This window comes from Thunnus thynnus, chromosome 2 (assembly GCF_963924715.1).
Source record: "Thunnus thynnus chromosome 2, fThuThy2.1, whole genome shotgun sequence".
NCBI classification, from domain to species: Eukaryota; Metazoa; Chordata; class Actinopteri; order Scombriformes; family Scombridae; genus Thunnus; species Thunnus thynnus.
Window position 1 is genome coordinate 27,955,818 of NC_089518.1, and position 54,397 is coordinate 28,010,214.

Consider the following 54,397-nt stretch of genomic DNA (forward strand, 5'->3'; position numbering starts at 1 on the left):
ACACACAGCCGTGACAGATGCTTCATGACTTTTCACACTTAAATGAGAATTGCTCACAAACACGACGTTTAAACTGATGACATGTTTCACAAGTCTGCCACAGAAAACGACACTTCTTTACCTCTATTTATGTTCTCAGAGACCCCAGCTGTAAGACATGCTTAGATATAATGGACGATTATATGCTCTAAATCTATGATTGGTGCTGAAAGTAAGTTTTGCCTAAATCCTAAATATCTCTACTTGAATTTCTGTTATTGGAAGTTTATTTGCAGTTTGTTCATAAGAGGTCTAACCGACTGAACCCAAACATAATGTCACTGTACATATTGTACTTTTTTTTAAAAAATGATTTGCTGTTGTAATGTTTGAAGCTCATCGCTGCAATCTGTCACCTTTATTGGATGCTCAGGTGTCAGGATGTGTTACCACCGCAGGAGTTACAGCCTCATTTGGAGTTTTAATAAGTTCAGAATAAGGAAGAGAGAAAATATTTGAATGTAAAAAAGGTTGATTTGGCAATGAATATTTTTACACATGCAGCAGTGAGGTGTGTGGGACCCAAACAAGTAAAGCCAATGTATATAAAACAGAAGAGTTAATTAAAACTGGTAATACTACAGTGTAGAAATATTCTGTTACGAGTAAAAGTTCAAAATTTTACTTTTTAAAATACATGAGTATTGATATCATAATATCTGTGTATGTGACAGGTGTGTATAGTGAATATATGTGTATATATAGTTTTTAGTTTTTTATTTATCTTTTATCTTATTATCTTATGTATCTTATTTTTTCTTCTAATTTTGAGCTGCAAGCGAATTTCCCTGCAAGGATCAATAAAGTTTCATTCATTGATTCATTGATTCATACTCCCAAGTACCACAAGTAAAAGTACTCATTATGTAGAATGCATTCATGTGTGGCGCTGATAAAGCGTAGCACTAATTGTAACCACTTATACTTCTGAGTAGCTTGATTTATAAAATTACTTCATCCTTTACTAGTTGATTATATTTTGCATTAATAATTTGAATCTGCAAAGTAACTAAAGCTGTCAGAGAAATGTAGTGAAGTGAAAAGTGCAGCATTTGCCTGCAAAATGTAGTGAAGTAAAATGGAAACTAATCAAGTACCTCAAAATTGTACTTAAGTACAGTACTTGGTTAAAGTACTTGAGTTACTTTCCACCACTGTTACTGTATGTTAGATTTAGTGTGTTGTTGTGTATTGTGTTGTAATATTCTGCTTTTTTGGCTCGTTAAATTAAAACAAAACTTAAATTTTTTATGCAAACTGTAAATATCTAACAAGGGAAGCACACTGGATGAGTAGAAATGAGAATTTGGTGTTTTGAGGATAAAAAGCATAAATGACTGCATATTCAGGATAATGGCATTGATTTTTCTACATACTGTATGCCAGCAGCCTCGGGTGATAAATTTCCCACTTTCCTGTCCACCACAAGTACATCTAACACAATTTCCTTCAACAGTAGGTGTACTTCTTTTTCCAATAGTAGATATACTGTAGGCTACCCTCGAATTTATGTGAATGTGTATTCGCTCCAGATGACCTCTGCGTGCTGTCAGGAAACGTGTCTCCAGCTTTGGTGGCTAATAGGAGGCGGTTTTATTAGACAGATGGCCTTTCCTCATTCATCCTGCAGGCTATTTACATTTCTTGGCTGTTCATTATGCAATCAACGTGATGCGTGAGGATGCTTGACCTGACTTGATTGCTATTTAGCATCTTGCTACAGTCTTTCTCTCTCTCTCTCTCTTTCTCTCTCTCTCTCTCTCTCTCTCTCTCTCTCTCTCTTTCTTTCTTGCTCACACACTCTTCCTCTCTCTGCTCCAGGCAGCTTCACAGAGAGCCAAGGTCGCCTAAATTGATCCAGTTCCTCACCGAGCACACACAGAATCTCCAGCAGGGCTTTAATTGCATTTCTGTACCAATCACTCTCATGACAATCACGTACTGTAATCTAATGCACACACACACACACACACACACACACACAGAGAGAGAGAGAGAGAGAGAGAGAGAGAGAGATGGGGAGGGGTGCAGCCAGAGAGGAAACAAGTGGACTTTCATGGCATTGGGTTTAATTCTACTAATGAATCAGACTAAAACATGACCTGCAGGGGAGGAACACCTGGATGGATGTTGATCTGCAATATCAGGAAACTGTGCTGCACACATTTAGTGACACCCGTCAAGGGTTACTTACTGTATTTTCTCTATCTGTTGGTCTGCCTTTATCCTGTTCTTCTGTGGTCTGTTTCTTGTGCTGCTGCAAAGCTAAATTTCCCTTCAGTCAACTTGGTAATGAGGCAGTCTTTGTCAAGGATTTGTAAGTGTAACTAATAGTTTAATTAATGGTTGATAAATAATGTATTAGTGCTTTATAGATCAACAATAAGCCATTAATAAGAAGAACCTTTAGGTTGTGTAAAATCCCCATGACTGATGTTTATCCTCCTCCTCCTCCTCCAGCCTATAAATCCTTTTTATAAGGTGTCTTTATATAATGTGGTTTATCTTCACTTCACTTCAGAGGAGTCTTGCAACAAATATTGTGAAGCTTTTAACGTTAAATGCTGTCAGAGAGGTTGACTCAACAATCATCTTGAAAAGCATAATTTGTGAGGTTGTTATTGCGTTACATTGTTATATGATGATGGGATTGGATGGATGATGATGAGATTTACAGCAGTAGCCTGAAGGCAGCACCTCAAAAAGAAGACAAATTCTTTACTGTTTGACTTCCTTTTTCATTCATGTTTTTCTCTCCTCCGTGATCACTGCGGCCAATTTAAGCCTGTCAAGTAAAGAGAGGGAGGTCCTCTGTGTATGTGTGTGTGCGTGCGTGCGTGTGTGTGTATGTGCGTGTGCGCGCGCGCGCGTGTTTGCATGTGTGTGTGTGTATGTGTGTGTGTATGTGTGCGCGCGCGCATTCCTTCGCATCCAGAGGAGCGTCAGTCAGTCGGAGGTTGAGGGTCCGCGCTGAGAGGACACACTCGGCAGAAATCAGCCATCAGTGTCGCCGTTACAACACAAGAAAACATGCAGGTAAGAAATCATATTAATACATTTTCATTTTCCGGATGTGCGACAATCTGACCGCCTGAAATGATGATTTTCTGCAGGTGGCAAAAAGCAAGAGCGCGCAATGGCACAATATTAGAAGCCTGTGTCGGCTCGTTAAGCTACTTGTTGGCTCAAACTACTAATTTCTATTTGCTTTTTTAAAATCCCTTTCGTTCATATTTACTCACTCTTTTTTGCTGAAAGCTGAGTTTCGGACTGAAGTTATGTAATTGCAGCCCTGCTGGAAGCAGCCTGTGGAGGAGACGCTTCGCTATCAGCGCGCAGCAGAAATCCTGCAGGCGGCTTCCACCAAGTGTCACTTGGCATCACGTCTTTTCCACCGCGACTTTTTGCCTCCCTCTCACTCCGTCAGGTTTCAGCATGTGTGCTTTTTTAATGCGTGTGGTTGACATGGAGAAAGACCTCCTCGTGTGGCTCCAAGTGATTCACGCGTGACTTCAAATCTGTTAATAGTCTGTCTTTAAAAATCCCCAAATCCTCAATTCCAGGCAGCGGATTCTGTTTGTAATTCTGCCACTGCTTGTTTTCCTCCCGGCTGATGAATCAATTTAGCAGATCAGTCCTTAGCAACAAGCAGCCTCTGGGTCTAAATCCGAGGTAAATAGAGAATAGTAAAGTGAAAGGCCAGCCTCCGCAAAGTGACTTCCAACACCTTGCAAAGGCTCATTAATGCTCCCAGAATGATCTGTTTCTGGCTGAGTTGACCCTCTATAAAGGTTTCTCACAGTGGGCTGGAAAACAAGGTAAACCTGCTACTGCAGATGCATGTGAAGTCCTTTCCCTCTTGGCATGGTTGCACACCATCACCAGCAGGAATTAAGCTGCAGTCTGTGTGTACTTAGTTTAATCTGAGCGTTTACTTGTTTGCTTGTGCACAGATGCAACCGTACAGTCGCTGACAGGAGAAAAAAAATGGAAATTTATGATCACACCAGACAAGAACAAATGATCTCCACCTTTGGATGCGCACAAACATCTCATATCTGAATGAACCAGCTCTCACTGTAGAAAATCTGGTTGGATATCGGAGCTGATGGTTTCCCTCTGTGATTGATGAGATTCACTATCAATAACTCAATGAGTGAGTCAGTAAATCAGTCAGGCGAACACACAAATATAATCAGATGGAGAGCTGAGGTCCCCAGGCTCACATGCATGTGGATGCATTTTCTTAACACATGTGCATTTGTTTTTTATTCATGAGTTTTCATGAAGGATGCAACATCTGCATCTGTTTATTGTCTCTATTGATTGATTGATTGATTGGTCTTTAAAATGTCAGAAAATGGTTAAAAATGCTTATCATGATTTTCTTGTAGTTTTGTATTTATTCAAAGCGCTTTACAATTTGTTGCTCATTCACACACAATCACACACCGATGGTATGAAGCTATGATGTAAGGCGCTGGCCTGACCATTGGGAGCAATTTGGGGTTCAGTATTTGGCCTAAGGACACTTCAAGACCTGGACTGGAGGAGCTGGGATTAGTGGACGACCCGCTCTACCTCTTGAGCCACAGCCGCCCCTCTTAAATTGCTTGTTTAGTCCAACCAACAGTGAAAAATACAAAAATATTCAACTTCGTTCACAAAAAAGAGAAAGAAAAGCATCAAATCCTCACATTAGAGAAGCTAGAAGTAAGAAATGTTGGACATTTTTGCTTGAAAAATGACTTTCACAATTCATCAATTATCAAAATAGTCTCTGATTCATTTTCTGTTAGTGTTTGTTTGAGCTCTGCTTTTTATTTGTTTCAGGCTCTCCTGCTCCACTTGTGTAAATGTCAAAAATTAAGTTACAGAAGAATTTACATTGGGATCAGTTTAATTTGGGAAAATGTTGGAAATTAGTAGCAGCAGCCATTATTAACACCTCCCAAAGGTCGACTGCTGCAGCACCTCACCTTCAACATTTCAATTATTTTTTCTTTCCCCTTCTCCTCTCTCTCGGTACTGACATGCAGGTGTTTGAATTAAGTCACGCTGCAAGGCGCCTGGGTGTCTGATATTTTAGTGTGTGACTCACTTCAGTTTGTTCTTTGTTGAAGAATGACTGTATGATCAATAGGATTTGTAGTTGTTCACTCAATCTGAGTCATTTTCAGAGGGATCAGAATGGCAGCCAGAATAACTGAAGTTGAATCCACTCAGTATATAACATATTCTTATATATAACATCGTTATATATCAAGTTTTTCATCAGGTTGAAATGCTCAGTGTGATTCAAGTATTACTTTGTGTTGAAGTCTTGAACGTACTTGATTTATTGTCACCATTTCCTCAATCCACTTTAATCTTATTTATTGTTGATTTACTTCATTTAAAGGAGAAGTCTGGTAGCGTTTTATATTTCTTATTGTCAACAAAACATCTGATGAAAAGGTCAAAAATGAATTGATCCTCCTACTAACAACTATCGTCTGTGTAGCCAAAGCCTGATATATCTTATTCCTTTGTGCTGTAGAGCTCCATTGTTGTCCAAAAACCATGAAAAATACATCAATGAGCCACACTGTTGCACCGCGTGAAATGTTCCCTCATTACGATGAACATGTGCACTGTAGTTTATTTTGAGGTGATCCCACGTTCACCATCCTGCTGCCGGAAATACTCACTAGAGCACCATCGGCAGCTGAAAATAGTTCCTAAAAACAGCACTATTACTTCCTGTTTGAATTATGTTGTTAAAAATATTAGTATCCAGCTGTTTCAAGAAATTATTTAGCCTTTTTTAAAAATGAAACTTAATATTTCTCAATGATTTTGTAAATGTACTACTTCATTAAGCACAAATGGGCTCATACCTACAGAGAGACTGGTGAAGTCAAAAAGTACTGAGAACACATTGTGGGGTTTTTGGTCTTTTCATGGGAATTGTTGACCGTAACAAAAAAAAGTAATATCTTTATCCTTACACTTCTATAAGATTATCCTTCCCAGAATGACCTTCAGCAACCTTCAGTAAACCAGAGTGAGCTTTATGGATTCCTTATTGGTTTATATGCATCTGCGATCGATTCTTCTCTGCATGATCAGTTTAGTGGACTCTGTTATCATTCTATCACGTGTTCAATTATTGGTTCTACTATAGATAGTCACAGATGATGTATTCTGTTCTTTAGTCATCATTTATGTTGGGTTTTGTGATGCTGACCAACCCACATTTGCACATCTCTCATTCTGAAGGATTTGATTGAAATCCCTCCACACATGTTCAGTTTCACTTGGAAATACATTACAAAAGCTTAAAGGGGACATATTATGCATTTTGTTATTATCTCTTACTTATATACTGTTAGGATGTTGGATATCTATATTAAACATGGTCAAAGTTCAAAAACTTGGGGTTTATGTATGTAGAAACGTTCCCTGTGAGTCAAAAGTCAGGGCTTCAACGTGCTTTAACACTTCGTTTGCAACAATTTTTTCTACCTTGCCAATGAGCTGACGCCGGCTCACTGCACATGTCCATAAACGGCCGTCCGTTCTGTAGCCTTGGTTGCTAAGGTTGCTACTAAGATTTTTCCATGTGTTGTTTGCTTTGTCCACTCTCATATTTTGGATCAGTTTTCGGCTCAAACATGTACGGGTGTATTTGAGAAGTTGACATTTCGAGTAAAGAACGAGAAAGTAGTGAAAGTGAGTAGTGAAGTAGTGAAATCCTACTACTGTTTCATGGTTTGTTAATGAAGCCTCTAGAGCTGGCATAAGTCTCTCGAGGGGCAGCTTCCATGAGCTGGCCAACCAGAACAGAGTGGGCTCATCGGGAGGGGGGGCCTTAAAGAGACAGGAGCTAAAACAGCCTGTTTCAGACAGAGGCTGAACTGACGGGCTGTGTAAAGAGTATAAAATAAACAAGTCTTTTGAACTTTAAAACATGCAAAGATATTCCAGTAGAGCCCCAGAATAAAAATATAGACTTGGAAATGATACGTCCTCTTTAAGACACTTAAACTGCTGTTTTCAAGGTGAACTTGTCCTTTAAGAGACTCAGTCTGATGTTGCAGTTTTCCACAGAGCAGCACGTCAATCAGAGCAGTCACACACAGTCGACCTGCACCGATCAGTGACGCCACACCAGACAGGCTGACGGCAACACGGACACACAGTGCATTGTGCTGCACCTGATATAGTGTCTGCGGGACCCACCTGTTCAATAGGTGGAGTGATTGGTAGTATCAGATGCTTTAAATAATTTAACAGGTCCGGTAACTGTATACCTCAAAGTGGGAACAGTGACGGGCACCACCAACTACCACACCAGAGGAAGGCTTTTCTTCTCAGCACTGCAGAAAAACTGAGCAATAGAAGAGAGGAAAATCTGTTTTTTTTCAAGGATTTTTCAAGGAAATCATTATTTTATCGTAGTTAAATTTTCACAGACACTGGGCTTCTTTGTAGTTTTGTGTACTTTTACTAAGGATATATGCCATGTGTGGATTATGTCTCGGATTAGCTGCTGCTGATTGTTTCTCTTTCTCTCTTAGTGTGTGTGTTTTTATTGTGTTTGTTAATTTTTGTGCACACAATGCAAACCGATCTCCGTCTGGGATAATAATAAAGTTCATCTTTAAAAAAGGTAATATTGTTAATCAGAAATTAGTTTTGATACAAAGAGAGAAATGTAGAATTTCTTCTTCTTCAGCATGCTGTGAATGTTGCAGTGAAGCTACACACACACAGCTGACATGCTGCACTGAGCGAGGCACAGTATTATCGACCCACGAGGGGAAAAAAAATGCAGTGAGGTGAAAAGATGCTGCTATAAAATGTCAATCTCTGATCAATTAACTCAACAATGTCGTGATGCTCATACACAGTATCCTTATCATGTGTCAATAGACCTCATAAGCCATCAGACAGGAATGATAGGACAGAATGAGACAAAGTGATGTGTTTGACAAGGAACTCACTTTGTGTGTGTGTGTGTGTGTGTGTGTGTGTGTGTGTGTGTGTGTGTGTGAGAGAGAGAGAGAGAGAGAGGAGGAGCTGATAATTTAAACATGGCTCCTCTATTGCTCGGAGCCTCCCCAGAGTATTAATTCTTTCTCCACATGAAGGCTCACACATCAATATAATACTCTTTCTCTTGCTCGCTCATTCTCACACACAAGAACACACACACACAAACACACACACACAGCATGCAGTCCATATGGATGTGCCATCCTCCCACAGACACACTGATTCGCACTGACAGCCATACTGAGAGGCTCAAGCAGTCAGGACACAAATAGTATCAGCTCTCGACCATCAACCCGCTCGCATATTTTCTTCAGGATGTGGCTGATTCCACATATAGAGACGGAGCCATTCTTAAGAACATATAGTGTGGATGTTTTCAACGTCCAGTAAAGTCTGCAGCTCTGCCAATTTTATGCAACAAATTGAAAACAGAAGATGGCTCACTTCCAAAAGTTCATCATCCCGGCTCTCTAATAAGCATCAAGCATCTGTTAAACTAAATTACTCGGTTGTCAACCGAGGATTTTTTTTTTTTTACATTCTTCATTAAAACTTTAATTTTTTGGCTGTAGCTGCACTGCTTGTCTTTTGCAATTTGTCTGTGTTCCCTCCCTGTGTTTATTTATTTATTTATTGAGATAAATTACATTACAATTATAAAAGGTCAAAAACATGCATTATTTCAAGATGAACAGAGAGAAGCAAATTAAAAGTAAAGAGAAGAAACATTTGAGTGAAGAAAAATGTAACCAAATAGGAAAAAATTGCCAACAGGACCTCCAAACACTGAACAGTAGTATATACACGTCTTCTGATCTGATGCAACTACGTTTGTCAGCGCCTTTCAGAACTATTACAAATGTTGAATCATGGTACTTATTTTCTGATTTACCACTGCTATGGTTTAGGATTAGGCACAAAATGTACTTGGTGATGCTTAGTAAAGAGATCACAGTTTGGATTTTTAAAAAACTGACTTGGCTTCAGTCAATCTCATTCATAGTTAAAAGAAAACAGTGTCGACAGAAGACAAATTGCCATCCGTCCAACCAGGAGGTTATGTGGCCCTAAACCATTATGGATTGATCTGCCGATTATTTCCTTGATTAATCGTTTAGTCAATGAAATGTTAAAAAACAGTAAACAAATGGCAATCACAATTTCTCAGAGGCCACAATGAGGTCTTCAGTGTGCTTGTTTTGTTGATTAACAGTCCAAAACCTTAAAATATTGAATTTGAGACATAACATTTGAGAAGCTGGAACCAGAGAATATTTGGCTTTTTTCCTTGAAAAATGACTGATATGATTAATTGATTATCAACATAGTTGCTGATTAATTTTCTTTTGACAAATCAATTAATAGACTGATTGTTGCAGCTCTAGATGATAAATAAAAAATAAAATGAAGTCAGAGTCAGAAATGCATTAAAATCAATCAAGGACTTAAAGCTACTCTAATTAATTCGTATATTGTGGACTCTGAAGACTCTGAAGTTCCCCACAACACTGTGGAGCTTTATAGTGTCTTTCTGCTCATTGTTTTGGTTTTCTGGCTGCAGAACAGTTTTGGTTCAGTCACCGGTTTGATTTTTTTTTCCAGCACCAGAGCAGCTAAAGACCCAGATATTTCCCTCAGGAGTTGGTGGTGACCAAAAGAGGACAAAAAGAGAGTGAATATTGGACTTACATTCATTAGGTGGTCCGTAACACGACTCCAAAATAATGCTAATGTCGCTCCATATCTGCTGGATGCGTAAATAGGCAACTGTTTGCTAAGTTATGCATTATAAGATAATATCAGGGTTGTGTTTCCAGCCTGTTGTGCTGCCCCCAAGTGGCCATAAATTAATTAATGTGTGTTTGAAAGAGTACTGCTGCAATTTAATAATCTCCTTCCATAAAGATGGAGGAGATAGATTAAAACAGAGTGGTAAAAATCAAAACAGCTGCCGACACAGTTTGACATTTAGTCCCTATATGGCTCAAAACTCTGGATACTACATTTCTCATAATGCAACTTAATGGCATCTCTTCATTACACCTTTCCTTCCAGGTAAAAAATTCATATTTTAAACTCCACATCCTCTGTTTGTGCTGTAACGCAGACTTTCTGTGATAAATATGAAGTCTCCAAACCCCCGATGGCATCAACAGAGTTATTGCTTCCTAACTTAGCACTGAAGAGACGTTATCTCACCGTTTTCACAGGCTGAGTAGCGCTGCTTGTCACTAGTAAACTGATCTTGATGTTTAAAATTAGATGAGTTCTCTTTTATATCTGCTATCTGTTAAAGAAGGACACAACCTGCTGCCAGTCATTTTATAACACCGGTGGGGTATCACTTTATTCTGACTTACTTCGGAACAAATCTCCTCCATGCTATTTGTGTCTGCACACGGTAACAACAACATTAACTACAGTAACTCTGAGTGAATCTGTATGTCGTGCTCATGCACGGCAGAGATTTGAGACCATCTTCCTCTCGCACACAGCTGGGCTCCTCTGCAGGAAATCCCGGGTGGTAGGATTTATATGCGAGGGTTTTATCAAGTATTTACTGTATCTCTCCCTTTGTGCTGTCAGTCTTTGTCACCGTGCTGCTGCTGCTACTCCTCCCGTCTGCTTGTCTCATTTCTCTCCATATGCAAGCACACATGTGCTTACACACACCCACACATGCATACACACACACACACATATACACACACACACACAGACACACACTCACAGAGGCTTAGTCTGCCACCCTTATGTTTAGATCTCAGTTGGTATTTTTGCTTCACCAGGAGAGTAGTCGTGTGACAGGTGACATTACAGAGAGAGAGGAGGGTGAACTGTGTGTGTGCTTCTGTGTGTGTGTGTGTGTGTGTGTGTGTGCGTGTGTGTGTGTGTGTGTGTGTGTGTGTGTGTGTGTGTGTGCGTGTGTGTGTGTGTTTGATGGAGAAGGAGTGATTGACTGTGAAATAAATTGGAGGGAATGAAGAGATGAGGAGAAGGAGGGATGGAGGACAGATTTGTGTTGACATCCAGGGTGAAGAGAAACAATAAATATTCATATGAAGGGCTAATAAAATGACTCTTGTTGCTCAGGTTTCCCATCGAATGTGTGTGTGTGTGTGTGTGTGTGTGTGTGTGTGTGTGTTTGTGCAGTCTTTATTTTCCGATTTAAATTAGGTTAGGTCTTTGAAATGTAGCCCTGTGGATCAATTACATCTCCTCAGTTTTTTGAAGGCGTGTTGAGCAATAAATAGATACTGAAAGACAAAAAGAGCACAAGAAGGAGTGAAAGCTTGTGTTTGGGTTTATGGGATGAGCAGGAAAGAAAAGAAATGATTTTTTAAATTCAACAATATTTAAAAATAAAACCCTAGTAACTCGCGATTAGTCTCTTGAAATCTATCTGCTATAACTGACAGTTCACTTCAGGTCGCTGTTTCTCTTGCACAGCAGATATGCAGTTTACAGTGATAACGGTGGCAGATTCACCATCGAAATTCAGACAGAAGTAGACAAAAGCAGGCTTCTCATTTCTGGACAGGCAGCGACTTTTGACGGCTGAAATGGACGAGTGACTGTCACTGGTAGATTTTATCAGCTGTGTAGCTAGCTAGCTAGCTAAATAAGCTAATATTAGCTCCATGAGTTGGTTTAAAGTGCAGTGTGTCTGGCTGACTTTGTTAAGTTTCAGGCTGACTCATTTTAAAGTGAAAACTTTGTAAATGGGTCTTAAATATGCACTTGATGGCTGCATACATGATACATAATGCTAAAAGACTTAAGCTACAGCTGCATGTTCCAGGCAAAAAGTTTTTATCCTTATAAGACATGGAAATAAACAGCATCCTTCTTGTATTACAGAATAGAACTAGTTAGTCCTATAAGTATGATGATAAAAATGTCAGACTGTTATTTTGTTCATAACACTGCTTAGCTGCTTAGACTATATGCATGTTTGTGTTTTCAAGTGGTATGTTTTCACTTTTAATGTTACAAGAGGAAAGGCTTTTATGATGAGGCCCAAAAAGCATTTTAACCATAGAGCACCATTAAAAAAGAGACGTTTGTTCATCTGACAACTTCAAACAAGGTCAATTATTACTGTTTCTATTATGAATTTTTAATCACAATAGTTTTATATTTATAAAACTTTCCCAGAGCCTAGAAAAGTGATTTAAAAGTTCCTGATATCATCCCAAGTCTATAGTCAGACCAGGAACTTGCAGGTGGGACCAGCAAGAGAAACACTGAAAACTGTTTTTGCTTTTGGGCCATGCAAGCAATTTTCATTTGAGTGAATGGGTGCCATCTTGGTTCCAGATAAACACACTTTTGCTGCTATGTTTTTGGTTTGGGAAAGGCTAAAAACTAACACTTTCCAAACTCTTTGGACTCTTTGGCCAAATATCTTTGGATTTTGGACCGTTGGTCAGATAAAACAAGATAATTGAGGGCGTCTCTTTGAGCTTTAAGAAATTCTAATAGGCATTTTTCTCTATTTTCTGACATTTTATAGACAAAACAATTAAAAGATGAATCATCTGCAGATTAATCAACAATGAAAATAATCATTAGTATCAGCCCTAGTATATTATCTGTGAAGCTTTATAGCCTTTCAGCTCATTATTTTGGTTTCTGGCAGCAGAAATGTTTTGGTTCACTGTCAACGGTTTTATCAACCTCTTTTCCAGCTACTGCAGGCAGAAAAGCTCTGATAAACCCCCTGTACGCTACTTGCACAGCACCTAACAGCAGACAAAGTTATTGACTAGTCGGTGAATGTACAATAGTGGAGCATTTAGCAGCTAAAGAGCCAGATATTTCCCTCAGGAGTTACAAAAGAGAGCAAAAACAGGTTTTCTATTCACACTTTTGCTGTTGTGTTTTTGGCTTGGGAAAGGCTAAAAAATAACACCCTCCAAATGCCAAATATCACTCTCACTACATCCCTGTTCACACAATTTCAGTATGTGAAGAAACACTAAGCTTGACAAACTTGCCATGCCTAGTTACGGTTGCTAAGCTATGATTGGACAAGCCCTGTTTGGTGGAGGGGACCCAGGATTGTCGGGTTTGTTGGGTTGCCAGTTCAGAGGGTCGTTTGAACTTCTGTATGCAGTATCACTGAGCTGCAGTGTGGGTATGTGGGCGGTTGTTGTGTGTGTGACAGATGTGAGGGAAGGTATATTTGTGTGCATTTGGCTCTCGGTGTTTATAGCCTGTGCACTTGTGTCAACTTTCATGTCCCTGCTCTGTATGCTCGTCTGTAGATGTGTTGTGAAGGCATCTCTGTGGTCTCACATAAGTCTGTGTGGTTAGTCTTGTATTTCTGCACTTCAAGTGTCCTCACAAGAATAAAGTATAAAACTCAAGCAGTGCAGCTGCATAGCCAATAGCAAATTTGTGATAAAACTCTTAAAAAAGGATGACTATTTATGATAGACAGATGTTCCATTTTCTGAATGCACAGATACTAAACAACCAACTGTCTCAGCAAAGCTAGCCTATCGTTATGTCAAAATTGCCTCTAATATTAGTAGGGCTGATTAGATCTGATTCTAAGTTAGTAAAGTATTGGGATCCAATAAGCTTATCGAATCTTTAATCTCATCTCTTTTACTTTAAGAACATTGTAAAAACATTCATGTAGTCATTTAACTAAATAACAAATATCTGTCTGGCAAAGTGTGTTTTTAGTTCTTTCAGTGTTTGCTTCTTAAATATTGTGTTTTGTTCAACTTTTATCACTTAAATTTGTTGAAAAGTTAAATGGATTAAGAAATGATTAAAACTCAATAATTAGAATTGATAAAATGTTATTTGATCAAACCCCAACACTAAGCATTAGTTTGTTAACAAACTACTAAAGTTTGTCATTGCATTTGATATTAGTGGTGCTAACACAATACAGTACCAAACTGATACTTTTCTGATACCGTCTTTGAGAAATGCAAACATGTGTTTCTACAAAACCCCTTTAAAATGTTAAATGTCTGAACACAGGTAGCAGTACAACAACTTTGCCCTCTCCAGAGCTCTGTCACTCTGTAACATCACTGTACAACCTCGAGAGGATTGTGTGTTTTCATAGTTTCACAGAAACTATAACCTCACATCAATTTAAGAATCTCCAGTTAGACTTTGATAAATATAATATCAGCATTTTAATCTGATCGGCTTTATAGTTCTGAATCAGGACCTTCAGTATTTTGAGTAAGTAGCTCCTGAAGTACAGTAGGCTACAGCTGTTAATTAAATGTGTCTGACACATTTAATATCTTTTGCTGTTCATCTTGTTTTCAGGTTATAGATACAGGTTGTGAACATTAATTAAGCTGTCACTAAAAGCTGTCGTGTTTCTGCCCTCTCAGCCATCAAACGTGACCAGACATCTAGTTGTAGTGATTTTAGCTTTCAGTTATTTGCAAATGTTGAAAGATAAACCCAAAAGGATTTGATAAGGGATTTAATAAGTTGATTTGATGTTATGCTAATGATTTGATTTGATGCTAACCCGGCTACACAGCCCTATAAAGCACAGTGCAAAGAAGCAGAGGCACTCAGTCACAGAGTCATTTTGCACTGTCTGTTGAAACAAAAAGAAAATATACTTCTACAAGTACAAGTATCTTTAAAATGGTAGAAAGAAAGGTTAATATCAGTGATTCAGGTTTGTCTTTTTGGGGTTTTTTTACACACATTTACAACTCATCCTCAGAATGAAACGACCACATAGGTTGATCGTAACGCTGTGGTTAAGGTCTGGTCAGGTTTAGGCACAAAAAGCACTTGGTTAGGGTTAAGGAAAGATCATTGTTTGGGTAAAAATGATAGGGTTAAGGTTAATCATGGCAACAGTAAACACCAACTCGTGTTTGGAAATGGGAAGCGAACAGCGGTCTCCTGCAGCTAAGTCCACTTTTTGCTTTGCTTTTTGCCGTCTATCCATCCACCCATCACCTTATATTGACATCACTATCTGAACTGTGTCACTTTCCTGGGCCATAATTACTACGGTCGCTAGAAGGCATAAACATAACAATAGGTTGTTTTTGCCTGCCTGAATTTTCAACCTATACTGTTGTTTTTTCTTGTGAGGATGGGTTGCACCTTTACGAACATTTTGACCTTGGAGAAGCAGTCAGGCACAACAGATGAACCTGAGTTTGAGTCATACTGAGGGAGTACATGTGAGCCGGGACATTAGCAGAACATGAGAGAGAGAGATGTTGTATATCTGCTGTGGCCTGGTAGAATGTTAATCACATATAACTTATTAATGGAAGCTCCCATCCGCTAATACGACATTACGAGACTACAGCTCTCTCTTCTCTCTCCTTTCCATCACTTCCTTCTTCATCAATGTTCGAGTCTTTTCCATCTGACGCACTTCAGCTTCTCTCATAATTTCCTCTCCCTTTCAATCAATTTAGCTTTATTGGCCTGACCATATTTAAGAACAGTATTGTACAAGATTTAAAAAGCAAGTATAAAGTTCAGAATTTAAGAAAAAACACATTACTAAAAAGCATGTTATTATGGAATGGAAAAAAAATGTAAATGCAAATCATTAAAGGTGCGCTAATCAATATTTTTACACCAATAACTGATGAAGAACAATGCATAACGTAGGAAGATCATCACTCATAGTGACAAACATTGCTGTTTTGGTTCACTCTCATCTCTCTCATCACCTTCATTTCTCAGTTTCCAATGAAAAAACTGAGAAACAAAGTGAAAAAACAAAGTTAGCGACTAGCTGTGACAGAAAAAAACGTTTCTTGAAACCCACTGTAGCTACATACCTGCCCAACACCATATGATAGACAAAGTTAGCGACTCGCTGGTGAACATAGTGGAGCATTTAGCAGATAAAGATTCAGATATTTCCCTCAGGAGTTGGTGGAGACCAAAACAGAGCTAAAGGGAGAGTGAATATTGGACTTACATTCATCAGGCGACCTGAAACACAACAAACGAGTGCTAACGTAAAGCTAATGTGTTTCTTCTTAATCTTTGCTAACGTGTTCACCATATTGTGTCAGGCTTTAAATGTATATGATAAGATGAGATATGGTTGAACAATAATGTAATGAAAACAGAAGAGTAGAATAAATAAAAATCAGAAAAGTCAGAGATTTGAAGACACTGTAAACAAAGTTGTGTTATGCTACTGGTTTTCACTCGGGCTAGGACATATTTTGTTGCTTCCATGGCAATATCAGCATTTTCTCCCCAAGTAAATATTGAATTTTGATTTGGTCTAAGAATGTGTTGAACCCTTGGTATTTGAGGTTTTTTTTATAGAATCCAATGCTTCTGTGTTTATCCAGACAAGCCTTCAGTTCAGGGAGCATTGTTGTTTTCAGAACAGTCTCAGTGGTCGGGTTGTGTTAAATGCCAAATTACATTGCAGTTTTCTTTGAGTTCTTGAGGAAGGTGTCTGGTGGTTGATGTACTTTGTTTTTCTTTGGTTATAATTTGGCTGGTCCAGACTCTCTCTCTCTCTCTCTCTCTCTCTCTCTCTCTCTCTCTCTGTCTCTATCTGTTATCTACAGTAGACTAACTCGTGTAATGAGGCCAGAGTTTACGCTTCATGTAAACCAACATTCATTGAACCAACAACATGGCGAATGATATTTAATAATTGATGGCAGAGCACAGTGACGTGCACTGTGTCGCCGGTCTGTATTTGCTTTGAGCGTTGTGGGTATATGTTATGCCTTATAGGACGTGCGCGTGTGAGGATGTTGCAGGATGTTGTGCAGACATTACAAGAGGGAATTGCCGCCTCAGGGCGAAGTCAGCTGAAGCGTTAAGAAGGAACAGAAGATAAAAAAACTAGTTGAAACTGTGTTTGTGCGCTTGCCTTATGAATGTAAGTATGCCTGTGTGTCCAGCGGTCCATGAATAAACAAATAATGTAGTGCTGAACTTTCCAGTGTTTACACTGCATCTGTCTGCATCTGTTTGTCTCCCGGCCTTCTCTTTCCAATCTGTGACTTCCACTGAAAAGCCACACTGAAAACAATTCCTCCTAATTTTCATCTCTGAAGGAGCGAGTCACTACTGAGCTCATTCTCTGCCTTTTTTTCCCTATTACTCCTCTCTGCTGTGCCACTGTTGATCTGTGAATAAATAGATGTTGGGATGAATGGAACTGTTTCCGTTCATCTCTTTCCATTTTAGTGTGTTGTGATTATGTTACGAGCCAATTCAGCTCTGTGTGTTTGTGTGTGTGTGTGTGTGTGTGTGTGTGTGTGTCTGTGCAGATGTTCTCTCATCATAGTCCTCCTCCTTTCCCGCCTTTTTTCTCTCCCATCTTTTTTTTTTCTCTCTTCATCCATGTGTTCATGTGGAAGATGCACAGAAATAGCCCTGCAAATGTATTCACCAGCAAAGTGCTTTCATATCTTCATCTCCATCCTCCATCCTCTATCCTCCTTGGCTCCGTCCTCTGGCCGTCCTTTGCTCTTCGTCTCAGATAGGCCAGGATTCATTATGCTAATTGACTTCAGTTCTTCCAGGAACACGAGCAGACCTTGTTCTCCTCACATCTTCTTTTTTTCTCTCTCTCTCTATATATTTTCTCTTTTTCACTCTGTCTTGCTACCTTAAAGTTCGAGATTTGCATGGTCAGACTCCCACGGGATCAAATAGCCGTTTAAAATCCTCAGTGCTCCCTCCCTCCCTCACCCCCCCTTCATCTCCCTCTTTTTCTCCCCCTCCTCTCCCTCTGTCATCCTTTGCTTTCCTCTCCTCCCCACAGAGTAAACAGAGCTTCTGTTTGTTCTGTGTTCACCTCTTTCATCTTCTTCCCTACACTTGCTCCAGTGTACACATGTACAGTATGTGCGTGCGTGTGTGTTTTCTGGTGTGTGTGTGTGTGTATTTTGCATTCGCCCGGCAGGAACAGCTTAATAGAGCTTCTTGAGAATTCAAGAAAAGACATTTTCGCTAAATCAGATCAAATCAGTGTTCACTGTAAAAGAAACTGAAAAGATGCCAAGGCAAGAAATTGAAAAATATATTAGAGTGAAAAACTTCAATGTCAAAGTTATCTCCACTGATGAAAGGAGATAAACCTTGAATGTGAATGAAATGAAGTGGAACTGAATATGAAAATGAATGAAACAGCCTTTTAATTCATCTGAAATTAGAGCTGAAGAGAGATATTTGAAGATGTTATAGCATTTAACTCAGAAACATCAAAGTAACCTCATCTTACCCTCATTCCTCAGAAAGCAGATGTTAAGGTTAAGTTGCTCAATTTAACCAGAAAAACTTTTTAAAATCCATCACGTATTTATGAAAAAACTCTTTCTCTACATTTTTCCACTAGCCTTAAGAAACGCATACAGTATATAGATGCAAGTGTCTATAGCTCTCCTGGAACAACAACATTTGAAGCTGAGGTACAAGGCCTGCTGTCATAGATAGGGACAAGATGGGGATAACAGCGCATATTTTCAGTCAGTTGCTCCTCGAAGGCCTTCATGGTGTTGCGCTCATTTATATTCATACCAAAAGCGAAGAACGTAGTTGTGTGAAGGATTAAAAAAAGAGAGCATGAGAAAGAATGCCCTGCTTTCTCTCTCACTTGAACACACCTGGCCAATCACAGTGTGAAGCAGGCTTGTCACTGTTGGTTGTCTGCCTTATTTAATCAATACTGATCACTTTCAGCTGTATCGGAGTTGTATTAAGTTACTGTTGATGCAAACCAAACATTTCCTGCTGCTGCTTTACATTAAAAGTTTTCCACCAGTGAACCAGCGTGAAGCTTTAAGTGTGAAGTAGAACTGCAATGATTAGTCGATTGATGGAAAATTAATCAGAAACTTTGATAATCGATTAATCACTATTTTTCAAGGAAAAATACCAAATATTTACTGGTCCGAAGCTTCTTTAATGTGAGGATTTTATGCTTTTCCTTGTTATGGATGACAGTAAACTGAATATTTTTGGATTCTGGACTGTTATTATCTGACATTGTAAAGACAAATCAATGAATGGATCAAATAACAGGCAGCCCTAGTTTGAAGCAGCCATAGGAAACGTAATATGTTTGTTGCTGAGTTAACACAATATCGTTAGCAGTCTTCAATAAAAAGAGGTCTACACAGCAAGATATAAACTATATTCTGCTCTATTTGGTCAGTGGGTCAGTTTAAAGTATTGCAGGGAGGAATAATATAAAAACAGAAACAACCACAGCTGTCACAGATGACAAGCTCATACTTTGTTTTCTGTAACACCTTTTACCCGGCGCTGTGCCAGTGTGGCTTGAATGGTCACAGCTTACAGCTCATCTGTATCCCCATCACTAACAAAACAGCATTTATGACCTCCTGGTAGTGTCTCAGACGTCTGAGCAGGAGGTAAAGTGGTGAGCTACAGTACAGCTGGTACGAGTTGCCTGGTCATATAACGACAGATGCATAAAAGTACAAGTGTATCATAATAAGTACAACTGACAGACTAAGCTGAACTCTTTTTGAACCTCTGTGAAGCCGTCTTGAGACACCTCCAGATCTGAGGCTAATCATATTTTCCAGGCACACACATAATCGCCTGCTTCATTTAAAAATCTCAGCCTAGCGTGTTTGATTTCCATATCGACCTGAACTCTCTCTCCCTCTCTCCCTCTCTCCCTCTCCCCTTCCCTCCCTCCTCCCTCCAGGCGGATGGCAAGGTGGTCGATGGCAGCCTGCTGGGAGATGCCAATGGCGTCGAGCCTGCGCCGGGCAGAGTGAAGGATTCTGGGAAGTGGCAGAAGCCGCGTTTCTCTCGGAAAGCTCTGATGAAGTGCTGCCTGGTCAAATGGATCATCGCCAGCACGCAGCCGCAGGACAAAGGTGAGAGAGGGCAAAACCAATCTCTTTTGAGACTGACAATGTGGTGAATGCACAACAAGTGTGACTAACAGGGTTTGAATTGATCAGTGAATTGACTTTCTGGACCTTTCCTGACCTCATGTGGTCCCTTGTGGGCAAGACTTACTTACTGTGCTGGGCTGTTGACCTCAGGGTCAAGTATCCAGAAATCATTGAGACACTTATGCTCATTCATCAAATGTCTCAACACCTCTGTCCACCATTAATATTCTCTACATAGACTTAAAATACTCCTTCATGCCTCCTTTTTGTTGCCTCTAAAGATTTATTTTTCTCACAAACACACATGTACTGCACACACACACACAATGTTGGTGGCATAAACTACTTTAAAGGCTTATTAGGACATCCTGAGTTTTTCACTACTTTCCTTGATCCAGTGTTGTTTGGACTGCAGCTCCAGGTCCTGGTTTGTCCCTGCACTTAGTCTCAGTGCTCCACCCAGTGGTCCAGCTGTGATCATACACAATTAATCACTTACCTGACGGAGAAGAAGTAAGTGTGATGGAATGAAAGCATCAAATGTCCTCAAAGCTCTCAGCATTGCTGCATGCTTGTATATAGTTGTAGTTTAACCCACTGTAGTTGCAACCTTTTTTTAGCCTCTTTTCATGTGTTTATTGATCGGTTTTCACTCGTTAACTATGAAACGAAATGGATTGATGGATGCAGGGATAGCCACTGAAGTGTACAGTGAGCAGTAATTGAGCTTTTAGGTCTAGGAATTTGGTAATGCATTGGCCCTGTTTGTAAAAAATGTGCCATGCAAACATGCATACTGTAGTTTTAATCATCATTTTAGTGTTTGATATATTGAATGTGCTTCAACTCTTCTGCTGATTTAATCAGTTCAGTCTGTAAACCAATCAGATGCTTTCCTTTATTGTATTTTCCCTTCTTTGTCTACCTCCTGTTTCCTTCGTGATGTCCTTATTTCAAACGTCTCCCTGTCACGTCTGTCTTCTTACCTCCTCTTCCTCCTTGTCTCTGTCCCCACTACTTCCCTATTTATTCCTCTCTGTCCCTTCCATTCCTTGTTTCCCTCCTTACTTCTTCCTGTCCTTCCCTGTCTTCCTTTTCCCTTCAGTAGGTCCACGTAAATTCTTATTTCCTTCTCTACTTATTCCTGTTTCTCCCTGCCTCTTCCTGTTCTTCACTACCTACTTGTCTCCTTCTCTTCTTCTACCCTTCTTCTTCCTTTCCTTTATTATCCACATTTCTTCTTCCTTATATCTTGATTTCCACCCCTTCCTCCTCTTTTCCTTCACTACCTACTTGTCTCCTTCTTACTGTATTCCCTACATCTTCCTGTCCTTCCCAGTCTCCTTTCACTACTTACTTGCCTCCTCCCCTTCGTCTTTCTGTCTTTTCCTGCCGACTCCTTTCCTTCACTAGCCTCTTGTGTCCTTCCCAATTTTTCATCCTTGCCTCCTGTTTTCCATCACTGCATCCTCTTTTCCTGTCCAACCTTCTTTATTTCCCTCTCTCGCTCTCAAAGCTGATCTTGTTAGCTTTAAGAGGAAAACAGAAAGCACGTTTTGGATGTAAAAACAGTTGTGAACAAAAGCTAAATTCAACAGAAGGCAAAATTACAAACTGTACTAAATAGTTAATTAAACCAAATGAGGCAGATGTGCTGTATGTGTGATTGTGACTTGTCTTTAAGGTCCGAGGTCAGTTCAGCTTCATGTACCATGTAATGGTACTCAAGCAGGTCAGTGAAATGTGAGAGCTGGACTCAGTCGTATAAGACCTGTCCTTGTGGTTTATCACGCAATCCTGTTTATCTCTCTCTCTCACACACACATACACACACAAAGACACACACACTTTGTATCAGGTGGGTGTCACCTCTCCTCTTCCTCCCTTGGCTCCAGCAGCAGCACTTCACTAAGTGCTGGGGTTTTTTTTTTTTCCTCACAGCTTCTCCAGACAACTTCGCGCTCTGGTGGCCCCAAGTGGCAATGAGAGACAGCTCTTTTTTTTTTTTTTTTTGAAGGTTTTTTGAAAGTTTGAAGGACTTCACTATCCAGAGACGATGTAGAGATGTCAGTAAACTGCATGATGACAGTGGTGGAGATTTTGAGAAACACTTTTGTAGGATTGTTCAAGGGAGATTTCACTTCTTGTTGTAGTTGATTCCCACCCTCCTTATGCACCTGAATTACATCTCTTCAGTCTTATAGGCGGCTGGTCTGTGCTGCAACATGTATTTTTCTTTAATTTAGTTTTAACTTTCTCTTAGCCTGACACACACTGACACACACAATCAGTCTTTAACAAAATCAGATGATCCTGTTGGTCTATTTTCTCTGTCTGGTTGCAAAATCACTGAAAGAGCTCTTTGTGCAGGTGACACAGGAGCACAGTGAGTAAAGAAAAACAGCACACAAGTCACACCGAGTGAGAAAGAAAAGCTCGGCTGTGATGCAATCTATTTCATCTGAGCGGTGCCAAGGGAGGAGAGATTCAGCATTGTTGGTGGGTAAGCCCTCACCTCAGTAATGGCCAGCAGCTAAAAATAGCAGCATTGAGATGGAGATGTGTATCAGAGAGAGGTGGGGCGGTGGTGCCGGAGCGGTTGCTGTGGTTTAGTTAAGACTCGAGAGGTTGAGACAGCGAGCAGGGTTTGAGCTAGACAGGAGTGGTGCGTCCAGGATCAACGCTCAGTTTAATAAACTGCCAGACATAAAGTACTACAGCTGAGGATTTGTGGGAAATAAAATGGTCAGAGGCAACGAGGATACTGGTGTTGATAACAGAGGTGTGTTTCCAGGTTAGACCATAAATGGACATTATTCTGATCTGCAGTGTCCTGTTTAATATGTGAAGTGTTGGATTAAATAAACAATAATTTACATTAAGGCTGACTGATGAGTATTTGTTTATCTAATAAACTGTTGAATATTTTTACATGACGAGTTTATGTTCTGCAATTATACAAATCCCCTTGATGTTTTTTAGCAGTTGAAGCACCACTGTGGTCTAGATCAACATGTGTTTTTGTCAACTATTTGATATATTGTCACACTAGAGGATGAACTGTACTGATTTTGGTGATCCACTGATTTTTTTTTTATCAATTTTTTTTTATCATTTTTGGTTTTGAGTGACAACTATTGGGTGGATTGCCATGACATTTAGTGCACATGTTCACGCCCCCCTCTGGATGGATTGTAATCATTTTAAGTCCTCACACTGCCACTCTAATGCCATCATCAGGTCTACGTTTTAGTTTGCCGAATACTTTGGTTTGTGACCAAATACCTCCAATACTTGTGCTAATTTATGTGAAGTGCTGGTTAGCAAACATTAGCATGCTAACATGCTGAACTAGAGTATGGTAAACATTAAACGTGCCTGTTAGCATAATCATTTTGAACACACTGATGTTAGCATTTAGTTTCAACCGCCACTGTGCTAAAGTTTGTGTCATTCACCTGCACGGTGGATCAGGGTACAAGTCATTTTGTGAATAGGACTGACAATCTCTTATGTGACTTTACATGAACAATAAATGATGTCCAGGTGTGAAAATAATAATAGAACAATCCTTTTGAACCAGTTGTAATAAAAACATAACTTACTGTATCCACACAAGGAAAAATCTTTGTTAGACTTCCACACAAAGTGTCAAAAGACTTGCAAATACTACAGCTTTTCTTTGAGGATCAGATGCATTGACGTCTGATGGTGCAGTTGTATTCAATATAGCAGTAACATAATTGAACAGTCAAACAAATAAATAAGATGTGAAAAAATATAATATAAACAGTTTAAAAAGTCAATAACTGTCAAAATAGTTGTTAGGAAGAGTTGATTTTCGGTTGACCAACAGAAAATAAATCTGAAACTATTTTAACAATCCATTAATCGGTTGAGCCAAACATTTTCTGTTTCCAGCTTCTAAATGTAAAGATTTGCTGCTTTTCTTTGTCTTTTATGGTAAACTGAATATCTTTGGGTTGGACAGAAGAAGCAAACTGAAGATGTAACCATGACCTCTGGGAAATTATATTATATGATATTATCTTCTGACATTTTAAAGACAAAACTATCAATCAATCAATTAAAAACATAATCAGAAGATAACCCGATAATAAAAATAATCACTGGTTGCAACTGTACCTCAAAACCAAACATATAGATGCTGTCATACATCCAGCCATGCTCTTGTACTATATATGTTTCAGATGAGCAAAATCTGCATATAGAGCACAAAGTTTAAGCTCTAAATTAAAAGTAACTCCCACACCATAGAAGAAGAGTCTGATAACGAGGCCTTGTGGGGGAAACGGAGAGAGATATGAACGACTGTAATATGGAAACTGTAATATGAGTCGGATTAGATATAGAAGAGGGGGGGGGGGGGGGGGGGGGTTAAAGAAACGAGGGTCGGTTTCTTCACTGAGTTGTCAAATCTTTCTACACCATTTCGTGACTTTTGTCTGACAGAGATGAACTTCAGAAGGCGAGCGTGTCCCGGTGACCATGCAGCTCTCTGGACTAATGAAGGCTGAAACAGGAGGAGTGTTAATCGGTGTTGTGTGTTGTGGTTTATCAGGGTCAGTCATATGAAACGACAGTGACCGGAGCTTCAGAACGGACCCAACATCATGCGATTCAATTCACCTCCTCCTACGAGGCAACAAGCGTAGAGGAGGGAGAAGAGGAGGAGGGAGTGAACATCACCTGTAAGAAAACTGGGACACACGTTTAAAAAGGAGCATTAGTGTCGAAACTAAGGAGAAACGGGCAACATCAGACGAAGGAAACTCTGGAAAACGAAAACATAAAAGTTTAACTTTTCTTTTTTTTTTGGTGCAATTTGAACATTTGTCAAACTAAGTGATTCAGTATCAAGAATCTCTCTTTTTTTCTTTTGTGCAATTTTTGGAGTAAAGATTTTTAAGCCTCTCCTCATTTTTTGTCTTATAGAAAACCCAGTTTTTTGGGGTGTTTTGACTGTTTTGTGTCTTGTGAAAGCTTCACATTTACCTGGTTTTTAGAGCATCTGGCGCTTCTCGTCTTGTCAAAGTTTAGAAGATGAATTCATGCAAGGCAGAGTGTCAAAAGGAGATCACCAAACTGCTGCGCTGCTTCTTTGGCTTCGTCACTGGGACGCTAGTTCAAGGTATCGCTGTTTGTCCTCTCTGCTCCTTTAAGCAAAAACTAAACAGCTGTCATTGATTGAAATCATAGTTTGTTATGTTTGTGTTCATTAAGTTAAAGGAGATTTTTCTGAGTGTTGCTGAAGTAAACTTTCATTGGATTTTGTCCAAGCAGTGGCACCTTTTCCATATTAAGACTACTATTTATTTTTGTTTATTACTGTTCTGCTCATCTTTTTACCAGTCTGTCCTTCTTGAGTTAGTCTGTGTGTTCTTCCGTTTATCATTGATTAGATGTAAGTCTATCCTCTGTCCTCTTCCTGTGTCCTTCCATCCAATGAACTTCATCAAGCCACCAGCTGAATCAGCACTCAGTATCCCTCTCTTCTTCTGCATTTTTTCTCCTCATCTCCACTCATTTGTCTCTCCTCCCTCTTGTTGTCTTGATCATCAGAACCACTCTGTGTGTTACCTCTCGGTGTTTGAACTGCCCCAGATTTTCCTAAAGTTTGTAGAGACAGGTGAGGACACCTCGGGGTGCAGTGCAGAAGTGACAAGGACTCGATGATGAATGTTCTCTGCAGAGATAAAATGGCCCTCTTTTTTTTTCTCCTGCTTTGTTTAGCCTCTCTTCATTGTACCCTCCTCCTTTTGAGTTTGAATCCTCATAATATAGATGTGCTCAGGTAGAGGTTCAAATCTCTACTGATCCATTACCTCAACCTAATTCTGCCTTCGGGGGAGAGACAGAGAGATATTGGAGTGTTAGATAAAGAGAAATGAAAGGAATAAATGAACAACCAGGGCAGAGAGAGAGGAGAAAAACTTAAGCTTTGATTAAGAAGTCCCTGTTTTAATTACACAGCTCAGGCTGCCTTTGATCCTGCCTGGCCGAGGTGGTTTTATGAAAAAGGGGATTATCTCACATGGAAGTGAGACTGCATTTGGTCTTAATTGGAACAAGCAGTTGAAGGGGCGAGGCAGAGATAGCCAAAGAGGGAAAAGCCTGAAAGAGCAGCCATCTTTCCCCTGATGACCAGTGTTATATATTTCTGCAGTTCTTGTAGAAAGTTTTTGTGAAGGAGCCATACGGCATATTTAAATGTCCGGGGTGTTGTTTACTGAGTTTGGTGAGGGCAGTTCATGTCAACACATGGCGCAATGTGAAGAAAAGTTTTCATCTTCAGTCCCTGGAGCAGGTTGTTAGGGAAGATGTGAGCATAAAAAAGACACAGATGGTATAATGAGCTCTCCTCTGGCGATGTGTTCAGACTCCTGGAGGCTGAGTGTTTGATCAGCTTGCTCCAAACACGAACACATTGTGAAAGATATGCTGATTTTTCACTTGTGTGCATGAATACTCAGCCTTGTTTTTCAGAGAGAAAAACAGGCAGGCTTCTTGTCATATGGAATTTCTCTTTGGCTTGTTTTATCCTTGTATCGGTTGTTCCTAATCAATCATTTCCCTGTGTAACGCAGGAACTGATGATGAGACAAACCACACAGCATGCTCTCATTGGTTTGCAGCTGAGTAAGCTTATATGTGATCTTGGAATAGTCCAAAAAAAATTGATCCATTCTCTCATGTTTCATTTCCTTCCCTCTCCTCTGTGTAAGTGAATGAATGTGAGCTGCTGCTCTGCTCTGCCGTACGTTGATCAGTGTCCAGCGTCCTCTAGTGGACAGCGGAGATATTACATGTGTGTCTATGTACAAGAATATTGTGTATTGGAATTTGTCTGCAACGGTCAGGGATGTGAATCCAAACTTTTTGGAGGTTTTACGGCTTTACCTCATCATGTAGACAATTCATTTGTTATAAAAACCAATCAAATCAAAGATCTAATATTGATCTGGTGGGTGGAGATCCTACAGACTGTACTGGTTTATTGTGTGTGAATTAAGCAATCATATCAAAGCCAGCTGAAAGTACCTTTCCATTTTATTTACAAAAACATGCTTTTTTGGTGATATGCACTCGAGCTGAAAGCATTGATGCATTATTTAATCAATAGAAAGTTAATCTGCAACTGTATCAATAATTAAATAATCATTTGAGTCATTTTCCATGAAAAAATGCCAAACATTTGCTTGTTCCAGCTTCTCAAATCGGAGTATTTCCTTTTTCTAACATTTTATGGGCAAAATAATTAATCAGCAGATTAATCAATATAAAATTATTTTAAAAAATCATTAGTTGCTGCCCTTGTATGCATTCTAGACTTAAAAAAACCCAATGAAAGCAGCTTTTAACTGTCTCTTTAGCGCTGCTTGTTTGCACTGTTTCCTGCAGCTATTTAAATGATACATAATGGAGAAAGTAGGTCCCTAACAAAACTAAATCGTCAGTAATGACCTTACACTGCTATAATCAACACAAAATAATATGGCAACTGTTGTGGATTTTACATTGCTTTTATGTTTGTGAGAATTGATTGTTGTTCTAAAGTCTGTGATTAATGTTTTCATTCAAACCAAGTTTCCTGCAGAGTTCGTCCCAGTTCATCATCACAGATTCTGTCATTTCTTATTCAGGAAACTGAGAAACACTCAGACACTTCACCAGAACTTCATTAAAGAGTCCCATCCAGGAATAAATGCTCTGTTTACATCATATGGATTAACTGTAAATGCAAGTTGTGGACTGGTAAAAAGAGAACAACTATCTATAAGTGGTAATTACAAACAGGATATGTGGGCAAAGGAAGCCAGGATCCATTATCTTCCATTCACCAAGAACTGAAGCAGCGTCCACATGAGCAATAAACCCAGCAGAAAACCAGTGGTCACAATCAAAGGCAAGATATATTTATAATTGAGCCATCTTCAAGAAAGCTAGAAATATTTATTGCAGTTTCTTTAAAGCTTTAATTAATATTTTTTTATGATAACGATATATCAATTGGCGGTGTGTAATGTCAGCGGCGTCACTGTAGTGATGAACCCACAGAGTTATCAGCTCCACTTGACTTTATGGAGCTTTATATTGATTTTCAGCTCATTGTTTAGCTGCTTGGCTGCAACTTTACTGTTTTGGTTCTAAAACTCATCAATTAACACATATGTAATTTTTAAAATCTGTACAAAAACCGAGCTTTAGAGGTGCTAGTCAGTAGGTTTTGTTACCTTCAGATCGAAGCAGGCTAGCTGTTTCCCCCGTTTCCAGTCTTTATGCTAAGCTAGGCTAACCGGCTGCTGGCAGTAGCTTCAAATTTAACTGACACATGAGAGTGGTATTGATCTTCACATCTAAAGTCCTCCAAATTAGTTTTTCCATGCACTCCAGAACGACTGGCACCCCTATCGGCAATAATCAGCAGGACAACATAATTTGTCTGTGCTTTCCAAAACTGTTACAAATGGCTTTTAAAAAATGTTGTTTGGTGTTTTTATGGTGTGACAACGCTGTAGTTAAAGTCTTGTCAGGTTTAGGCATGGCTACCATAATAACCATGGGGTTAACGTTAGGAGACGACCATAGTTACAGTTTTTGAAAAATTGCCCTGACAACCTGCAGTTGGAAACAGGAAACAAACAGCTGTCTCCTGTGGCAAAGTCTGTTGAGTTAATGCCTCCCACCACCCCTCCTCCTCTGAATGAGGAACTTTGTCAACATGTATAAACATCATCTGAAATGCGCCACCGCATCTGTCACTCAAACGTAACTATATGTCCTTTATGGGCGACTGACATTATGATCTTTCGTGACATTTTTCTTGGGAGGAAAGTCCCTCTCATCAATGTTGTGATGAGATGCGCATCAGTGTGCATCTCAGTTGCATCAACTCTTTCAAGTGGGTCCTCGTTTTGTTTGTATTATGCCTGCGCACAAGGACGCACGTGCTCCCACACTGACAATACTTTCCTGCCAACAGTTGCTTGTGTTTTTATAAGCACACAGGAGGAATTTGTATAAGAGAGAGTCTATCTAAGAGAGACAGTACAGGAGTTATAGTCATGTTTCTGTGAGGAGAGGGATCAGACGAGAGGAAGAGAGTGAGACAGACCAAAAAAAAAAGAAAAAAAAAGAAATGTGGAGGTGTGCGATATGTGTGATGTGAAAGGTCAGAAGCTCTGCAGTGCTGTTTGATCCCTCACCCTTTTTTATCTCTCTCACCGTGACGTGGTGACACAAACTCAAACAGATTTTCAAATGTGCACACACACACACACACACACTCTCAGCTGAAGCCTTTTCCACACTGTCAGTCAGTTGCTTTTGTCAGTACATGAGATTCAGACTTTCAAACTTTGCTCGTTTGCCTTCTAGACTGAGATTTCTAGAACCACTTATCAAACTTTGCATCTCAGCGATATTAAGTCTATTAACATCAATCCTGAGTGTCCACATTTACTATTTTAAAGTTCGGATCCTCTTCGTCTTGTATGACTGTCGGAGCAGCTTGTTAGGCGCCTTGTTGTTGTAGTTCAGCTGCATTATGGGAGCTGTTATGGCCGCTCTCTCTGTGGAGGCCCGGAGGCGTCTGTCTCGGCCCAGCTGCCTCTCTCACTGCGGCCACAGTGCAGCTAGGTACCATCGCTCAGGTAGGAACTCGTTTGATTTCACCTTTGACTTCATTTCTGTGTCTTCATCCACTCTTCTGTCAAATAATTTACTCTCTCACTTTGTCACTGATGTTGTCACTCTTTCTTCCTGTAGTTAAAGTTGTAATCCATAAGATTCTTGTTTTCATGAAGTTTGGTGAGATGAGGACATTGCTGTGGTGTGTTTGCACTTCATATCCCAGTCAAAGAGTCAAAGAGTGTGTTGAATTCTTTGAAATATTTTCCTCGTAGTTGATTTGAGTCATTGATGCTCTTTTCTGAGTCAGTTCAGAGGTGATACTGTAGATATTGTTTCTCCCACTTACTGTTTACATTAAACACAGCATTTCTTGAAATCCCAAGAAGGTTTTTTTTCCAGACAATACCAGTAGTGTCACATTTACTAAATACTACACTGTAGTACAATTCTGATGCACTATTCAATTTCATGTGACTTTATACTTCTACTCCATTACATTTAAATTATTGTACTTTTTGCACCACTTCATTTTTTGACAGCTATAGTTATTAGTTACTTTTCAAATTCAGATTTAACACTCAAAACCTGTAATTTTATAAATTAGTGATACATTGTTATAGATTAAACTATTTCACAGTTAATAATTAGCTCCACCTCAGCCAGCTGCGACATTAAAAAGCTGCTTACATCATGAAATACATCAGTATGATGTATAATAATATAACACTGAGAGGAGTCATTCTGACTCCTAATGAGTATTTCAACTACTGGAATATGTTTACATTGTTGTATTGCTCCTTTTACTTAAGTATAAGTTCAAACTATAGTAGCACGTTTTCACTTGTCCCAATATTCAGTAATACCCTTGTTCTTCGATTAACTTACAAATCCAATGAAGGGCAGAGATCCAAGTTAAACTTCAAGTTCAAGTCAAGTTTAATGTCGTCCCGACTCTACACAGCAAAGGTAAACAGTAAGATTAAGTTCAATTTCTCTCAAAAGACCCACAAATATACGTTTAGATTAAGAATAAACATGACACATCAATATAACAAGTTATAACAAAAGAAAAGACACATATCAATAGAATAAGAACCATCAATAATGGATAAATGTAAAAGTTCAAAAGTACAGGCTACATGTGGAATTAACAAATATAATAAAAATATAAATAAGTAGCTAAATATGGATGTGACAGCGTTCCCTTGGCTGAAATAAGAGCACTAGTGGGGTCTAAGGGTTGGGGTGGGGACCAGGTTGAGACGAATGGGTGGCGGCAGCTGTGAGTTCAGCAATCTGACAGCCTGGGGGAAAAAGCTGTTGCACAGCCTGGTAGTCTGTGCACAGATACTTCTGAACCTCCTGCCGGATGATAGAGGGATAAAAAGCAAGTGTGAGGGTTGGGAGGGGTCTCCCACAATGCCGGAGGCCTTCTGAACAGAGTGTGAGTGAAAAATGTTCTGCATGGAGGAGAGAGAGACACCAATGATTTTCTCACCTGCCTGCATGACTCTGATCCAATCTGGTATTGACAGTTTGTTAACGTCCATATCCAATCAGGTATTCAGTTTCCATCCACATGGTAAATCCCACTGAGCTTCTCTCAGAAAGGGAACAATTGGAAACATCCAACCTGTCCTCATTCTTTCAATGATTTGCATTGTTCTGCATTGTTCTACATTGTTATACGGTCAAAAACCTTTTCTGCTCCAGTCTTAAGTTCTTAAATGCACCGTAGGTTATCTCACTAACTCCACATGCATCAAATAAATTATTCCACTAACAATAAACATAAGTATCATAATGTAATGTTATGATATGCACATAACAAAAAAAACTAAACTCTGATATTTATAGTCAAATTTGGCTCTTACAATAGCATCTGAATACTTTTATATACTACTTTCATGCCTATAAGATACCAGATATAAAGTTTTTATATCAGCCAGCTTTTATGAACTGGTTGTATGTTGTAATCACTTGTAATAAAGAGCTGCATTTAAATATGTGACGATATTAGAAAGTTTCAGAAAGTTAAAGCTGGATTTAAAAAGATGATTTTACAAATGCCTCCACATTCGAGAGGTTAAAGTATTGTTTCTCTGTGACTGCAGTGAAGACTTAGATGATATCTGCTGATGTGTCTGACTGAGAGGAAACAGTCTCGGTCCTCTCTCACTATTTACTGACTGTTGTGTCAGCAGGCAGAGCCAAGCCTACCTTTTAAAAACCTGTTAGTGTCCTAATGGCCTGCCAAGAGGAACCGACACACACAACAGACCACAGGAACTCACTACACTGGCATCCGCAAATGCACCTAAATACACCTTTAACACACACATTCATCCCTCTAAAACAACACAAAATGCTCTGAATACCTACATACATGGTGCACGGTGTCACTCTGCTTCAGAAAGTGGTGACTGAAATGTAAATTTGACCTTGAAGGTGATTTATCTGCTTTAAACATGCAGTAAACACCACAGACTCTCACTTATGGAGTAATAGTAACAGTGAAAATAGATATTGTGATTTCAGAATTGTATATTTTTATGGTTAAGTGCAAGAAGCAGCAAGACAAAAAAAAAAGAGGGGGGAAGCTCACCAACACCACCTCACCACAAAGATATTGATCTCTCTCACTCTGGCCTCCCATCTGTGTCTCCTATCTCCAACCAAGTCAATGCATTAACACACACACACATCTCTGTTCCCCATCTTATCTTGATGCATTAAGTGCAGAATCATCACTTATCCTCCCCAGACTTGCTAAACAAACACACACTCACAACCGCATTTATACACACTCGTGCTTTTCTATGTTGTTTAAGACAAACTGTTGCACATATGTCGGGAATCATTACGATTGCGAGACATTAACGATATCATGATACATTCATAATACTTTCAATTCTTCGTTGCTCCACTTAATTCAGTGAGAAAAGGAAAAATAGATGAAAGAAGGAGGTTTGAGGAGGAGGTGGGGGTGTTTCTGCTATTTGATCTCTCTGTGTGCATACTGGTCTGGCACACAGAGATCACACAACCCCCCCTCCTCCTCTTTGGGTAATTTGACTTCACCCCTTACCCGCAAACTGTAGCGACTGAGGAAGATGAAGAAGAAGGCGAAGAGGAAGAGGTGGATGTGGTGGAGAAAAAAGGGACAATTTGGAGAAAGAAAGAGGGAGCCGAGCAGAGGAGAGGTGGGGGGTGAGGGGCGTGGGGGGGGGGGAGTCTGCGGTTGGCCAAAGTTATGGAATGACAGAGGAGATGGAGGGGGGAGGCGGTGGGGCTCGGGGCGCAAAAGCGAATCAGACGCACAGATGGAGAGAAAGGAGGAGTGCAGCGGAGGGGGGAGAGACCACAGGACCAACAGGATGGGAGGAAGGTTTAAGGTGAACGGGGCACTTTGGTTTTAAACCTCAGCTGGAGAGTGAGTGCTTGCTAAGTGAGTCGACGGGAGGAGGGGGAAAAGTTGCAAGCAAAGGCAGCAACAGATACGTTGAGGGGAGGTGAAGATAGGGGGGAGAGATGGGAAACTATGTGCGGAGGAGGTAGTCACCAGAGGAGGAGGTTTCAGCTCCTCTCAGTTTCTCAGGATTTTCCTCCCGGGACACTGCTGCTGCTGCTGCTGCTCTAAGAGTCTTCTCTCCAGGGTCATACTCTTCCATATCTGGACCTGGATTTGGACAAACGGAAAAAAGTGGACTGAATCAGACGGGACAGCTGCGCAGGGTCTAAATTGAGTCCATGCTGAGAGGTGTTTGGTGGATCTAAGGATTATTGCAAGAGAAACACAGCAGGAGAAAGCAGAAAGTGTCCCACAAGTAAAAACCTGATCAATTATTTGGATTATTTGGACAGCACAGCCTTATTCTACACAGTTTTTATATTACATATGAAATACTGCTGATTATATCTTGCTGTGCATATCTGTTTCAAAACATTATATCCTCCTGAGTATTGTGAGTAGATGACGCTCATACTGGAAGGTCAGATTGTTCTCAGCACGCAGATAAAGTATATTTGCAGTATGTTTTTGTTCCAGAGCTGAGGTCTCAGAAATGACTCATGTGGTTTGCGCTTATAATGGGATAATTTATTTATAATTGCTAATGTTGTTTTGCCATTTTATGGCATGGAAGATGAGAGGACTCGAGTATTTCACGCTCTGTTCTCTGATGTTCTGTATTTCAATAAGTCGGTTGTACGCACCCGGACTTTCTCCCACCTAATGAAAAGATCTGGGACCAAAGAAATGGACACCGTAGCTGCACCGAGTGTTTTGCTTCTTCTTGAAGACATCTTTATCTAAACCCACAATGTGATTTATTAGTGTGTACTATGACGTGAGGACCGATAATAGCTGTTTGGATTAAGAGGGTGAGTAGTAATCTGTCCGAGCTCCTCAGAGTGCGTGCAGGACGAAAGTCTGGAAAGTGACTCTAAACGTCTCCTTTAATGCACTGTAATAAATGGTTCGTGACACAACCCCCGTTTTCCCTCATGGGTCTAGAGAGGGAGGCTTTCCATATATGTCGGCTTCCACATATTTTCCACTTCAGCATCAGTGTTGACATTAAAGCGGCCTTCATCCAGCTGGCAGGCCTGGTTCTCATGCTGTCTCAGTGGCCTGAGCCTGGATACAAACCCACGCGGTCTTCCACCAACCAGCCTGATTCGTGTCACCTCCTGACGCACCTCTTGTGAGAACACTTGTTGTTGACGTAACTCGGGCCGACCAAGGCTTCCTTTCATCTCTACCCAGGGCCAGGCCTTGGCGTGCAGGCTTGGCCCTGAGTGCCCCCCCCCCCAACCCCCACTCGTCCAGAAACTATGGGGATCCAAGGCATGGAGCTGTTTGCCATCGGCGTGGTCATCATCCTCTTCATGGCAGTTCTCAAGCAGTTTGGCATCCTGGAGCCGATGTCTTCGTTTGAAGGTAAGCGCGACCTCGGACCCCGCTCCTGGCTAACAGGTACCTGCGGTTTGGAAGCTGTACGTCTGACGCACTACTTCACAACTACAAGTGTTTATCCATTAAACTGTAGTGTTATTAGTCACAACAAAAACAGTTCTTCCAAATTGTTAGAAAAAAAGTTCACATATCGTCATTGTATCTCCAAATTAGGTTAATTTTTCAGTTTAAGTGAAAGATTAAGTGTTCTTTGCTTCTTAAACTAAATAAATCGTTTCTAAATCCACAGGATTATCTCAAGAATACAAAGCTGAGTTTTTTGACTTTAAAAAGCTCTCCAGTTCAAGTCTAAATTTGTTTTTGGATGTACCCTGCTGGTAGGAGGGACGTGTCCACTAATAAACAGAGCTGGAGAGATTCTATCAGTGGTTTATGCAACTGTTCTCTAGTACTTGTTTCCAAAACAAAGAACCAGAAGAACAGTACCACATTAAATGAGGGAAGGTATCTACTTCAGTTCTACACTTCCAATAATAATTTTCATCCATGAGTTCTTTGAAGTTTTACTGATGTTTAATATACAGTACTTGTGTCTAATTTTGTCATAAACTGTTCAAATGGCTTTATCCACCTGTTTTTTTCCATATATCTCCTATATTTGAATTAAAATAAGATAGATTTAACTACCCAACAGTTTATAAAGTACTTCAAATTGAATCCAACTCCACCAGATACAATATAAACATCGGTGTATTGCTTACATCTTACATGTTCATGCATTATTCAGTTTATTTCTCAAGGACAGTTATCACTAAATGTTAATAAACATTATTGTGTGAAGCTTGGCAGCCTAAAGTCAAGAAACAAGTTTAAAACAATAATCATGACGGTCAATTACAGTAAAAGCAGAACACAGACATGGGCAGAAATAAAATCAGAGCAAAAACAAACAGTTACAGAACAGCTTCGCAAAAACAGACATAAGCAAAGACAGACATTAGTAATAAAAGTACTAATCCAATAGTATAATATTTATAAACATTTAAACATTCCAACAGGGCCATTCTGCTGTTGAATGCGTAGTTTTACTTTCGGTACGCAAGTAAGTTTTTCTGATTATACTTACTATAGTACTAATATTGTGCTATTGATACTTTTAAAGGATCTGAAGACTTCTTCCATCATTGGGATCGAGTCATTATTTTGCCCACAACACCTTTTAAAGTAAACTCTATTCATGACACTTTCAAGATCCGACATCACAAAAAGTTTCGCAGTGAAAGACAAATAAAAGAAGATATAAAATATAGACACTATGAAAGAATCAAAAGTCCTGAGGTGTTGACAAGATGACCAAGTCCCTGGTTCGAGTCTGTCTATGGACCTTTGTTCTGTCTCTTCATTAACTGTCATCCTGTGCAACAAAATGTACCGTGATGTATGTATATCTGAACGACATTAGAGTGAAAAAAGGTTAATGGGATGTTTATTTTGCCTACTCAGGGATATACCATAAAACCTTGATGGGTCAATAGACTTTGTACATTTGGGACTGTAAAAGAGACATCAGATACTGCTCTTTGAATGATGCAGTTCCCTTTGATTAGAGTTTTGGGCTGAAGGCCAGCCAGTTAGAGTGCCCTGCAGTCAGCGTGCCAAGACAATTACAGCAGGAAGGCTCCAGCCGGCACATTAGTGCTTCTCATATGGCTCGGCATTATAAGTAATTAATTCAACAAAAACACCAGTAATGTCCTTTCATTATTTATCACTCCTCTCAATCTCTTCAATCTTCAGTTCCTCCTGTAGCTCTCCCTCCTCCTCCTCCTCTTCCTCCTCCTCCTCCTCCTCCCACTGTGGTGATCCAGAGAGGCCAGGCCCACACCCCGGTTTAGCATTACTTCACATCAATTATACATGCAGTATCGAACAGGCTTTCTTTGAGGCTGCCTAAATATGGAGCCTGGAGTACATCTCCAGGACCCTGAAGGACACTGGCCATCTCTCAGTAGCCTCCAAAATTCTCATCATGTGTCTTCATCTTTTATTCCTGCCACTTCATCATGTCGTCATCTCCCAGCAGGACTAATTTACTGACTGCGGTGTCATTTTCTCATCTGCTTTTGCATCTCCTCGTCATCCTCACCTCACCGTGTTTAATCACTGGGCAGCAGAGTTGAGTTGAAGGTATCTTTCGCATCAAATGTCAACGTGCGGGGAAATATGACTTTTCAGAAAAGTTGAGATGTTGCACTCTAGGATATAAATAGTCCCTAAATAGCAGCCCAGCTATAAATACTAGCTTTCTAATGTTCACCATTGTTACTGAGAATCTCTCAGTTGTGCTGACGCAGCTCCGTGGTCACTTATGAGTCATTTTGTGGTGTTTCCTGTCTGTTATTGTTGCTGCTCTTTTATAGTTTGTTAGTCTGTAAACTTTGACTTTTCATTACAAATACCTTACACATCTGCAGGGCTTTGAAACAACATTTTAGATTATAATATAGTTATATTTGACAAAAAATATAGTTTAAGTGTTAAATTGATATTAAAAATGTGAAATTTTATGATGTGATGTTTATTTTTTTAATATTGAGAACATTTTACACAGTTAGGTTGGTGGCTAGAGTCAAAAAATCTTCGATAGATGAGATTCTACTCATGAAAATGAGACTCTAAAATCTTGGCTATGGCCTGAAGCACCGTTATTTACACTTTAGAAGTAAATTAGCGGTCTCATATTGCTTTAAAATGCCACATGTCAAAGAAGTGATCAGTGGTCTAGTGTTCTCTGTAACTGCAACATCTCGGGTTTAAATCCAGCTCAGAACCTCTGTTGCATGTCATCTCCCTCTTTCTCTCCTTCTTTTTACTTAATACTGTTTCAAAAATGCCAAAAAAATACCTTTAACATCCTTTTTGACATGACTTTTGACACCAGTTTCCTGCAGTACATTAGAAGTCTTTTATCAATCAACAAACCAATAAGGTTTGTTTGTTGCATTATTTATATCATCAGCACTCAAGAAAAGGTTTGTTTTCGTGTTCGTCTGCATGTCTGTGACGCTGACTGACCAGATATAAAACAAACCCTCTGGCCTTTGATTGTTGTTTCTGTCTGGTCCTCCACTCTGATGTCGATTTTGGGTTCAGTCCAGCTCGGTCCTATTTTGGGATGACATCGATGCCAGAGAAGCGGCCTTGTCTTTGGAGCAATTTGAGCCCCATTCTGAGGCTTTCTGATACCAATATCTGGTATTTTTACTCCACATTTGAGTCTCGTGCAAGATATTTTAATGGCGAGTAACATCAATATACTGTAGAGAGATGGGACGGAAATGAGTAGTTTTGTGTGTTCGTCTCTTTATTTGTTTGCTCTTTTCCATGTTTGCCGGATGGTTTTTAGATCATTTAACAGATGACGTCATCACATATCCTTGTTTGTGTAAAACTTTATATGTACAATAATAGTATTATGTGTGTGTTACTGAAAGAGTTAGTATAATGTGTAAGACCAAGAAAAGCAACAAATTCTCACATTTGAGAACTTGGAATCATCCGATTTTTGGCATTTTTACTTAACAATTGACTTTAACGATTTATCAATTATCAGAATAGCTAATTGAGTAATCGTTGCAGCTCTAAATAGATTATTTATATTGTGTGTTTAAGGGGAAAAAAATCCATTTGGTCTGTCAGAATAATAGAAACATCGACCCGTCTGTTCATTTTCTAAAATTAGAAAAGTATCAGTTAAAAAAAACTTTTTTCTGTTTAAGATCTGAAAACCTAAGACTGCACCTTAAAACCACCAGATTCATTCTCCTGCAATTTGATATATTTCATGTATTGGATGAGCAGGTAATTAATCTGTCATGAGACACCATGTCTATGGAGCCAAAACCTTAAAGGACAGTTCACACTTAAAATCTCCTCCCGTACACCATGATTAATGCACCAAACATTTTTCATCCGTGAGTTTTGATTTTCAAGCTCACACTGGTCTGCACCTCACCTCAACAATACTCACATGCCCACATGTACATGGAAAGAGTTTCTGGTTACTGTAATCTGATTTTTTAATTTGGTTTCTGTCCATACTGGCCATCCAGAGATCCCTTCCTAAAGCAACTGATAAGTGATGAGGGATGATTACCCTTCACAAAGATGAGGGGTGATGTTTCAGCAGTCTGAGTTAGTCATATCAAGTGGAGATCTTACAAAGTTACAGTTGTTTTTTTTTGTGCAAAATTTTGTTTCCCCAGACTTTCCTTGCTGAGCTTTAGTAGAGGGAAAGTAACACGAAGAGGAAATATTACACTAAAAGCACAGAAACTTTAAAAGATACGCACTAGATTTGGATAAGTTTGAATGCTGAAGCCTCATATTTCCTGAAATATGAAATGCATTTTTACACAAGACCGTGGCTGTCAGTTTTGTCTCCATCACTTACATCTGAATCACATTAGGAAGGGATCTCACGGTCAAAACAGACAAATAGCAATTAATAACTGTATATGGAGACCTGAGTATTGTCTTAAGACTAACAAGAAATATTGTGGACATCTGTCTTAAATCAATATTCAAGTGCGCAATTGAACATTGAAATACTTTTTTCTTGCCATAATCATTCCTTTATGGCCATGGGGGAAAGAAATCCATAGTCCTTTTGTACAAAAATGTATTTATAAGTTTATCTGAAGCTAATATATAGCTTCAGCCGTCCAAATGAGTCAAATCGAGTAGATATCTTCCAACGTTACAGTCAATTTAATGTCAAAGTCCCTCTTTTTGTTACTGTTCTTCCACCACAGCTCAACAGGGAAACACTGTCTGAGGAAATGATATGACTAACTCAGACTGCTGAAGCGTCATATAAGCTTCAAATAAACTTTTAAATACATTTTTGCTCAAAATGACCGTGTGGACACACTGTAAATGGATTTCGTCCCCCATCACTTACATTGAAAGCACATTTGAAGGGGATCTTTTCATAGCCAGTATGAACAGGAGGAATTATTACAGCGAGGAAAACCTCTTTCAGGGCTCATATGGGCATATGGACTTGAAAAACTATGACCCTGTCCTTAAAGTGACCTTCCCATATTATCCATTTCATTGTCATGTGTTGAGGGAAAACATCTCTGCTCCTGTCATCTCTTTAGTCTCCACTAGAGGGAAGCAGCGATCACTCCAAAATGTTCCTGAGACAACGAGATGAGTTTTGAACAAGTGTCACAGGGCCTGAGGGAGCGTATGTTCACTGTTTCCCTTTATTAAAGTCTGAGTGTGTGACAGGACTCCACTGAGTTAATGCGATGTTAAATCTGTGTTATGGACCCCAGGAGAGACGGGGAAACAATTAGAAACTGGATCACAGGGCTGACTGGGAAAATGAGATTCAGGACACCTGTTGACCTTTGTCTCACCATCTTTCTTAAAGACAACTTGGTTTTAAATATGTCAAATTTAACAAAAAGAATTCAAATATTTCTAAGTTTTGTTCATTTAAAGCTTCGGTATGCAGTGTCTTTATGTTCTTACTGATGTTTTATGTAGTTATTTGATGAAGTTGATAGAAATGCAGCATTTCTCTGGTTCTTCAGGAGTTCACGGGTTAATTAGCACAAACTAAGACATGAGGTGCAGGAGGGATATAGAGGAGGTTGCAGAGCATCAGTCATTCAGTCAGTGGAGGATTTTGTGACACATTTCACCTCTGGATGAATGACATTTTTTAAATTTGATAGAGTTTTTGTCACCAATTAGAGGAAAAATATTCATCGGAGGAATCCCAAACAACTGCGTGCTTGTGCTAAAAAAAAACCTACGTGTGTGATGATGTGAGAGTATCCGAGCTTGCTTTTCCTCTGATTGGATTTGTCATGGATTAACATGGTGGTCCAGATTTTTTAGGGGATTTTTTTTTCTCTCGCTCTTTCTCTTAGGAAGTATTTTTACAGCAATAATCTGGCCTTAATAAGAGGGTCGGACCATCAGATCCTGCTCTTAGTTGTGAAGAATATCCTGAAAGAGGTACTGACGAGATACATTAGAGCAGGGAAGAGCAACGGGGGAAAAAAAATACAGTCAATTAAAACGGCAGAGGGAGCGAGAGCTAAATAGAGTAACAGAAACTGCAGGGAAGGAAAAAAAAATGTGACAGAAAGAGAGTGATGAGTGAGTGACACTGTTTCAGAGACAGGAAGGGAAACAGAAGAAGAAGAACAGAGAGAGTTACAGAGATGGATTGATAGAAAAGTGCAACAGAAAGTGAAACAGTCATGAGAATATGAGAATGTAGTGTCAAAGTGAAGGACAGAAAAAGGAAGGGACCGTGGAAGAAACGATAGAAGAAGAGGGGAAGATGAGTGTGAGGTGGGAGACGGAGGGACTGCAGACAGTTGGCATCGTCTGCCTGGTGATCATGTTCCTCAAGTTGATGCACCTGCTGGGCCTCATCGACATCACGGAGACCGGTGAGACAACCTGGGAGAGGGGCAAGGAGGAGGAGGAGGAGGAGGAGACAAGGGGAGGGGGATGACCTGTCATGGAGTGAGGAGGCTGGAGTCAAAGTTTTTATTTTTTGTCACTTGCAAATTATTTTGTATTTGATTCAGGTCCACGTAGATCCAGCATAAATCATTTTCAGTTTATCTGGGATTAAATTGCTGAATTTTTAGAATAATTTCATGTTATAACAAAACAAATGTTTTTAACTTCTTTCAATGACAGAAAAGGTGTCTTATTGTTTCAATACACTTAATCAAATGCTACTTTTGGTCCCCAGAATACCTCACACTCTCGGGAGGATAAGTCTGCCGATTTTATATTTTTCTTATTGTCAATAACATTTCATAAAAAGGAATTGATCCTACTAACAAGTTTTATCTGTGCATCCAAAACCTGATATTTCTCTGTGCCATAGACCTCCATTGTCGTCCCAAAAAATTAAAACACAACGAGTGTTTGTCATGCAACATGTTTCTTCATCACGATGAACACTTCAGTTTATTTTTAGTTGATACTACACGCACACTTTCCTGCTGCTGTAAACATGCACTTGCAATAAATCTGAAGTCATAATCCCCAACAAATGCACTGTTTACTCCAGTCTGAGTAACATTTGCTAAAAACTACAGTTGCTCAGTTGCTTTAGAAAAATACTGAGCCTCTTTCTAAGAATGAAGAAAAAGAAAAAAAAAGATTTCTGTCTTCAGTAGGAATAAATGTTGAGCGACAGACTTGCGCAGTGTTGGTTTTGATCTTTTCATGAGATTTGTTTACAGTAAAAAAAAAAGTAAAATGACAATCAGGTGTTTTTTAATTCACATATAAGCCAAATATGTCTTCTATCTGTAGCTTTGTGGTCCAGATTCACTTTTTAAAAGTAAAAACCAGAAAACAAAAAGCAAAGTGGCAACAAGTGGCGAGTTTGTTGAAGGTTTTTTTTTCCAACAATTACAGCTTTGCCACAGCTCTGGACTTTATTTATCTATATATCTTTTTATATATCTAAAATCCTGTAATCCTGGAGTATTGAGCAATATGAAGCTTTATGAAACTGTGACACTAGCAGGAGGGTTCAAGGTAAATTATACTAAAATATAATGATGACATGATGATTGCACCCTTGACAAATCAGTAGGGAGGCACACACCCAAAATATTTTTCACCAAAGAACAAACAAAGAAACAGTAATCTGAACTTTTTAACCGCATCTCATAGTCATCCTTAGCAATATGAGGGAGCAAACTGCACCCATTGAACTGGACCTTGAGTTAAGATTTTTGGTAACCACAATTTACAGTGATTTAGTTGCATGAATCAGGTACCAATAAAATGCTCTCCGCTTGCTATTGTTCCTTAGATGTAGGTGTGGTGGATGACAGCTAGACTAAGGGGAACAAGACAGAAACAATTTGGCATCTTAGAGTGAAGGAGAAATAAATTATACTCTAAGTATTTATTGTAAATACTGCGTAGGTGTACAGTACTGGGAAACAGGAAACAGGAAAAAGGAAAAAAGTCTGTTTACAAGGTCAAGACGGATCAACAAGAATGACTCACAGTACTTTTGGTTTTATACATGGTGCCGTTTTCTCGCTTGGAGCATTCATCTGTGGCTCTTGCGAGAGGTCAGAGGTCATCTCCTGCTGAATTACAGTATGTACGGGTCTAAACTGTCTCATTGTTTGAAATGAACCATAAAGGAACGATTCATTATTACCTCAGAGTGGATCACTCACACTTTGAATCCCACTCACTGCGGTTCTGGTTTATGTCTCACAGCGTATTATGTTTCACTGCTCTGCTGGATGTTTTATCAGAATATAACCTGAGTCTTTTCCTCTGGACCGCTCAGTGCTCTTCATATAAACCTCTCAGTGTCCGATCTGACTTGTTTTCTTTGTTTTGTTTTTCTTCCTCTTACTATCACTCTCTCACTGTTCTCCATTTACTCTCTTTCACTCCCATATTGGTGTCGACACCCCTCCTCCTCCTCCTCCTCTGTTCTCTCTGTCTAAAGATGGTGAGTATGGTAACGCTAGAAACCAAACTAACTTCTGTTTCTCCGGAAAACTCCCTCCTTTTTTAAAAATTTTTTTGAATGTTTTCTTTTTTTCCCAGTCGTGCAGTGCTTTCTCTTAGTGTGTGTGAACTGGTAACCAACAGTGCCGCAACACTTGCCGTAAATGTGCATTTGTGATTTGTTCTGTGAGATAAAAATGCTTTCAGCTGAATTTCTTAAATTCAGATTTTCTGCTGTGGCTCTTTCGAAAGCGAACACAAATAAAAACAAATAGTTGTTTGGTGACATTTCCGCCATAAAGAAAGTACCTCCTCTTCTTTTTAACTCCCTCGTTCGCCTGCCTCTACAGTTTTTTGCTAATTCTCTCTCTTAAACTCGCACGTTTTCCCTTCCAATGCCTTCCCTCTTAAATGTGTGATCCCACCCCTTCCCTGAATGTTGGCCTGCATCCACACACTCAACGTCTGCCCCCATCCTCCCTGTTTTTATCCTCATCTATCCCTCTCTGCATCCTTCTCTCTCTTTTTCTCTCTTCCTGTCCGTCTATCCATCCCTTTTCTGTCTCTCTCTCTGTCTCTTTCTCCCACAGACAGCAGCGACAGTGATTTGGAGCTGTCGACGGTGCGTCACCAGCCGGAGGGGCTGGACCAGCTGCAGGCTCAGACCAAGTTCACCAGGAAGGAGCTTCAGTCTCTCTACAGAGGCTTTAAGAACGTACGTCTGTCCGGCTGCTGCTGCTGCTGCATCTCAAGGAGAACTGAGACTGTCTTAATTGCTTTGCCGCCATTAGTATGCTTTATATAGACTTGAATTATTCTGATACACACCCCTTTTTTTTCTCCTCTCTCGGGCAGGAGTGTCCCAGTGGGTTGGTTGATGAGGAGACATTCAAGTCCATCTATTCTCAGTTCTTTCCCCAAGGAGGTTAGACGTTAAAACAATCTCTCCTCTTTAGTTATGTCTCCTCTTTCCTTTTCTGGATGCTTTAACAAAACACATTAAATCTATGACCTTGACTCCTTTTTGTCCTTCTTATCACACAGATGCAACCACCTACGCTCACTTCCTGTTCAACGCGTTTGACATAGACAGAAATGGCTCGATCCGGTTCGAGGACTTTGTCATCGGCCTGTCTGTGTTGCTCAGAGGTTCGGTCACCGAGAAGCTCAACTGGGCTTTTAACCTCTATGACATTAATAAAGATGGCTACATCACCAAAGAGGTATGTTTCAGTGGGCACATGCACATCCAAAATGAGCAAAAGAATACCTGCACACTGCTGAATTGTTCCCAAATCTTTAATTCCACATGGACACAATGTTTCCACCACTGTGCATCTTCTTCACCTTCACCTGAAGAAGACCCCTAGTGGTGGAAAAGTTGTCATTTTACTGTGCATGTGGAATGACAGAAGATTTGGGAAGAATTTAGCAGTGTGTAGGTACTCTGTTGTTCAGACATAATTTTGACACTGTTTGCTGTGTATTTCAGTCATATTTCAGGTGATTAATCTCACACCACTGGTCTGATTATCTTGATTAAAAGAGTACTCCACTGATGTAGCATTGCACTCCTATAACATCGCTGGTTTTCAGCCCAAGCCGATGCTTTCTCCAATGACATCACTTCATCAGATTTCTCGCAGCTCCCTCTGGAGCCACAATAGGCTTTAAATGTTTTTCAATTATGCAATAAAGATCTTTGTGTATGTACATAAAGATTTAGTTATGAAGCACTTTTCAAGTCAAAAGTTACAAAGTGCTTCACATTGAAAGCATCAAACAAGAGTGATGATAACAAGATTTATATTACAAGACAGAAAACAGACGAAACAGAAATAATATCAACAAAAACAACCAAATCAATCTCACAAAACAGTAAACATCAGTTTAAAAAAGCAAGTGAATATACAGTAAATGACTTTTAATAAGCATTTTGAAAAAAATTCTGTTGACCTGGTTAATCTAAAAGTATAAAAAGGTAAACTATTCCAAAGTTTAACAGGCAAAGACAGCAAATGTAGTAGTACCGCCCAAGACCTGTAAACAGACTCTGATGTGTAAAATCAGTGGAGTTCCCCTTTTAAAGATGAAGGGATGTCATGTTCAATTGTTTGTTTCTCTTTGTGTTGATTTTGACTTTACCACATCCAAACAGAACAAAGTAGTACTGCAAAGTTACAGGAACAGTTTGACATTTTAGGAAATGTCAACGTTTATCTGTGTTTTTGTCTAGACTTGCTGGAACTATGTCGGCTGTCTGCAGATGTTAATTAGTGAACTTTAGAGGTGCTGGTAGGCAGGTTTTTGACTTTGGACAGAGCCAGCTGCCTCCAGTCTTTATGCTAAACTAACACACACACACTCTAGAGTATTGAACTTCTAATGCCGCATTCATGTCACAAGTTTTCCGACATGTAGCGTTCATATCAACCTCCAAGTCGTAATTACATATATCCAATTTAATAATATGGAATTACATGAAAACCAAGCAAACATGGACACTGCACGTCATTCAAGTCAGTTGTTCAATGTAATCAAACTCAAATTTAATGGATATAATATATTTCTGTCAAAGCACAGTATTTTAAGCCCTTATATGACCAACTCAGTTATTGTACAACGACAACAAATCCATAACCTGGGAATCTTTCCGATCCGACATTGTGTGGACGCAGATGGGAAACCAAACAAGTGTATTTCCCAAAACGTCAAACTAATTCTTTAATCAGTTACTGTTTTTGTTCAGTTTCTTTCTCCACCTCCACGAACAAGACCAGCTGCTCGTCATAGTCAAGCAAAGAATTTCTTTAGACAGAAGTGATAGTAAACATGGATTTCTTTTGTTTTGATGAAAGATTGCTTCAATTTCCTGAAAACTTTATTTTTCCAACAATCCTTGACATTGAGCAGAGCATTTACAAACAGGAGAAAACCTCAGTCCGTATCCTTTTCAAGCCTTCATAATCCCAAGTAAACCCTCACAGGAGTCCATATTTGTTGAAACGTGTCCATCTTCATTTGTAGATGTATACTTGTTTTAGTCTTTGAGTGTATTGAGTGATGTTCAGTGAGAGTATCTTCATCCAGTTTATTGTTATCATTTTCCTGGCGACTGTCTTTGTTGGTTACCTCTTTATGAAGCTTTGGGGCTTTTTAAATGTAAAATGTAGTCACACTGGGAGAAAAACAGTTAAAAGTGGGATTAACTCTTCCACCTACTGTCTATCCTCTGCTCTTCAGGAGATGTTGGCGATTATGAAGTCAATCTATGACATGATGGGGAGGTACACCTACCCATGTGTGCGAGACGAGGCTCCCTCTGAACACGTGGACAAGTTCTTCCAGGTTCTGAATCCACACAAACAAGAAATAACACAAGTGCACCGTGCTGCAAGGCCGCAATTATTCCTCTACAAAGCAGCCTGAAAATTAATCCTCTTTCTTTGTCTTCTTTCTTCCATCTTTTTCCTACAGAAAATGGACAAAAACCGAGATGGTGTAGTGACCATTGAAGAGTTCATCGAGACCTGTCAGAAGGTGACTCACACTCTTCCACAAACCGATAAGCGCTGCACGACCAAAAAAACAAAATCACAGTTGCTCATCAACAGGAATACTATGAATAGCATGATGACAACATGATGTCACTGGTTAATCACACACTGACTGAGATTGTTCACAATCACACAGACGGTAAAGCGTCGCTCATGTTCCAGAAATACTTCCCTCACTTTCCCGTCTTCTACCTCAATCATATCCTGACCCCTCCTCTCATTCTAGTATTGTTATTTTTAACCTTAAACCTTTAATCCTGTTATCTTCTTTTCTATCTCCCACCACCACTTCTCAATCATACGCTCATTCTGCTGTTACGTAAATACTATCAGGAGGACGATCATTTTGAAGCAAGATGAATTTCCTTTCCGAGCACTTGAAGCTCATACGTTCGTTCTTGATTTGCATGAGCTCATATGATTTTTAGGGCAACAAGTCTCTCATTCTACGCCTTATTATCAGTTTCCTATGTAGTAGTAGTTTTTGGTAGTAGTTGTATTTTTTATTCAGTCGTCACACATAATACAATAAGTATAAACAATATATACAATATGCAAGCTAATATACAATAAACAGTCTGGACAGTATAGACAAAGTCAACAGTCTATGCATTAAGTAGTGACTGAAAAGGCACCGGCAGAAGTATAATGCTTACTGTCTATATGCCAAAAAAGACAATCATGTTTATTGTCTTCTTTTAATCTATATTTTGAGAATTATGTTAAACAAACCAACACAGAACAGACAGAAGGAAGTAGAGTAAGAATCATGGGAAAAACACAAAAGCCAAAAGATGTTAATCCCATTCTAATATTTTTCTTCTTTTCTGTTAAATAAAAAGAAAATACAGGAAAAAGCCTAAACTGCAAATGTAAAGGGTCTTTTAGACAAAGCAGCCTGAAGAGAAAGACAGGTGCTCTGTTTCTGGATCCTACACCCAGTTCCTCTTGTCTGTCGCATCAGACAGACATGGATTTGTCTCCGTTTTGGAGCCAGTGATAAAAACCCAGACGCTAATTCTCAGCGTTTATCACTTTTACCGCAAAACTACAAGCTTAAATGCACATAACCCAAACCACCAGAGGAAGAAGGTGGTTCATGACAGTAAAATATTAATTTGGCTGAAACATGCTGACAAACGGGTGGAAAAACATCTCAAACTATAAATTATGGACATATTCCAAAACACAACAGTGTGATTTGAAGGTGAAATGCAATTTGCATCGTTAAATGAAATCCTTTTGTGTTCAATCAAAAGACATGGAATATTTTTAACATCGATACAGTCGCGAGTTGATCTGTACATGTCATACGGTAGTTTGAGCTCTTTGATTTCTGTTATTTAGATTGACACTATCAGTCCTCGGAGATATTTAACAGAGAAGTTCACCCCTAAATACATAAATATTTACTCATTATCTACTCAAAAGGAGAATGAGACTGGAATGAATTTAACTATACATACAATATGAATTATATTATATTTGGAAAATTACATTTCAAATTAGGGATATATGAATTAGCTTTCATGGGAGCTTAGCTAGAACACCATCATACACCCACACCTCTGTTGTTCACTCTGATGTTTCTGTAGCTTCAACTTTCTTGCACACTGTAGGTGAGAAAAACATGTTTTTACAGCTCCAAAAGCTGTAAAATGTTAATTGATATTTATGAGCTTTGGTGGAAGATTTTATGTCTTGATGTTGCATGTGGCCACAACTCTTGACACGTGTTGGAAAAAAAACATTGTCGGTTAGGGAAATATAGGATATAATGAGGCAAAAATGGTAAAAATCATAATGTACAAGCTGAAGAAAAACTTGTGATTTACTGGGTTTTTCCCTAATTTTACCAGCTGGCTGAAATGAAACAATATGAGTTCACTCATGTTGTGTTTGGTTGCCTTGTTAACATCAGTTCTGACTCACAGTAAATATTCAGTTTGATCTATCCATGATCTAATTTATAATCTCAGTCAATGTCTCACCCCAAACTCAAACAATAACTTTTCAGCTGTTCCAACATGCAGCAATGGAGAAAAAAAGAAGAGAGTTCAGCTAATCTTTGGGGATAATTGACAAAACTTTAACATTAAACTACACCTAATCAGCTACACTCTTTGCTCTGACATGTACATACAGGCTGATGAAATTCAGAAATATTGTAACACTGTACACTTAATGCTGACTAGTTACTGCATTACAACTTCAGTTTCTTCAGGTTAACTTGATCCACTTTAATGACGCTACAATAGCTGGACAACAAATCTCTGACAAACATGATACATCAGCTTATTGCTCATCACTACAGGCACTGTGCGCAATGTTATGTTGTGGACTTTTTACACTATAAAATATTGTATAGAGCAGTGGTTTTCAAACTGGGGTCCGGGGACCAACAGGGGTCATTGAGAGGGTTGTACGGGGTCCCCTGCAAAAGAGGAATAGAATATTTTAACTTTTATGACATTTTTTTAAAATTAGGAACAACAAGGAAACAAGGATTGTTTGTTTTGACTATAATTTAAAGACTTTTTTTTATCTGTACATCTGACCATATAAATTTGCTCAGAGGAGATTCCTTAAGACAAAATCCTCTCGATTAAGAGTTTGTGGTCTATTGTGCATCTATTGTGAGGGTAACTGACATTAAAAAGTTTGGGAACCCCTGGTATAGATAATTTCCAGTTGTTAAATTATGTCAATCAGGCAAATAAGCATCAGTTAAAGAAGATAATTGCAAAATGAAAATAATAATTCTAATTTTACACTACACTGTCACTGTGGCCACTTAATAAAAACAAATATGTCTAAACTATGTAAAAAAAAAAAAAAAATCAAACAGAACTTTTGTAAACTTCTGATGACAAATGGTTTTCTTCTTTTTTTCCAGGACGAGAACATCATGAACTCCATGCAGCTGTTTGAGAATGTGATTTAAGTAATCAGGATGTTTTTTGTTGTTATTTTTCTCATCACACCTCAAACACAAACACAACACACTCATGCACTTCATTACACATCAAACTCCACACTAAAACATGACTGTACTGGCACATTATGTAGGTACTGTAAAGATACAGGAACTAGACGTTTGTTTTTGTTTTTTTACTATTCCTCGCTGCGCTCCTTTAGCTGTATCTTGCAACTGCGTCTGGATTAAAAGGACTACTACAGACAGAAGATGAGCTTCCTGGGTAAAATTCCCGTCTTTCCAGTGTGTTTTTTTTGTGTCCTCAGTGGAGCAACAGAAGAGCTCCTCGTGCTTCTAAAAAGGATTAACAACCAGCGAGGGGTGTGAGGAGCAAAGATGATCATAATCCACTGACATAAGCGCACACAAGGATACTACTGTAGCTTTAACACCTTGTTTCTCTCACACACAAACACACTGTTTCACTTCCATACACATTCACACTCATACACACACAATAAAAAAAAACACAGACCTGCTGTTTCTTCAAGAGTTTTTAGAGCACTGGATGAACTAAGAGCACCACAAAAAATTAATGCATTGACACACACACACACACACACACACACAAAAAGAGAAATGAACTATAAAGCATGTTTGTCATCAAATATGTGATGTGGAATTAGCTTGCACTACGATTTTAATGACTATGTATTATATGCGCCTGAAATAAAGGCACTGTAGATACCTGCACCTGATACACCACTGATGGAAAGCAGTGTGTATGTATATATGTATAGTTAATAGTTACATATCCTACATTGTATCGGTCTCATCTGTGCTGCACTGGGTGATGAAATAGGACCAGAACTAACTGAATATTTGTTTAAGAAATCTCTGTGTTATCAGTTATTGGTTAAACATCATGTTTAGTAAAAGTTCTTCACAGAATTTAAGTGGATTATTCAAATATTGCATTATTTTGTATTTTGGAGGATGGCAGATTATCTCTAACTGGTCAGATTGATAATGTGTATCTGTACAGTACTGTGAAGAAACAAAGGGACTGTTTAAAGTGTGTTCATATTGCTGAATTAAGGCTTTATCTAGATTCTTCAGTATCTACGAGCATGCTGACTCTAAGTGCCACAGTATTATGTACAGTACAGTAGGACCTTTGTGATGTCGGTGAATTAAAAGATGGTGTCGACAGCTGCGACTTCTCCTTTTTAATGCGTCCATTCACTTCTTTTCCGTCCTGCATTCAGGCATTCAGATGACGAGGCAGCAAAAAAAAAAAAAAAAAAAAAGAATCAACACACATTAAGTGAACTGACAAGTGTGACATTCATTAGCAGAAAAAAAGGGACACAAAAACCCCAAATTAAGCATGTTTTGTCAGCAAATGTGAGGTGTTAAATGTGTTTGCATTGTGTATGAATGTACTGTGTGTGTAGAAAGTTAAGACAACACACATCTGCAGTTGCTATTGGCTCATTTGTGCTTCACAGTGTTTTCTATGTGAGACCCAAACAGAAGATTGTTCACTACTAATTTTGAACTAGTTTTTAAGTTTTGTCCCTATTACAATTATAACTGAACTAGATATTAATATTTGAGAGTTTAAAAATCTGACAGTGGTATAGCCTATCAACCTACATTAGTTTTCTTTACACAACCCATTACATAAACATTTTTAATAAGGGCCCCTAAAATTAGTTTTTTAAACTATTGCAACCTGTAAATGTTCTGGGCAAGACTAAACTAAACTCGTCACTTCTCTCTGGTTGAATGTCATTTATCAGCTAACATATACGCAACATAAGTATTATCAGCAAAATGTAGTACACATTATGCAAAAAAGGCCCAATTTAAAGTGTTGTATTTAGCATTCATGTATATATATTATTTTATTAATGTTATCAAGGTAGAACTAGTACTATTAGTCTAATCTATAATAATGGACATTTTATCAACTGATCATATGTTTTAAGTATAAAATAACTGATCAGAAAAGTAACTAGTAAATATAGCTGTTAAATAAATATAGTGGAATAAAAAGTACAATATTCCCCCTGAAATGTAGTGGAGAAGAAGTATAAAGTAGCACAAAATGGAAATACTGAAGTAAAGTACTATTACCTTGAAACTTACATAAAGTACTTGAGTAAATGTACTTAGTTACATTCCACCACTGGTAATGCTAAACAACTGCTATTTTACAAAACATGCATCGTACAGTTGTACATAAACAAAAGAATGTGGAAAAAGAAAAGAAAAAAATATCGAAATGAATTGTTCACAGAATATAATATATATATATATATATATATATATATATATATATATATATAATTTGTGCATCATCTATATTTACATGTCATGTCAACATCTGTTTTTATCACACTAAACTTAGTAAAGAACAGTAGTAAACAAAATGGAACTAATTTTCTATATTATTCAGACTTTGGTATATCTGCAATAAGCTAATATGAGCAGCCTGGCTGATTTATACCTTGGGCTATAAATAATACAATAATTATTCAACCTTTGAGTATTTAAATTGAGCATTACGTTAGTTCTGGAGGAGCACTGAAGTCGCACTTGAATTACTGCTTCATTCATCAGTGGCTCATTCATCAGCCTTATAATCATTCTGCTGGGACGCTCATGACAACCAGTGCTGCTGCAGCTCACTCCACCAGCCCAACGTTCCCCTCGTGTGCAGAAGCACTTCAGTGTTTAATGTTTGTCTCTTGTAAGATCTAATGTTCATTTTTGTTTTGTTTTGTTTTTCTCTGAAGGATTAGTTACTCTCAGTAGGATCCTGTTCCTCCCTCAAAGAGCAGAGACGCTCCTGCCAAATTTAAGTGTAAACATTCGCTGTAAATGGCCTTTCCCTTGACATACAGTGAGTGTCTGACTGAACTTCCACAGTTTGTTGTTTATGTCTTTTCTGGCTGACCAACATCATGAAATCCATGCAGCTTACAATATGATCTGTCATCATTAATCACATCACACACACACACACACAGAGTCTATAATCAGCTAATACCTGAACAATACACGCCAGGTTAACCATGTCATGACACCTCACACACAGTCACACTTACAGTATAATCTTTTGTATTTCACACACAAAGCACACAAACACCTTAAGCTCCACATGCTAATAAAACCCCCTTACAATAAGTGACGTTATTAAGATACAAGAACTTGAACACTGGAGGCGCTGTTCCTCCTCTCTGCTCCATTTGGCCGAGGCGAGGCAAGTTAATCTGTAAAGCATCTATCAGAGGCAATTCAAAGTGCTTTACTTAAGGCAAAGAAATGCATTTGGACTACTTTGTCCAGCCCCTGCTTCTACACCAAAACCAAAAAACTACAGAGAAAAGTTGCGCTGGTTGCTGGTGCACATAGGCTTCATTCAGATACATTGTGTAAGGTCCCTCCCTCACCCTTCATAATGAGAGCTGGCTTGCAGCCCCCGAGACCTCAGCCTCTGTCATCTGGTAAAAAAAATAAATAAAACAAAACCTTTGTCAAAACTTCAAATGTCAAGTATTTATGTTTTTAATGAGTTTAAGGGGTTTTAATAGGTTGTGGATTACTGTATATACATGTAACATAGTTACAGATACATTTATAGAGCGAGACCTGGACACAAAGACAAAGCAAACATCTACTGTAACAACAGATGGGTGAGGCTGTTCATCAATAAAAAGAATAAATGCACTGCCATGCCACATGATTGGACTAAATGTGTATCAGTCACACCCAGAAGATTAACTGCACATCCTGTTTAATGGTACTGTAATTATCTGCGCTCTCTCTCTTTTCCAATAATCACATAGATCAAAACCTACTAAATGTTGAGTAAAATGCATATCCTGTGACTCCAGTTTATCTCTTGTGTCTCCCCTTCCCCTGTGTCTCCTCTGCTCCGCTGTGTGTGTGTGTCTAGTCTGTCATAGGCTACTTTTGGAGACAAATTTCAGACTAAAGACCAGTTGATTGGGGATGGCTTGTCCAATTGGGGACAAAAGCCATGTGAGGAGTTGGGAAAAATCTGATTTTTAGGTCAGTTAGTTAAGGTTAGGGGTTAGGGATTAGGGTTTGGGTTAGGCTGTCCACAATGAATGGAAGTCAATGCAATGTCCTAACAAGGATAGCAAACTTCTGCATAGAAGGTGTGTCCTGGCTCCCTGCACACCTGCCATCCATCAGCTCATCTCCTTTCCAATATATCAACTCCGGCTCTTCACCAGATCGTTATTTCAGCTACAGTTGTAGTAGAAGCCTCAGGCCTCTGTTGTGTTCTTAGTGTTTGTTTACTAGAGTCAAATTCCTTGCTAATCGCTATCCTGTGATCCAGGATCATTACTCGCCTGCTCCAGCTCCCCAACCCACTAACCACCTGCTCCCTCCTGCCAACTCATGCCTCATTCATCCACCCTGCCATTCCTAACCTATACCTAACAATAAACCCTCTTTATTCATCTTACTCCTAGTCTGTGTCTGCGTTTGGGTCCACATTGCAATCATAACATATCCAAGTAAAGAGATAAAACTGCTAAGATATAGTAGATACAGTGCCATTTTTTGTTTGTTTGTTTTATCTCGAAGTATGACTTTATTCTCGAAATCTCACATTTTTTCCCCCTCCGTGTGGGCCTAATACTCCGTCGTAAGTCCTATTATCCAACGTTGCCCAGTAGGTTGTGCCAGGATATCTCTCCAGTCCAAAAAGATGTGTGAATATATGCCAATTATGGCAGTGCAAATAAACAGCCATCAGATGGCGGTGTGGTGGAGTACATCGACCTGCAGGCACAGCAGAAGATGAGCAGAGAGACCC

At 39.2% G+C, this 54,397-nt stretch overlaps 1 protein-coding gene across 3 annotated transcripts; it reads left to right on the plus strand.

The window, feature by feature from the left end:
- Positions 1 to 2,976: 2,976 nt before the first annotated feature.
- On the plus strand, positions 2,977 to 50,158 carry kcnip3b (Kv channel interacting protein 3b, calsenilin). Of its 3 annotated transcripts, XM_067614152.1 has the most exons (8): positions 2,977 to 3,075; positions 19,763 to 19,937; positions 43,653 to 43,777; positions 43,918 to 43,987; positions 44,107 to 44,285; positions 46,306 to 46,410; positions 46,540 to 46,602; positions 49,516 to 50,158. In XM_067614152.1, the coding sequence occupies exons 1-8, from the start codon at positions 3,070 to 3,072 to the stop codon at positions 49,561 to 49,563; spliced, it is 771 nt and encodes a 256-aa protein (XP_067470253.1). In that variant the 5' UTR covers positions 2,977 to 3,069; the 3' UTR covers positions 49,564 to 50,158. The 3 variants fall into 3 exon arrangements, with proteins under 3 accessions (XP_067470253.1, XP_067470261.1, XP_067470271.1); XM_067614160.1 differs by lacking the exons at positions 2,977 to 3,075; positions 19,763 to 19,937 and adding an exon at positions 32,978 to 34,554; XM_067614170.1 differs by lacking the exons at positions 2,977 to 3,075; positions 19,763 to 19,937 and adding an exon at positions 40,235 to 41,009.
- The last annotated feature ends 4,239 nt before the right edge of the window (positions 50,159 to 54,397 follow it).

What these genes read in the sequence shown, in the direction of transcription:
- kcnip3b (XM_067614152.1), top strand. An exon ending in TCAGTTCTTTCCCCAAGGAG is followed by an intron (nt 43,988 to 44,106) that starts GTTAGACGTTAA and finishes CTTATCACACAG; the next exon opens with ATGCAACCACCTACGCTCAC. An exon ending in ACGTGGACAAGTTCTTCCAG is followed by an intron (nt 46,411 to 46,539) that starts GTTCTGAATCCA and finishes TTTTTCCTACAG; the next exon opens with AAAATGGACAAAAACCGAGA.